We start from the raw sequence: 72,089 nt of genomic DNA on the forward strand, positions 1-72,089 counted from the left end.
CATATATCAACATATATGAGCCTCCTCAGCCACCCTCAGAAAACATAAGGGATCAGGATACGTCTCCCGCACCCCCTTATACCTAGTAATTTAATTAAAACGAAACACAAAATGGCAAATTCCCGTTTCGCTACCAGTTTGCGGCCCAGTTCGTGGCCCGAGAAGCGCTTCTACCGTGAAAAATCAATTTTTTTTTATTTTCCCCACGGGACCCTTTAATAACCCCAACATCATTCCTAGGGGGTCAAGAGGGGTCTACCTTGCCCCCTTTCATTAAATTCCCCCTTCGTTTTTCTCCTCCTCTTGTCTCTCGATCCTACCGAGAGACAAGATGGCGGCCGCACCGGACTGTTTAGAATGTTGACAGACACCGGAGAGCCAATCAGCTTCGCTACGCAAAGCTCCGTTACGCGAAAAGTAAGCGGACCGGAGCGCAGCCCGGAGCGCTGTTACAGATATATATCTTGTTTTGAACGTTAATTTCTCAAAATCCACTGGAGCACATATATTGAGACCTAGCAAAGGCACATCGGGCTAACAGTCCCTACAATTTTGCCAAGTTTCGTGCAAATCCATTCAGCCGTTCGAGCTAAAAGTGAGGCCAACCGCCCTATGGAAATTAACATGGGGAAAACGCGTTTTGGGACCCCCCTTTTTTCTCGGCCCCCCCTTGACGAAACCCCCCCAAATTTTAAAGGGCTGCTCAGAAACAAAATGTGCCATTTTCCTGAAAATTTCAGCCGATTCCGTCCACAAACGCCAAAGTTATTAGACATAGAATTTTCAAAAATCCCATAGGGAAAAAATCCTAACTATATATACCTACTGGCGAGACGCCAGTAGGTAATATATATAAATATATGACAAGACATCCCTCCATATGTAGAAGAACCAGAGGCCAGAGGGGGAGTCCGGGGATTAACCAAGCTTTATTTGGCAGTGTGAGCAAAAGGGCGGATGCATTTCGGCCCATAGCCTTCCTCAGCGCCCTGTATTGCAGAGGGTTCTTCACCAAAATTGCCCCAATACAGCATCACAGTCTTTTAAATCCTGCAAACTCCTCCCCCTTGTTGATGAAACACAATGATGAAATATATAAAGAACTCCGTCACTCACACGCTGCTGGCTCCCTTCTGAGCCACATGCAGGAACGGACACGGACCACGGTAATTGGATGCCAAAATTTTATTTTAGTGCTGCCACCATAACGTTTCAGCCCCGTAGAGCCTTGATCACATGACAGAATATACCTATATAGCTATATGAAATCAGCATTATAATTGTGCTCTACAAATTGACCAGATACCTGTCATTTAAATGACATGCACACCACACATTTTTTGGTCTCGCAGAGAGACCTATTGCCGCCCATCCACAAAGCTGACTTTTACGATCCGGATTTGTAGAAGTGCACGTGCTCGTGACCGCGCTTCTATCCCCCTGCCTTGCTCTTCAAAGGCTCCCCTTACCGTGACTCGCATTTCTGCCGAGCCATCTGTTCCACAGCCTTACTCGGATTTCTCCTCCCCCTCCCCTCGTGGACGAGCATGCCTAAGCCTTCCCACTGCCAGCAGCATTTCTCCACGGCCGCCAGGCCACATCAAAGGTTTCCCCAGCACTGCCCCCACATATCAATCACCCTCCCACGCCAGCAGCTCTTCCCGCTCCGCCCCCCGCTCTCCGCCACCCGCTGCATCAAAGGCTTTTTTTTAAATTTAAATTACCATCAGTTCCAAAGCCTTCTTTGAGAGCAGCTCTTCCCGCTCTGCCCCCCCCCAGCCATCTGTCCTTTATTTTCTCGCATTTCTCCTCCCCCTCCCCAGCTGCCAGCACCTCCCCTCTCTCCCCTCGCACACAGCCTTACTCTTTTTTTTTTTATTTAAACCTTTGCTTCATCGATTTACATTTCCTCTCTGTGATAACGATCTTTACAAGGGGGCAGCGCATTTCACTTTATTGTGCCACTGCAGACTCCCATTCAAACACCTCTACTAACTGTTGGAACAGTTGGAACGGCTTCAGTTTCTCTTCTGCTCTAACTTCATTTATTCCATTTTTTCTACTTAAGCACAGCGACATACTTTGCTTACATTGAGTGCGCCATATGCGCTTTCACTTTAGAGCAGGCGGGATGATACGGACGTTTGTTAGCAACGCCATAGAGTTCCTGCTCATACGATTGTCTCCTTTTCAAAATCAAAATGCACTATTTAACATTATTAATTACATCGAACATGCAAAAATAACACGTTTGAATTGGCATGCCTAAACTAGTTAATGAGTTTTATTTGCTTACAGCTTGAAAAGCGTGTATAGCTCAGAGACAGCTACTGTGTGCATTTCTACTGGGGGGGAAAAGCCTTTTAAAGAGAAGAGCGCAGGAACCTGGGAATATTTTAAGCCGTTTTTTATTTGAAAATTACTGCTATATATTTGCGTGACACACCCTGAACTACGGGAACCAGGTTTTAATTATTTCAAATCATAGCACGTCTTACCCCCTTCTAATAAGTAAGCTGAATTAAAAATCAAACTCATCCCGCCGCAAATCCCTACAAATTGCATGCACGCAATGGTTCTACATGCCTAGAAGCGATCAACTTCACATTTAAAAAAAAAACACTTTAGACACATGACAAAACACAACCCGCGTCCAAAAGTAAATTCTGAGGCTATTTCCTTGTGGGGACTGTCACAAGTATGTTCCCCATTTGCTTGTCAACTCCCGCATTCCAGCTCCTAGAAGAGTATTTATGTTTCTGACAATCCGCACTTACCCGACAGGTTCTTACACCAAGCACCTTCTTCCTTCTTCAGTGTCTTCTGTTGGTAAAATATGTTCGCCAACTAAACAGCTCGAATGTCAAAGTTCTTTTTTGAACATCGATTACATAAAGTTAGCTTAAAACCTGCCTTTCGTGGAACTGCGTGCATTAATTTTAGTTCAAGTTCCCAGTGCACATTGTGGCGGGAAGATCTGCCTGGCAAAGCCTCTTTTCGAATGGAGTGGTTTATTTAATGCTTCAGTATAATGGAAGCAGCTACATTTGTAACAGAGAATGCAGTGTAATATAAAGGAAACAAAAGTTAAAAGTACCAGAGCCCCACTCTGTACATTCAGAGGTAGAATGCACGTATAAATGATGTTAGGAGGACTATAGTTCCCATTGTGCTCACAGTGTAAACAAAAAAATGCAGACATAAGCTGAATGACAGATGGGCACAGAGGCCGCAGTTTATTCTACCATCCCAGCAGAATAGTGAAAGGTGAAGTGCAATGTCTCCGTCGCGTCAAACCACCATGTGAATTCAGAACATTGCTTGCAGAAGGTTTTATTCGATGGTTCAATGTAATCGCATTTAATGTGCTATTTCATGAATGAAATGGCTACAAACGATCTTTTATAACTAGCGCTATCTCACACAGTACACTCAAATGGGCTGATTCATAATAGCATAGAAATGCATGTTTGAAGTAGCAAGAGTAAGTCACAATGCGCATGCGCATAGTTAACTATGTTTAGTCTATTAGTAAGTTCCCTTAGCGTTATGTCAGGATACATGTATGAGGTAAAGCACACAGCAGTATTTAAGTAACAAGTGTGCAGTAGTGACTATCCTCACTCTTCCTATACGAATGGACGGTTGGGCCCAGCATATACACAAACCCCAATAGGAAGGCAGCAACAACAGAAACTTAAAAAATAAATGATAACAATGTGGAGACCCAGTAAAGTGCAGAACCTGGGGATAGATACGGTATATGGACAGTGGTTCTGTCACGAAGAAGCCCCTAACTGCCAGTTTCAAATGCCTCTGGGACCTCGATTGCCAACATCTCCCTTGTTTAACTAGCCCTTCAAACAGACAAGAGTCGCCAATGGGTCTGAAGCCAGACAGAGCCATCCTGCTTCATTAATGGATTTGCATTTGCACGTGAAAGCAGTAAACATGCACCAGGCGCCAGCAAAGCCCAAACTACACGGAGACATCCAGACATCGGCATTATTTCCTCTGTGAGCCGAGTTAGTTTACGCTTAACTCCTAACATACAAAGGTTGTATTTTTATTTAGAAATATATAGTATCTTAAACAGTAATGTGTTGGTGGTAAAATTGGAACGGCACTATGTTGGGCTCATCTAAGTATTTCCCCCTGTTAGCATTATGTTAGGGATTTTAGCCAATGTAAGGTTTTTTCTTTTCAGAAATACTTTATTTGTTAGTCATAAACAACGTAAAGGATATTTTTTTATAGTTTTGCTTACACAATATTTGTACTACATTTAAAGTTTACACAGTACAGTAGATGATTAGCTATTTTTTTTTGTCACATTTACGCAAAAAGTATATAACTTTCCATTATGTATCTTGAATGGAGATTAAAATTGCTCTCACAGCTTTGTTTATTTTACTAGCCAAATTAATGCCATCCGTGCTTTCACCAGGCACACAGACATCAACAGTTGTTAGTGCACGTTTTCAGCAGGCACACTCCTCCAGACGTTAGTGCACACTTTCACCAGGCATACACACCACCAGTTGCCAGTGCATGCTTACACTAGGCACACACACCACTAGCCATTAGTGCACGCTTCCTCTAGACACACATACCACAAGCCATTATCACCAGTCAGTGCATGCTTCCATCATGCACACACACCACTAGCCTTCAGTGCACGCTTTCACCAGGTATAGACACCACCAGACATAATTGCACGCTTCCACTAGGCACATACCAAAAAACGTCAGTGCCCACTTTTACTAGGCATACACACCACCAGCCATCAGTGCACGCTTTCACCAAGCACACACCAACAGCCATCAGTGCATGCTTCTACAAGGCACACACATCATTCACCAGCCGTCAGTGTACACTTTCACCAGTCATACACACCAACAGCCATCAGTGCACGCTTCCACCATACACACACACACCACTAGCCATCAGTGCACACTTTCACCAGGCACACACCACCAACCATCAGTATACACTTACACCATCCATACACACCAACATCCATCAATGCACGTTTCCAACAGACACACACACACACACACACATCACCAGCCATCAGTGCACGCTTCCACCAGGCACAAACACCACTAGCCAATACTGCACGCTTCCTCTAGACACACACCACAAGCTATCATCAACAGTTAGTGCATGTTTCCATAATGCGCACACACCACTAGCCGTTAGTGCACGCTTTCACCGGACACACATACCACCAGCCATCAGTGCATGCTTCCACCAGGCACACACATCACCAGCCGTCAGTGCACACTTTCACCAGGCATACACACCACCATCCGTCAGTGCACACTTTCACCAGGCATACACACCAACAGCCATCAGTGCACGCTTCCACCATACACACACACAACTAGCCATCAGTGCACACTTTCACTAGGCACACACCACCAACCGTCAGTGCATGCTTCAAACAGCCATACACACCATCGGCCATCAGTGCACGTTTCCAACAGGCACACACACAACATGCCATCACCACCAGTTGTCAGTTCACGCTTCCAGCATGCACACACACCACTAGTTTCTTGTGAAACCGCTTTGCTTTATGAGTAGTTTCTCCCATTCATGGACTCAACATGCCATGCCCGCTTTCACTTTCAAAGCAGGGACAATGGTGGCTCTCATCATGACTGCACCAACCCTCGCGCTCTCTCTTACCATGACTCCCCTTCTTTCTGAAAGTGCTTTGCTGCCCTTCCCGCCCCATGCCGTGCCTTTCATTTGCATTTCTTAAGTTCATTGCAGTGATTTTGGGATCAACGGTGCACGCAGGCTATCTGCTTACCTTTCTTACCTTTCCCTCCATAAATTGTTAGTTGGTTTAATTAACTCCTAGCTATTTCCTCACTATACTTGTGTAATCATGTATGCAAACGGCACACATCAGGCAAACACCTAACAAGCTCCATATCTATGTTTTCGCTTGTTAGTTTGCTGGAAACTTTCATGAGGTGTTTTTAAAGTACATCTAGGGATTCGGTATTTAAATGCGTTAAAGCCGCATATGCATCTAGACATTAACAGCGTAACTAAGCAAGAAGCTTCAACCCTTCTCAAAGTGAGACACTGATCTGTATTTAACTTTAATATTTGTTATTGATGTGATTTAAAAAACAAAACAAAAACCTGGGGAGTACCCTTAAAGCCGAGGGGTTGGTGCAGCTCATCATTTGCCCCAAAAGTGTTCATTTAGCCGCATTACAATCTGCCGGTTTTATGAAAACCAACGAGGTATGTTTTATGAGGAGAAACCTGTAAAATAGACTAATTCATTTTTCTCCTTAATTGGGACAGCTGCTCTCTATGCTTTAGCTGCTGTTTGTGCTTTTGGTTTTGTTAATAAATGTTACAATAAGCAGAAGCCATGCTTAGTTAGCATTCACTTAAGCACTTTTATTTTCATTTTTCACATTCGCAAAGCAATTTATTTCTTTTCCGAACCCGCACAGCAGCTTGTTCTTCTCCTATCTCGCAATCACCTACTCCTGCTGTTCACGATGATAGAACTTGTTATATAGAGCTGCAGCACTTCCCAGCTGTTCCCGGCTCTCCCCCCTCACAGGGATCCTGACGCCCCGCCCCCTCAAAGCCACCCCTCTTTTCCCCAACGATGCGAGCTTTCGCCCCCACGGCCTCCTTTTTCCGATGGGTGCGCCCCCACCCCCGGATCATGGCTTTGTCGACTCTGAACGGGGCACACTCAGCAGCAGCAGCAGGAACAGATTCAGCACAGATATGGGATATAGCAGGATATCACTGTGCACACAACAGTGCACCTCTCCGTGCACCATTATACAACAGTGCACAACCCCATGCACAACTTTTAACTTTCACCTCATACTGTCAATTGTTTTACCCACCCCCGCTCCCTCCCTCATGTCCCTTCCCGCCTCCCTCGTGTACTCCAACAGTTCAAACTGAACATAATCTTCACAAAAGTTATTTACAAAAGTTTAAGGTATTGTCATTATAAATTAAAATAACTTTTATTTAAGTATTAATTATTAAAAAAAGTAAAAGCCATTGTTATTTGTAATGTCAATACATCTAAGTCACGTAAATACAACACATATTGCATTACAAAGGCTATAGGTGTCACATTTGCGAAAGTTAAAACTATTGGCATTGTAAATGACAAAGCTATCAATTTTGCTATTTTCAAAACCAACACATAAATACAAAATTTGTCATTTACAATATCAATAGCTCAAATTTCCCTAATGCGAGACCTATTGCATTGCAAATGCTTGTTTTAAAGATGATTGCCTTTGACTCTGTCACTTTGTGTTTATTTTACAGAGAAAAAGTGTCATATTATTTTAAGGACTCGAATGTAGTGATTATCCTTACCAGGTAATTCCTTCTGTCTGGAAGAAAATAGATTCTGGTCACGTCTTTCCGGTGCTGTCTGCGAAACGGTGTGTTTTTTGTCTACGTCGTTTTGAATTCCCATTCTAGTAAGAGGCGGCTGTTATGATTTGCGGCTACCATGAGAGGTGTTTATCTTCAGGAATGTTTTGTTCCTTGTGGCGGAAAGGTCCTCGTGCAGCTTTATGGGTGAGAGCTAAACTATACCGTGCGGTGAAAGCTACTTTAGTTTGCTCTGCATGAAACCACCTTTCAAGTTTGGCTGTATTGCTCTATTATGCTCTATTGTGTTATGCTGGATAAAAGGCCTTCCAGAAGAGTAGCTCACTACTAGGTTCCAGTTGCGAAATATTTACAAGAGAAACCTTATTTGTTCTCGGTGAATTAGTAACCGAAATAGCGAGTATTGTCAACGCCAGGAGATCTGGTTTTAATGTACAACAAATTCAAAGGCATGCACAAAAGCACAATAAATGTGTCATAATCTGTGTCTCTTTTTGTGTCAGGGCTGGGAACCAAAAGCAACCCTGGCAAATGATGTCAGACAAGCTCCCATCCTGTATGTACAGAGTGTTCCCGACAGCTGCACGGGGAGTTGACAGATTAATTTCTCCCTCGGGAAAATGTTTGAAAAACATTGCAAATATTGTGCATTTACAGCACATTTTTTTATTATCGATCCTTGTCCAAACATTGAATGTATGGGTGGAGACTGGATACAGGGATGCATGGCTCAATGAATGAATCGTTGGATGGTGATGTATGCATGGATGAATTCATTCAAGAATGGATGACAATGAATATGGATTTTTAGCTATGTGGAGCACATTGTCTCGATCCACTGAGCAAGAGTTGGTGCTCTGGTTTCCATTTTAGCTTCCCGATTTAAACATCACCCTCCTGAAACTTGACTGTGCCAATCCTTATGGAACATGCATAGCTCGGATGTATTTAACACAGAACACAGATTTATTGCCTCAAAGGCTAAAAATTGCTTTTTCTAGGGCAGTGATACTCAAATACAGCCCGGGGACTGCATGCAGCCCTCCTGCCCTCTAAATGCGGCCCCCTAGTCAACAACAGCCCTGGACTGCTGTTTACTCGACTCAACAATAACAGTTAAAACAAAGCTAAATAAACAGACAATAATTTATTTGAAGGTTAATTGAAGTTAAAGAAATGAAGTAATTAGGGTGTCCTGCACCACTAAACTTTAAAAATACCTTCTGCATTTTAAAGACATCTTGCAGCAAAAGTATGATAAAGTCTTTTCAAATTACAAGAAGCATTTGCAATGCAATAGGTCGCGCATTAGGAAAGTTTGAGCTATTGGTATTGTAAATGACACATTTTTTATTTATGTGTTGGTTTTGAAAATAGCCAAATTAATAGCTTTGTCATTTACAATGCTAATAGTTTTAACTTTCGCAAATGTGACCACTATAGCATTTGTAATGCAATATGTGTTGTATTTACTTGACTTAGCTGTATTGATATTACAAATAACAATGGCTTTTATTTTTTTTTATAATTAATACTTCAAAAGAAGCTATTGTAATTTAGAATCAATAGCTTAAACATTTGTAAATAACTTTTTTTTAAGATTATGTTCAGTATTTTGTATTGTGACGAAAATCCAAGAACAGAAGTGAAATATTAACATCATTTTGTGATATTTGTAATAAAACTTGAAACATTGAGAGAACATATTTGAAACAGTTGTTGTTGAATGGTTACACAGATTGATGCTGTGGTGGCGCTGAGTGATGTTGTGGTGGCGACGAGTGATGCTGTGGTTCTCAGTGATGCTGTGGTAGCGCATAGTGATGTTGTGGTGCCCCTGAGTGATGCTGTGGTGGTGCTGAGTGATGCTGTGTTGATGCGATAGATAGATAGAGTGAGGGCGATAGATAGAGTGATGGCGATAGATAGACATATAGAGTGAGGGCGATAGATAGATAGACAGAGTGAGAGTGAGGGCGATAGATAGATAGATAGATAGATAGATAGAGTGAGGGGCGATAGATAGATAGAGTGAGGGCGATAGATAGAGTGAGGGCGATAGATAGAGTGAGGGCGATAGATAGAGTGAGGGCAATAGATAGAGTGAGGGCAATAGATAGATAGAGTTAGGGCAATAGATAGATAGAGTGAGGGTGATGGATAGATAGAGTGAGAGCAATATATATATATAGAGTGAGGGCGATAGATAGATTGAGGGCGATAGATAGAGTGAGGGCGATAGATACATAGAGTGAGGGCGATAGATAGATAGAGTGAGGGCGATAGATAGATAGAGTGAGGGCGATAGATAGAGTGAGGGCAATAGATAGAGTGAGGGCGATAGATAGAGTGAGGGCGATAGATATATAGAGTGAGGGCGATAGATAGATAGAGTGAGGGCGATAGATAGATAGAGTGAGGGCGATAGATAGAGTGAGGGCAATAGATAGAGTGAGGGCAATAGATAGATAGAGTGAGGGCAATAGATAGATAGAGTGAGGGCAATAGATAGATAGAGTGAGGGCGATAGATAGATAGAGGGAGGGCGATAGATAGATAGTTTGAGGGCGATAGATAGAGTGAGGGCGATAGATAGACAGAGTGAGGGCGATAGATAGAGTGAGGGCGATAGATAGAGTGAGGGTGATAGATAGATAGAGTAAGGCGATAGATATATAGAGCAAGGCACGATAGATAGAGTGAGGGTGATAGATAGATAGAGTGAGGGCAATAGATAGATAGAGTGAGGGGCGATACATAGAGTGAGGGCGATAGATAGATAGAGTGAAGGCGATAGATAGAGTTAAGGGGATAGAGTGAGGGCGATAGATAGATAGATAGAGTGAGGGCGATAGATAGAGGGAGGGCGATTGATAGAGTGAGGGCGATAGACAGATAGAGTGATGGCGATAGATAGAGCGAGGGCGATAGATAGAGTGAGGGCGATAGATAGAGTGATGGCGATAGAGTGAGTGCGATAGAAAGACAGATAGAGTGAGGGCTATAGATAGATAGACAGATAGATAGAGTGAGGGCGATAGATAGAGTGAGGACGATAGATAAATAGATAGATAGATAGATAGATAGATAGATAGATAAATAGATAGATAGATAGATAGATAGATAGATAGATAGATAGATAGATAGACAGATAGACAGATAGATAGATTAAATAGAGTGAGGGGCGATAGATAGATAGATAGAGTGAGGGTGATAGATAGATAGAGTAAGGCGATAGATATATAGAGCAAGGGCGATAGATAGAGTGAGGGCGATAGATAGATAGAGTGAGGGCAATAGATAGATAGAGTGAGGGGCGATACATAGGGTGAGGGCGATAGATAGATAGAGTGAAGGCGATAGATAGAGTGAAGGCGATAGATAGAGTGAGGGCGATAGATAGAGTGAGGGCGATAGATAGAGTGAGGGTGATAGATAGAGCGAGGGCGATAGATAGAGTGAGGGCGATAGATAGAGTGATGGCGATAGAGTGAGTGCGATAGAAAGACAGATAGAGTGAGGGCGATAGATAGATAGACAGATAGATAGAGTGAGGGCGATAGAGAGTGAGGAAGATAGATAGATAGATAGATAGATAGATAGATAGATAGATAGATAGATAGATAGATAGACAGACAGACAGACAGATAGATAGATAGATAGATAGATAGATAGATAGATAGATAGATAGATAGATAGATAGATAGATAGATAGATAGATAGATAGATAGATAGATAGATAGATAGATAGATAGATAGATAGATAGATAGATAGATAGATAGATAGATAGATAGATAGATAGATAGATAGATTAGATAGAGTGAGGGGCGATAGATAGATAGAGTGAGGGTGATAGATAGATAGAGTAAGGCGATAGATATATAGAGCAAGGGCGATAGATAGAGTGAGGGCGAAAGATAGATAGAGTGAGGGCAATAGATAGATAGAGTGAGGGGCGATACATAGAGTGAGGGCAATAGCTAGATAGAGTGAAGGCGATAGATAGAGTGAAGACGATAGATAGAGTGAGGGCGATAGATAGATAGAGTGAGGGTGATAGATAGATAGAGTAAGGCGATAGGTAGATAGAGCAAGGGCGATAGATAGAGTGAGGGCGATAGATAGATAGAGTGAGGGTAATAGATAGATAGAGTGAGGGGTGATACATAGAGTGAGGGCGATAGATAGATAGAGTGAAGGCGATAGATAAAGTGAAGGCGATAGATAGAGTGAGGGCGATAGATAGATAGAGTGAGGGTGATAGATAGATAGAGTAAGGCGATAGATAGATAGAGCAAGGGCGATAGATAGAGTGAGGGCGATAGATAGATAGAGTGAGGGCAATAGATAGATAGAGTGAGGGGCGATACATAGAGTGAGGGCGATAGATAGATAGAGTGAAGGCGATAGATAGAGTGAAGGTGATAGATAGAGTGAGGGCGGTAGATAGATAGAGTGAGGGCGATAGATAGAGGGAGGGCGATAGATAGAGTGAGGGCGATAGATAGATAGAGTGATGGCGATAGATAGAGCGAGGGCGATAGATAGAGTGAGGGCGATAGATAGAGTGATAGCGATAGAGTGAGTGCGATAGATAGACAGATAGAGTGAGGGCGATAGATAGATAGACAGATAGATAGAGTGAGGGCGATAGATAGAGTGAGGACGATAGATAGATAAATAGATAGATAGATAGATAGATAGATAGATAGATAGATAGATAGATAGATAGATAGATAGATAGATAGACAGATAGAGTGAGGGGCGATAGATAGATAGATAGATAGAGTGAGGGCGATAGATAGAGTGAGGGCTATAGATAGATAGATAGAGTGAGGGCGATAGATAGAGTGAGGGCAATAGATAGATAGAGTGAGGGCGACAGATAAATAGAGTGAGGGCGACAGATAGATAGAGTGAAGGAGACAGATAGATAGAGTGAGGGCGATAGATAGATAGAGTGAGGGCGATAGATAAATAGAGTGAGGTGGCCTTGTGGTGGATGTGGTGGTGGTGGACATAGTGGTGGTGGAGGTGGGTGTGGTGGACGTAGTGGTGGTGGATGTGGTGGTGGTGGTGGATGTAGTGGTGGACTTGGTGGTGGAAGTGGAAGTGGTGGTGGTGGAGGTAGACGTGGTGGTCGACAAGGTAGTGGCCTCGTGGTGGACGTGGTGGTGGCCATGGTGGTGGTGGACATGGAAATCGAGGTTGGAAACCAACAGATAACAGGGCACTCAACGAAATCCAGGGTAAAATTAAAAAGTCTAAATGTAAATCAGTGCTTCCAGGGTGGAGGATGCAGTTACCAACATCCACAAGGTAGTACCTAAGTAAAACCACAAGTTAAAGTGATTCCCTCCCGAGCACTCAAATAACAATATAAAGAAAGTAAATTATAATGATGTTCAGTTCATTCATGTCTTAATTGGCACAGTTTCCACAGTCCAGTTTCGAAAATTAAGGTTCCAATATTACGGAATTGATTATGCAACCAAATTTATTTTCTTCAAATTCATATTCATTCCAGTTAGTACATCATTTCTTCAAGATGCAGCCAACACGTGTTTCGTCATGGCAGTTGTAAAACACATTGACTTCCTCAGGGCTGCAATCCAAATAAACATACAATTCTCATAAGTCAATGGGACTCCATCCTCACCCACTCCCATATAACATATACAATAATTCCAGAAGGGAATAGGCAGAGTCAGAGTACCTAGTGGAAAAAGGAGAATGTGAAAAGATAGCAAAGCCAACACCATAATCATGCTCCACCTACTATAGGTGAGAAGCAAGTAGATCCATTACCAGAATAAAGGTAGTATCATCACAAACCCAAAATCATACCGTGCATTTATCTCTATATTATATCACCCGTAATTTCCGTATAGACGTCCCAGTCATAATGGTGGAGATTCCGGCCCGATGGTGGAGATTCAGGCTGGTGGTGGAGATTCCGCCACCAGCCGAAATCTCTGCCACCAGGCAGGAATTTCCACCATCGGGCCGGAATCTCCAGCCCAAGTGAAGACATAAAGTTAGTATGAGTAAGTGCATTCTGTGAATACCAAAATAAGTAAGTGCATCCTGTGAATACCAAAATGAGTAAGTGCATTCTGTGAATACCAAAATGAGTAAATTAATTCCGTGAATACCAAAATGAGTAAGTGCTTTCAGTGAATACCAAAATGGTAGTAAGTTTAGGATTTTGTTGAAAGTTAGTTCTGTGAATCAGACCCTAGATGTATATGGTTCGCTTTCCCTACACCCACCTTGCCAATCCGCCCCCTCCCATTGGCCCCTATTCCCCGACCGCCACCCTGCTGGCATCAATGCGGCCCGGGTCACATCACAGACCAAAGTTTGTGGCACCTGGGAAAATGTTTGTGAGTACCCATGATCTAGAGGAACACCCTAGGCCACAGACAAAAGACAGCTTTCCTCTTATTCACTTAGCGTCGTCGTCAGGGCACCTGTGGTGAGAGCACAAATCTTTCTAAGTTCATGATAACAATCTGTCATTCTAAGCAATTGCCACTCAATGCAATGCGATGATTTGACATACTAAACTGAAATATGTTGCAAAGATGACATTATAAAGAAATCCACTGTTTTGAATTTTGAAGAGTCTTGACCATGCATGAACTGGACTCTCTGAGTCAAGCAACTGCAGACCCTTCACCTCCTCCCCCAGCCCTAAAGGTCAGCACTGCTTGTGGCGACCCTGCACATTAGTGCTTAACTTGTAAAAAAATATAAGTGCAGGTGCCCAAAATGTTTCTGAAAAGCCCAGCAATTTCCACCACTGGCACCACCAAATTAGACCACAAGTGTTGCCCACTGTTTACATCAGCCCCATCCAAAAACATATGCAATGCCTAACTTGAATAGTAGCAAGTGAGCTACGCTAACAAGCCTATCATACTCAAGGGGAGTTCCCTCTGAGAATATTTTGAAAAGTTAGGTCAAACTGTGCTTTTGGCAGAACAATTTCAACCTCCATTGCTGGCACCGCCCGCGGCAATTGGATTCCGTGCTATATTTTTTATTGCATTGTTCTGTTGTTGCATTTATATATTGCTTCATTCCATTTACAAGGTGCTGAAGTGCTTCTCTTGGCGAGTAGTACACTGCTATGGTGGAATGCCTTGGTTTCATCAACACAGTACAACTGAAGAGAAAGGTTTAGAATACAACCTACTTTAATTATGAGCAGACATACGGGAAGAAACAGCTCGCAATAGCACAAAACCCTTTTTGATATCAGTTGCTGAGACATCAACGCTCCTATAAATTGTAGTGAAACAGAGAACTACATTTAAGCACCAGAGTGGCATTATCATTTAACTGTCAATTTCTTTAGAAGCAGAGAACTGTCAAAAGAGGATTTTACGACAAAGCAGCACACACCTCTACAGATGGGCTTGTGCATTATCTGGGGTTACAAGCTTTGATGAGTTTAGTTTACTAATCTGAAGCTATTTGTAATTTCCAGCAAAAGTAGATATTTCATTATTATTGATTTAAGTACTTTCACCAAGGTGGTTCTAACAACTACTCACAGGGCACAAGATGTTTTGCAGTAAACCATGAAATATTTGTTTTGTCCAATATTTGTTTTTCGATCTTAAGTTATGAAGTCCTTCTCCATCAAATGGATGAAAGCCTTACCAAACAGTCATGGAACACAGCCCGCGCCTGAGGTGTGCATAGACCAAGTTGCCTCTTGCAACTAGCAAATCAAATTATAAATCAAAGTCTCATCTAAATGCACAGGGACTCCCTGAGTGCACACAGGCTGCAGCTCTGAGTGCAATTTTGTCACAGAAAGAATTGACGTAAAGTCCCTAAGGTCTGAGTCCATCCTATGTAGGCCTCGACTTCATCTTGACTAATGGAGGTAGCCAACCTCCATGATTTATGCAGAATCATTGTCATGACTGCTATTACATACCAGTATCACCTGACCTTATCTTTCCAAGAGCTGTGAAAGCATCAAACCCTCTGATCAATTACGCAAATACAATCAAAAATGCACCATTTGTCTGGGTCAAATGCCTATTTTCCACCATGTCAAGGATGATCGAAAACACATATCGACATATAGTCAAGATAGTGTAGTCTGAATTGATATTCTTTTGCCTTTGCATCCACGCCCGTCCACGTCCGGACCGCAGCCAGCACCAGCCATGCTGACCAAAGTTACAGCAACTACGCCTTACCTGGTCAAGAGAATCACTTTTGGCTATGAACACCAACAAATGTCATGGCAAGGTCATAGTGGACCTTGCCACAGTGGATAGAGAATACTGTTGCAAGGACTGTAATTTTACTTTGATGAAAGCAGCAGGGCCATCAAGGTAATATAGGGCCTTCACAGTCCTCAGCACCAACAGTCAACTGGCAGTTAGAGCCTGCTTAGTCAATTGCAGATCTCTCCAGAAACATGCAGAGGACATTTGGCTTTCTCTAGACACTAATGAGTGGGACTTAATGTTCCTAATAGAAAATGGTTAAATGAGGCCTAACTTAATGCTAGCCATCACCCCCAGCTTCCGGATTATGTGCCGTCAATAGAGGGGAGAATAGATCAAAAGGAGGCAATGCTGTAATTTTCAGAGACATGTGGGGGTTTACCTCAGAGAGGGTGGTCCCATTGGTAAAATTGAAGCTCTCTTTTTCTGTATTAGGTTTCACCCTCTACATCCTTGGCGGGCTTGCTAGTATACAGACCCCAGGCAGCCCTGCCATCCACCTAGTAAAGCTCTGCTATACAATCACGCAACTTTCTTTCCAAATCTCTAACTTCATAGTTCGGGTGACATTGACATACATGCAGATGACCGTAGTTGTACTCAGGCGGCCCAGTTCTTGGAATCTCTGGATAGCCTTAACCTCAGGCAACTGGTATCTACACCCATTCACAGTGCGGGTTGCATGCTGGATTAGATTTTTTCTAACACACCGAACCTCCGTGTAGGTGCCCCTCTAGGTCTGACGTTGTCTGACTACTCATTTGTTCCATGTACCTTTAGACACGAGACAATGCCCGCAGACCAGTGGCCTAATGCTGAAAGATCAAGGGATTGGCGTAAAGCCACTGCAGGGTCACTGGGGCCGGTACTTTTAAAGTCACTGCCTCAACTAACAGGTGACTCAAACAAGGACTCTCTGGGGTTCAACGCATGGGGAGCAACTGCCTTAGTGACGGTGGTACCCCTAAAGACAGCAGCCAGGAAAAGAGCTACACCCTCCACCCCTAAGTTCTCTAGAGGCCTTTGTCAGGCTGACAAAGGCCTGTATACAGCAGGCCTAAAACAATTTCACAGGTTAGACGCCACAAGATAGGAGAATATTTTGCCAACTGCATAGAGAATGCAGCTAACTCCACTAAAGAAATGTTCAAGATCACTAAATCTTTTACTAACCCCACTGCCAATGGCTCCTTTCCTCCTTCCCCGAAACTCTGTTCTAAGCTGTCTGACTTCTTCGAAACCGAGATTCTCGACATCTATTCTACATTTTCTCTAGAAGAGGGACTCCTCTCACCAGCACCGCCCTCTAGCTCTAATGTCTCAATGTCAGAGTTTGTCCCAAGGCCCCTTGAGGAAACACTTGCTGAACTACAGAGATATAAATCAGGCTCTCCAGGAGACCCATTCCCTGCCCGCTTTTTTAGTGTGCTGGCACACCAGGTAAATTGGATACTCAATCAGATCTGGAACGCCTCCCTGAAGATAGGCATTTTCCCTGAGATTTGGAAACATGCCTTCCTACTCTACTTAAGAAACCAGCGGCGATCCTGAGATTCTTACTAACTTCAGGCCTATCTCATTGTTACCTGACCAGCTGAAATTCTGCTGACGTTTGTGCATAAAAAACTGTCAACATTCATAGAATCCAACGGCCTCTTCCATCTGCCCCAACCAGGCTTTAGAGCAGCCCATAGCACAAGACAGCGTTATTAGAAGTCTCAAAACCTATAAGAGAGTCGTTGGACCAAGGATCCTAAGCTATGTTGCTGCTGCTGGATCTATCAGCAGCATTCGATACAGTCTCACATTCTATCTTGATTAATAGGCTCCTTCAGGCTGGTGTGAGTGACATGGCATTATCCTGGTTACTCTCTTTTTGGGAAAAGCGCTCCCAACAGGTGTCCCTTTCTCCATTTCTCTCATCACAGAAACCTCTGAGGTGTGGTGTTCCACAGGGCTCAGCACTCAGCCCGCTACTCTTTAACATCTACCTCGCCCCACTGGCAACTCTGATTGAATCCTGGGGTGTGAGAGTGGTGTCTTACACAGATGACACACAGTTGTTTTTCTCCATTAAAGAACACTCAGCGAAGGCGTTCTACAACTTCAAGTCCTGGCTAAAAAACATCTCAGGGTGGATGCATAAAAACTGCCTGAAATTAAATGCAGACAAAACGGAAGTCCTGTTTTTTAGCCAAGCATCTCCGCCTCCTCCCAGTTTGTGGTGGCCGTCAGACCTGAATCCACCCCCACCCTCCTCAGATTCAACCAGGAATCTGGGAATTAGGCTAGACAAAGAGCTCTCCTTCTCTGCCCAGATACAACATATCTCGTCAACCTGTTTCTGGAAGATGAGGGCTTAGAAAATTCCTTCACTTCCTGCTGGAGGAACACCGGAAGACTGTAGTCTATGCACTGGTCACGTCTCAATTGGACTTTGCAAACCTCCTATACCTGGGGTTACCTACACATCTTTCGAGCAGGCTCCAAGTTATACAAAACTCCACAGCAAGACTAATTAGGACGGTACCCAGGCCACACCACATCTCTCCGGATTTGAGGTATCTCCCCTGGCTTCCGATAATCAGGAGAATTGAATTTAAAGCATTGACCCTTGTATTTAAGACCACCAGAGGCTTGGTATTAAGATACCTTAAAAAAAGGCTGCAGATATACCAGCCAACTCGAGTCCTGAGATCCAACAACTTGCAACTCATGAAAATCTCTTGATACCGGAAAGCACAACTGGGTGGCAGATCCTTCCTGGTGCAGTCCTCTAAACTCTGAAATTCCGTCCCGTCACATTTGCACCTGTTGGAATCAGAAACTGAATTCCAGAGAGCCTTAAAGATCTGGCACTTCTGGCAGTGACTGCCGGCCCTCCCAATCCCCTTCTTGTGAGCGTACCGCCAGCACCGGGACACCTCCACCGAGGTAGCTGTGCCCTTTAGAAACCCTTCCTTCATTCATTCATTCATTCTACAATAACCTGTCTTTCACATTCATCGATGGTGAATTCAACTGAGCTCACCCATGGATAGGAAAGCACAATTTGAAGAGTTATGTCAAAGTTGTAACTTACACAACAGAAAACAAATGAACAGTGCGGGAAGGACTGAAGCCAGCTCTACTGTTTCCACCTTTATCACAGAAAGAGATAATGCCACCAACTTTACGTGTAGTTTATTAGACAACGCAAGGGGAAATAATACAATGCAGCTATACCACAAAATTAGCAGATATAATCAGTAAATAGTGCTGATTTATAAGAAAGTACTAAGGTTAGACAAACTAAATGCAGCTTTAATAAAATGACAACAGATTAACTGTTCAGAGTGCTACTTTATTCCAAAGCGCTCAAAAACCAGCAGGACGTGTTGCAGCTTTATTAGACATTGCAAAGGATGGTGGTAAGGAGAGCTGTTTTATCACAGAGTAGATGGTGCAACTTTATCACAGAGTGTGAAGGTCAGCAGTACAGAATGCAGATGCAGCTCTGCCCTTCGTGACCAGCAAGTGAATCTGAAGAGCAAACACAATAACCTCTTGCAGCATTACCACGTTCATAAATCAGCCGTTTGCCAGTGTCAGTCTAGCTCCTCCATTTTACTTGTACAGCAATTGTTTGTACCCTGCTCCCAAAGGCACGCTTTACCCTGAGGCCTGCTCCTGGAAGCCATTTCAACTATAGGAACATATTGCAGCCATGGTGCTGCAAGGTAATACATCCCCGAGTAACCTATCTCTTCCCAGATAGAGCAGGATCGCAGATGCTCTTGTATCGATTATCGAATATTCAGTGGTGGATGCACAGGATCCGAAGCAGTGGGGGTGGGGGTACAGACAAACTGTAAAATAAAATAGAGAACTTACCTGCCACATTTCTCCTCTCCTGCTCTGGTCCTGGGCTGAACACACTGCACAGGCTCACATATGGCAAGTCCTGACAAGCTCTGATGCTGGGAATGCTATTCCCAGTATGAGTTAGAAAACAAAAGGCGTTATGTCCTTTATGTGGTGAGGGCTAGACCCAATACCAGTGGTAAACAACACGAAATGCCCAAACCACAGTGACTCAATACATATTTGTTACAGGGAAAGAAACCAATTTATTGTCGCTTCCCTAGACACTACCATTTTGCGTCAATCATTTTATGTTTTTATATTTGCAAAAAATTTCATAGCAGAAAAAAACATTTAAATTCAAATATTTACAAGACTAAACAAACTTCAAACATACATTAAGGGCTAAAGTTATTTACACGTTTAGAAACATAATCACATACATTAGAAATGTTCTCACATCTAACATTTAACGAAACAATTGTTACAAAAATAATAAAACCATTTTTATCACAAACAATGAATATCACAAACACTAAATGAGAGAAAATAAGGGTTGGGAGAAATATAAGTAAATAGATGACTTATATATATTTCAAATGCTGGACCAGCCGGTCCTAGTATTTATGAAACAATGATAGTTTGTAACTCCCAAACAACACTGCCGACGTGTTTCTAGACCAGGCATGAAGTCACTGGTCTGTCATCAGGGCTGTATGTATCTTGTATCTATGGGATACAAAACCATTATTTTACTTAATCTGGTGTGTGGGCTCCTTATTACCGTAAAGTAGCTGTAAAATGCTGTGTGCTACATACCAAGGTTGTTCAAAAAGGATTTTCGGGGCGTGTCTTATGAAGGTCCGTTTTAGTAAATAACGTGGCCCACCAGGGATCCCTAAAAAGATTTTATAGTTGTTTTAGATTTACGTTGTTAGTTAAGATCATGCCGTCATTGGCCAAGTCAGAGTGAAAAAATGAAAGCGTACCTTATTGTTAAGGTGATGCCGGATTATGGCAGAATCAATTAATAGCGGCGTGACGATCAAATTCAGCTCTATGCTAAAAAAGAGAGAGATCAACATTCAAGGGCTTAGCGACGTGTAAATGATGTACCACACTCGCTCAGAAAATTCCAAAAAAGCCAGTTGCCTACCTTATTATGATCTCTTGTTCATACGTAAAACGGCTCATAAATGTCACCGTTCTAAAGAAAAAGCAAAGAGGCAGCCTTAGTGGGATAATTTTACTAATCCAACTATGGGCGAGCACGTGTGGATGCAGAAGGGGCACATACCTGCTGTTGTAGCCGCTGCTCTAACTTGCTCGATTCGAGTTTCTCTCAAGAAAGATGGCCGCCGCTATTTCCTGTTTGTTAAGTATGCAAAAGCTATGCTGATGCATTATGGGGCATGTAGTCCCATGAATACAAATAGTAGTTTTTTGTTTGTAATTAATCAATAAGACATAAATTGCTGTTATGCCCTAGGCATATTATCGTAAACAACCTTATAAAGTATTCGGGAAAGGTTGGTGCCTCACACCCAAGTGTTTCAAATGTGATGTACATATTGGGACAGCGAGTGACTCTGCTGTGATGTATTAACATTTGAAGGGCATCTGAGGGCCAGGGACCAATTTCGTTATTGTGCTCATTAGATGGAGGACCAAGACCAGCGAACAAACCAGGGATGTCTAACCGGTACAAAGGACAGGATATAATTAGATGTGTGCTATCTCAGACAGATTGTTCAGACCAGTCTGTGCACTATAAAATTTTAGAATAAGATACGCTTCTTTTTGTAACAGAACGCGCTAGATGTCATGGCATTTGGACCTGGAATTCACAATGTACAAAACAGACCATTTGAATTCTTGTTCATTGTGAGACTTTTCACAAAAATGCTCCACCATTGGAGCGGACATGACTTTTCTCTTGATTCATGATCGGTGCTGGCTTATTCTTTGGTTGACTTGCTGACTGGTTTTTCCAATATAAATTAATTGGCATGGACATAGAATCATATACACAACGTTCTTCGTTCTACAGTTAGAAAATTCTTTGTACTTCCACTTGACCGCATGGTGGACGAACTCATCACCTTCTATTGTGCTGGAGCAGGCAACGCAATTACCACATTTGTGGTGGCCCTCGATTGGCTTAAGATTCCATTGCGCCAATAAATCGCTTTTGGGCTTAGGAATAACTACATCAGCTCTAATCAGTTCTAGGCCAATTTATTTACTAAAACGGACCTTCATAAGACTCACCCCGAAAATCCATTTTGAACAACCTTGGTATGTAGCACACAGCGTTTTACAGCTACTTTATGGTAATATGGAGCCCACACACCAGATTAAATAAAATAATGTTTTTGTATCCCATAGATACAAGATACATACAGCCCTGATGACAGACCAGTGACTTCATGCGTGGTCTAGAAACGCGTCGGCAGTGTTCTTTGGGAGTTACAAACTATCACTGTTTCATAAATACTAGGCCCGGCTGGTCCAGCATTTGAAATATATATAAGTCATCTATTTACTTATATTTCTCCCACCCCTTATTTTCTCTCATTTAGTGTTTGTGATATTCATTGTTTGTGATAAAAATGGTTTTATTATTTTTGTAACAATTGTTTTGTTAAATGTTAGATGTGAGACCATTTCTAATGTGTGTGATTATGTTTCTAAACGTGTAAATAACTTTAGCCCTTAATGTATGTTTGAAGTTTGTTTAGTCTTGTAAATATTTGAATTTAAATGTTTTTTTCTGCTATGAAATTTTTTGCAAATATAAAAACATAAAATGATTGACACAAAATGGTAGTGTCTAGGGAAGCGACAATAAATTGGTTTCTTACCCTGTAACAAATATGTATTGAGTCACTGTGGTTTGGGCATTTCGTGTTGTTTACTATTCCCAGTATGAGAGCAGGGCTGGGATTGGTCTGAGCACCGTGGTTTGAGGCTCAGACTGTGTCAGCAAGGCTGTCTTTTCTCCACCCGGTTTACAACACAGGTGGGTGGAGAAATCCTAAGTGTGCGTGACGGTTTGGCCAGCCTAAGCCGGCTGGCCAACCAGTCATGCGCACTTAATAGTGCTCATCACCCTGATTCCCCAATGCTCTGGTATGATACATGGCCCCACCCGATGACGTGCCACTGACAGCCACTGGTAAGAAGAAAAATACAATTGGTTTATTATCATTTTATTTTCCAAGTATTTACCTCTGCTGCCACTTAGTGGGGTAACACTCCTCTGCCATAACGAAGGAGCCGCCCCAGCGGAATATCCTTTTTAAGAAGAATATCAATAAGATAAATAATTAACCCTTGAAACTTGAAAGGTACATTTGTTGATTTTATTACAAGACGCGATGCTCATATTATGCAGTCTCTTCTCATGCTGTTTATTTGATTACCAATTAAACACAGTTCCGTAACCCACAATCCTGTTCACCAGAGAGAAGCGTAAACAAAAAAGAAATACAGAAACATACTGCAACTAGGGCCGTCCCTTGTGTAGCTTCCTTTTTTCTGCCAACTGAGATCTAAGTTTTCTGTGAAACGCTGTGTGCCGTCACTGATATTTAGATTACTTGTAACGAATTGTCGTGGGACTTTGTGAGTATGAATGCAGCTTGTTGGCAGTTGAGCTTAGGCTGATTCAATACTTTGGGGCAGATTTACAGTAACTGGCACATCCCTGCATATCTACAGGGATGCGCCAGTTATTGAGCGTCACGGCTCCGCCACCATGGATGCGCCACATTTACAATGCGGTGCACCATGGGGCACAAATGGACAGATGCTTGATGCATCTGCTGCCGTAAAGGCGGCGCATTGCTGGAGTTGTGTTGCAAGCGCTACGCAGCTCCAGCAAGGCTCGGGGGTGCCCTATCCTTAAAATGCTGAGTCAATCCTTACGCCTGCTTCAAGCAGGCGCAGGGTTTTGACGCATCATGACCTTAAAAGTGACTAAGTGAAATCTTGCAGAGTTCACTCAGCCACTTTTAGGATGCGTTCCTACGCCGGAACGCCCCTCCCTGCGCCAGAACGCCTACATGTGACGCAGGGCTTTACAACGTGACGCATCTCCCAGATGCGGCACGTTGTAAGTACCCCACACCATGGCGCTGGCTTTGCGCCGCCGCTGCGTCACAAAAGTGATGCAATGGCGGCGTAAAAGAGGCGCAAGGGGCTTGTAAATCTGCCCCTTTGTACATCAATCTCGTTCAGTATGCGAATTTACAGCTGTCAATGACCTTTTAAATCCCAAAGGGTTATTTTGTGTCGAGGAGCGGCTCGCATTTTCTCTGTTTCATTCTATTGCCAAGTGAATTTGATGAAGCGGGAGCTACCGCGGTCAACTGCAAAGTGCCGTGTCCGAAGGAGAGAATATTTGCTTGATTTTGTGCACTTCTCAAGATTTCTTTAGAGAGCTTGTTCTATCGAAATGCTCGCGGCCTAGTAGCAGCACACTGTGTTGTAGTTTTGATTATTTTATAAATACCTTTTGTGGGGGTTTAATTCCTTATTAGTACATTGAATATGAGCAATGAGGATGAGGTACAAAACACTGCTAGTGTTGCAGGCACTGAGGAAGACATTTTTAAGATACATGTATGTGAATTTCTCGATACATAAATTTCTATATTAAAAAAGCAGTGTCATCCTCGTCAAGTGAAGTGGAAACTGATATAGGGCATTCTGTTACCACTACAATTTCCCACTCCATGGCACCCACAGGGGTTAAGAAACTGATGAGAAGTAAGCATGTGGTTTGCAAAATATACACCTCAAGCATGATAAGAATGTTGTTTACCATTCCTTTGGCAGTTAAACACCTCATGATGGCATGGATGTATATACAGATTAGTGTAATTTGGAACCAAAGAGGACCTATAATCAAAAAAAGGCAGTTCAGTGACACTGCAGATGTATGCTTGGATGATTTATATTATAAGGACAATATTTGTGATCGAAGTGATAATTACAATACGGCACAGAAATTAAGAGTGGAGAATCTGCAGTCCGTGACTTTGGATGCAACCCCATGATCAATCCTTCTACAGCACCCAAATTCGGCAGATTCGTTTACACACCAATTTTTGGATAAGTATATTAAAACAAGAATAAAAAGTCCTTTGGACACAGCAACCAGGGCTAGAATGAGAGCTGAGTGCCCCAGGTCTCCTATTTCTGATGAGGCAGCTACTATTCCTGATATTAACATAAAGATTAAAACTTTTTTGGGCTGGGGTGGCAAGGACCAAAGGAGAGACGTGAATAGGACCTGTTGTCTTGACAAAACAAGCTGTTAGATATGTTGGAGCCTGTCACACAGATTGTAAGCTTGGTCAAGCAGGCTGAGAGTTCTGGTGAACCACTGGATGCAGATATAGTTTCTAGGTGGGCCCAGAGAGTTATTTGCAGTCTAGGCAATGCCAATTCAGGTTTATCATATCAAAGACAGAATTGTTAAAGAATTGATCACAAAGTAGTGGGATTGGCTAGTTCCGAAGTTGGTTGGAATGCCAAGGGGTATTGTTTGGTGATGGATTCACAGAAGAGATACACAGGTATGCGCAGGCTTTTGCATCCCACGATCGGGCTCATTCTTCCCTAAGCCGAGTGTTCGGACGAGTCTATCTCAGGGCCAACGAGTATAGGGGTGCTACATTGGCCTTGTAGGCAACTTCAGGCCCTATTACTTCTTCAGCTGTCAGTAGAAGTTCACATGACCAACGTTGTTCCCTCAAAGCGGTTTGGATTTGATGGCAATCAAGCACAGGTAGGGAGACCCCAAGGTATGGGTATTCTCTCTTCCCTCTGTGAACAATGGGGGTAGACTGGCTTTGTTTGCTTGGGTTACAGAAGCTGCGTCCAAGGATCAGTGAGTTCTTCAGACAGTGAAGGGATTCAGAATGAATTTCTATGCTGTTCCAATGCAGCTAAGACTCACATTCTCGATGAGTTTTTCTCAGGAGACTAGTGTATTATTTCAGTGGGGGTTCAGGTTCTGCTGATGAAAGGGAAAATAGAGTTGTACCAAAGACATCCAGATACGTCTGTCAGCAATATTTTTTTGGTTCAGAAAAATAAGAAGAAATTCAGGCTTGTAATAAATTGCCACAGGGTTCACTAGGGGCATTGTTGTCAGTGCTGGGCAGTGGTGGCATAAAAATGTCTACCTTCGTCTTAAGAATGTTTCCCTTCTACCAAATGACACTAAGGTGAGCGATATCAACAAATGTACTACAATGAAACACTCCCATGTTACAAAGGAAGTTTTTGAAAAATTAAATGTCTTCACTCTCTGTTTACAAGATGTTTGTTGCATGATTTACTTGCAAAATATTTTGCTGATTCAGTTCGTGCCTGGGCTCTTGGAGCCCAGATTGACCCCTGGCTCTGCTTTGGCTCAGGTCTCTCGGTTAACTAGCTGGTTCGCCCAACTCTATATGATATATATTTATGAAGTGAGCAAATACTCAAGGGGGTCTTGGCTCTCAGAAGGGTATCAACAGTTCCCGGGAGTTATGGAATGATTTTAAAAATAAAATAAAGAGGTATTTGGAGCAAATGCCACCCAGTGCAAGGCAGGCCCATTGGAGGACTGCTCCGGGATCATGCTGCACATAAAAACATGTTTAAATGAATATCCCCATGCTACAAGAGGGGAAAATTGAAGTGGGAACCCTTTGAGAATCCAAAGCAACTAAGGATGGCTACTGCAGCATAAACGATGCTCTTGCAACACTGAAACTGGATGTCATGGATACAGTGGTGGGTGGCAGCCAACTTTTCTTTGCTAAAAGAATCATTAAAGCCTGCTTATCCATGGCCTCACAGGCAGCAAGTGCCACCCAAACACACCAAGACGCAAGAGAGCATGGTGAGAAATGCATATGTGAGACCCTGCCCTGGAAGAAATGGTGAAAAGTGCAACACATCCCACCATGAACTTTAAGCACCCGGTGTTAGCCCACTAATGTGTGCTAAATGGGAATATGTATCGATGATGAAACCCAACAATGCAGAGCGCTCCAAGAAGCATGTCAGTAAACATGACTTATTTCATATTACATCTTTAAATGTGTCTGTTGTGGAGCTGCCTTCCACATAAAGGGATCTGTACGTTGACACTCATCTTGGACCTTACTACTGAGGGCATCTGATGTTCCCATTGCCTTCTGTGTGAGTTGCAGTAACCCACACATGAGCCCCTGTGTTCCTTATTCTTTAACTTCTATAAATGTGGGTGACAGTACAGCCCCCAACCAATCTCCTTGTGGGCAGTGGCAGATGACTGGACCTCTCATGATACTAACCACAGGACCAGCCCAATGATGGATATCAGAGTACTGAGCCTCAGAAAGACATCCCATGAAACTTACAGAGCTTTTATAAAGCATGGCATGATCTGACATCCAATTGACCGTCTCAACTCCTAATTACTCTACAAACACTAAAAAACCCAGGCTCCAGCTTGTCAACACTAGCTGCGTCAGGAATCAAGGGATAGCAGACACACAGCCTACTGGACATTTAGGCCCAGCTTGCCATAACCTTCACAGAACAGCTTCAGGCAATGAAGACTACCAAGGCTACAATGGTGGACATTACAATAAAGATAAAGGTTTGGGAGAAAGAATCAAAAGAAATGAAGGAAATATCTCCCAACCGCAAAATAAAACAAAAGAAGAAACTACTCTGATTTGGTCAATGGTGGAAGAAGTCAAAAGCTTATATCTTGAGGGTCGTCTCTAGAAGGACAATTTAAGACTTTGCAACCCAAGAGAGAATACTGTAGCACCCTGGATAGTCTAATTCTGCAACTCCTTATTTGTACATATCCTGGTGGAGAGCTCTCGACATACCATATCTATTGTGAGAGCTTAATGAGTGAGACCCTACATTATGGAAACAGGACTGAGACCAAGAGACACAATAGCAAAATAGCATCTTCTTAAATTAAAGGTAAGACACTGCGGTCAGCTCAACAGACTAATTTAGATGAATGTGGAATTCAGCTGTATCAGGGTTTCTCTGAAGCAACTCTGTCTTGTCAAAGGACATTGATAGAGGTGAATGATGGAGGTGACATCTGAATTGAGAAATAAACAGATCCACTATAGATGCGCTTATCCTTTCAACCCGGAAAGACGATGACTCCTCGGGTTACCTGAAAGGAGAGAGAATCATGAGACACCTGGGGCTAAACCTGTGAAACTAAACAGAGGAGAGGCCTCCGAAAAAAAAGAATCAAAGAGAGGCGTGAAAAGGGCGTACCCCCATGGAAAAAGGATCATGAAAGGTGCTTCAGAACAACATTGAAGCTCGAGGGACATACTAGACAGACAAATGTACAGCAACTACAAGGTATATTATAAGGAGTTACAAATGGAAGGGTGGTGGTAATGATGTCTGGGAGCATTGATCTTTCGTTACCCCAGTGCAAAGATTGGTCATAATGGCCAAAGAGTTTCTGTTATGATGGACTTTGTTTAAGTTGAGGGGGAGAAGGGAGGGGGAAGAGAGAATTCACTCTGTGCGAGGAAAGCACCAACAAATTAAGGCTGAAATTAGATATAAGATCGTGGAGGGAAAGGTAAACTGCCATCAAGAGGGATACACTTACACCTAATGACAAATGGTTAAGATATCGGCTTGGAATATCAGCGGCCTTGCTAAATAGAATGAAAAATGCATGCCATTCCTAACGGACCAATATCAGCCTGCATTTATTAGAAACCACTAGACCTTTGGCAACATAACTAAAAGTACTGCATTTAATAGAGAAGGCAGACACTTCCCTATGGTGGTTCGTGCTATTGATGCTGAGACGGAATTTGATCACATCGTATGGCCTTTCTTTGCAATAAATAATGTCTGAAATTGGCATTGGATTGTACATGTACAACAACTATTGGACAGTAAATAAGAACCAGACTGTACATATCTTGGTCAATGGCATCAAATCAAAGAAATTCGCACTTTCTATGGATATGAGACGGAGTGCCCTTTATCCCCAATTCTTTTTGCTGTTACAAAAATCAGCGCTAATGGGATTGATGCTATACAAATGAGTGAAGACAGAAATAGACAATATTTTCCCATTTGAATGGGCTATTAAAATGGTCAGGTACCTAGGAATACAGATTACTCCTTCTCTACAAGACTTATACAGGCCAAACTGTGCCCCCCTAATATATGATTTAAATAGAGATCTGGCATGCCAGAGTCACGTTTATATCCTGGATAGGAAGGATGAATGCTCTTTTGATAAAACATTTCCCCAGCTTGTTAAATTACTTCCAAGCCCCTCTGAATATTATTTCCACACAAGATATGTCTCAACTCCGGCTAGCGTGCAATGGGTTTATCTGGCATAAAGTAAACGCAGACTAGAAAGGAAGGTATTACATGGCTCTAGAGAGGGCAGCAGCCTAGGTCTCCCAGACAAACTATGCGGTAGTAAACTTATGAATAGCATTTAAACAGTCACGAAGGGAGATGGAAAAACACTGGCCATATTGGAAATCCACATAATTGGTAGGCACCTGTAGAATATACTGTGCTCCGAAAATAGAGCCAATCAAGAGTGGCCTATGCATCTGATGTACCAAGAACACTGATCGAAACTTGGTATCTCCTGATGATAACCTTAGTGGTTACAACTTTTACTTCTTGCATTTACACCAGTGGTGTACGGTGGCTCTGTACCATACACAACATGGAGGCAGGGTGACAGCACCATGCTATGGAATCGCATTGTAGGCCAATCAATTTAAACATTCAACCAGTAAAAACTGGACTTTAGAGTAACAGAGGTAGAGTGACTTTACTACTTCTTAATGAGACAGAGGACCTTGCACCCAACAAAGAAAATGTTGGGGGAGCAGAGAGCGTACACCTTTTGAGAAATAATTCCCTAATTATGATTCTAAAAAGGGGCGGATTTCAGTCATATATCAGGCATTACAAATATCTGTATAGACACAAATGGTCCTACATGAAAAAATATGAAAGAATGCTAGTCAAAGACATAACCTAAAGAGAATGGTGCAGATTCTGGAACAATATACCCAAGCTAGTGCAGAGTAAGCAAGGCAAGGAGACATATTTCAAAATAATGTACGATTGGTTGCTTCTACCACATTAATTGAAACAGATCTTTCCCAGCTTGGATGGTCATTGCTTAAGGGGGTGTGTGGATCACTGCATTAGTGTTGGGTTTACCTGAGACATAATTTGTTTTGTAAAGAAATTCTAAATCATATAAAGAAGGTAAAAGCCATGCAGATACCTAAGTAACTATTAACAATAATTTTGGAATTACACCCCACCAATTGGGAACAGATGGAAGTGGAGACTAGACATTTATCTTCCATATGTTTCTAGCAGCAAAACAAGAGTTGGTAGCATACAAGAAAAAAAAGATACATTATCTGATAATATGCATAATCCCGAGGACTGTGGACACTGATGGTTATGGAGATGCTAACGTCTGACCAGAGAGACAAGGGGGAAAAGTTTGAGCTGATTTGTAAACCTTTAATGGACTACTTCCAGGAGGACTCCCAGGCCCAATGATGCCCGCATACACTAAGAGCATTCAGGCCGAACTGGTATCCTGGCATACGTGGTCTCTGCTATGTTGTTGTGCAGACTTCAGCTTTTGATCGCAAGGCAGTCTTTTCCATGGCAACCCCTCCTGACTAACGGGGTTGCCTCAACTGTACCGCACAGGCTTCTGCTCTTACCTCGCTTCATTTTTTTACCTGGCTATCATCATGACAGCCCTGTCCTAACATACATGGGTCGCTGATTCAGTCCTGCACACAGGCAACAACCTGATCTGTGCAGCTGTCATCTCCTCACACCTCTTACCAGGAGTCCACTCTACAAGGCTCCACAATGGACATCACTCCCTCTAATGCTCTCCTTTTCCTCATAAGGCACACTGGTATTTTTCAAGCAGGCAGGCGCTGGTGCTCCTGGCTCCAGAGCAGGTGGTCTTGGCTTCCTTGGGTGCTATCCCCTCACCCATCAGGGATACTAGCAGACCCTGGCACCGAGTCCGAGTCACAGGCAGAAGTCTTGAACAGCTTCCCCTCATCACACAGCCCGTCTGCCTGCTTGGCAGATGACCCAGTGTTGGGGATGCAGTCCCCTGTGAGACTTATGGCAACTTTGGAGGGGCAGCATGTGAGGGTGTGCTGCATTTCCTACACCTCGATAAACACTGTGGTTGGAGGTGTCCCTTATCTATCTGGGGCATCACTAGGGAAAATGCACATTTTTAGGTGTTTCCCCAGGGCTAATGTGGTGATCCCTGCCCGCAACCTGCATATTATATGAGTGTCTTTTCTGCTTGTAGAAACATTCAGTAAATTTCCTACCAATGTGAGCATGCACCATATTTTGCTTTTTAAGAGAGGCCAGGTGTGCCTGCCCCTCTCGTAGGACAACCGGTGCATGGGCAAATATTGGGGCAATATGGCGAGCCCACTCCTGCAGTGCTGGAACTCATCCCTTTCTGCCAACACAACCTATGCCATAGTGCAAGCCAGCATGTTTCTCCTGCCAACTCTGTGTGAGTGAGGTGCTGAAGGGCAGTGTCCACCTCTATTCCTCCAAGACATAAACACAGGGACCAGGAGCAGCACTCTACCATTTGGGAGCCCATTGGCTCTCATCTTTGGGTCCCAGGGGAATGGGGTCCCTTGGGACAATCTCCTTGTGTCAGGCACCAGGAAATGCATTCTCAGGTGTCAGGGTTCTCTCCAAGTAGGGGAACCCATGTATGTCCCCTCAGAGGTTCTAATGACTCATTTATTTTCTGAGCTTTGTTAAATCCTTCACTCCCCAATTTCTTAATAATTATTTCTGTTCCCCAGTTGTGTTGTGTTCGCCACCTTGTCGGTGCGCCGGGACGCTCCTTCGCTGGAGCAGCCGTGCGCAATACAAATAGCACTAACATAACATAACATAACACGCCCCAGATGGATTTTGCAATATCATGTGTTTGGCTCCAGAGGTCTAGTTTCCTTCTTTAATTCTGTGAGCTTGAGCATGCCCAGGCCAGGTGCGGTGTGAAGGGCTAAAAAACACACGCAGATTTCCTCCCCACCTCTTCCTCTCCCAGGAACTGGGCCAAGCAGTGCCACTGGCTCTTTTGTGCTGGGAGACCTTTGATCCTCCTGCTGGCCAGTAGAGGTAATAACGGCTCAGTAGAGGAGACAAAGGCCTGGAATCTGATAATGGCGGAGCTGAACAAACACGACAATGCTTAAAGTGCTTTAGGGAGTACACTTATCACAAAAGGGACAGTGGATTAGTACTTCATGTACATGTTTACTCTAAAATTTACACCTGACTAATATCTTTAGGCATAAGTATGGCGAAACTGCAGTGTCGCGGATTTAGCCCATAAGCAATGATGTATTGACCACACAGCCTTTACAGTAAGCACTATAGACCTACACTATGAATGCCCACCCACATTATAAGGGTTAGCCACAACAGGAGGAGCCCTACCGTCCCAGAACCAGGGGCAGTCAAAACACACAATAATAGACGTTCGGGGAGATAACGTGAATATGCACATAAACATTGCAATATAAATAAAAATTTAAAAAATGAAACAGTGCGCACACAAAATTTCAAAATTAATTGAAATTATTCTTAGATCATACATTTCACAAGAATCACAATACAATATACAACCTAACATATTACGTTCAACATATTACGCAAAACTAACCCATTCAGACATTACACAGTGTTAACAGAAAAAAGAAAAGGGCAAAAGGATCTCAAATTTCAGTTGATGCATCCATACATGATGGAACCTATCACAAATATTGTTCCTTTCAAATTTGCCAGTAATGAGTCGACAGCCTTTTCACCCAGACAACTTACAGGGTCATCATTACAACGAAATTATTTCTGAGCGGAAAGAACAGAAATCTGAAAGAAATAGTGATAATAATAATGAGGGGAACCATAAAAAAATGAAAAGGTATAATGAATAGGAAAATAAGCAAAAGAATAAATAACCATGGCCAAGTACTGACGTTATCCCGCACTGAACAAAACAAAAAAGCCAACAGCTTGGCATCTCAGGGTAATCCTCCCTGCAAACCCAGAACAAATCAGACAATCAGCATATACAACGTGATAAAATTGGCATATCTCCAATATAGACCAAATACCCGTGAAAAAGGTCCACACTATACCCAACGTGCTACCATCACCGGAACGTCATTCCCATAGAGAGTGCCGGAGAGAAAACAAGAATTTGTGAAACCACTGCCAAACCACGAAAACGTCCAGTTAGTGCCATCACAAAGTTGGAAAGAAACACCATACCAAAGGAGAACCAATCCTCGTGTGGTTAAAAGAGTTTTAAGAAAAGCTATAAAGAGAGACTTGACTTATCTATTAGGGTGTGGAACTCCTGATGACTAAGGAGCCACTGGGTCCAGTGACCTTTATCTTGATCAAAGAGGATACTGCAAAGTAACGTGGTCTAGAAGGGAACAGAAAAACAATTAACTGTATCCCTTTAAATATCTTAGACAATTTATCGCAGTAAAAAAACAAGCATGGAAGAACTCACCAAGCAAAAAAATCTCACTCGTCCATTGCATTCTCAGGAGAGGACTTAACAAGACTTCTCACTCAGAACAGAATCTGTGTCCCAATATGATTAACCCCTTCCATGCTCATGACAAGCTCAGCTCGTCATGAGGCACAGTTGAGCTGTGCTGATGACGAGCTGAGCTCGTCATGACACCAGCAAAATGGCAATTTCCAGCACAGGGCAAAAATTCTGCACCAATAGTATATGTTGAATTCACTGATTGTGATTGGTGAGTTTCTCACCAGTTTGCTAAACACCTTTTGGGCGTGGTTCTTTATTAACATAGCTTCTGTAGGCAGCTCCATAAGGTGAAGCAGAGGGCCTCATTCCGCCTGACTTGTAGCATGCCTCGGGACCCATTGAAGCACTGATTGTCTACTCTACTACTGCTTCTCACATATTTTATGTGTAACCCCCCAGGCAACCCAAGGGGACAGTAATGAAAATATAGGAGCTGAAAGCCATCTCTACATTATCATCTTGAAACCAGATGAGAGCTACCCAAGAAACCATCAACTGAAAATACATGTGGGTTGAGTCTTAGTTTGGACCTCCTTATCCAGAGCCTACAAGATAGCAAGATTGTTTTTGTATGTAATTTAATGAGTTTTCATAGTAATGTAATGTAATGTAATTTAATTCTTATAGAGCGCAGCTTTCACTCCAAGGAGCATCTTGGCGCTGAAAACCAGTCACCTAGAGTGGAATAGGCCGGAAGACTAGTCAAGCATCAGTCTGCTATTGCTATAACATTATACTTATATCAGAGCTCTACATGCTTTGTCTGAAAGATTGAAAACCCAGGTCTTCAGGGACTTTCTGAAATGGTTCTCCAGAGGGATTTGGCGCAATTGGAGCGGAAGCTTATTCCAGGCCCAGGAGCCCAGTACTCCAAGAGATTTTCCTCCCTTGGTGGATAGCCTGAATTTAGGAATCAACAGCACGTTCAGGCTTGATGACCTAAGGTTCTGAGACGGCACATATCTCTGAAACCGATTTAGAAAGTATTTGGGTCCTAACCTAATCCCTAGGTTACGGGCTGTAACAATGGTGTTCGGGGGAGCCTCTGCATCTAGAACCACCATAGTCTTGGGGAGAAGAAGTTTTGCTGTCCGAACGGTAGAATTTCAGTTTTGCCCGAATTGCACTTAAGATGATTGTTTCTCATCCAGTCAAAGGTGGCGGCGAGGCAGTCTCTAAGATTTTCCTCAGCCTTCATCGTTTTGCCATCTAGTACCAGGATGAGCTGAGTATCATCAGCATAAGATATTGTGCTGATGTGGAAGGATGTAATAAGCTCAATCAGGGGGGTCATGTACAGATTGAACAGTACAGGGCTTAAACTTGAGCCTTGCGGCACCCCTGTTGTCAGCGCTTTCTCTTCCGAATGGTACTCCCTGAGCACCATAACTTGCCTCCTGTGGTTGAGGAAATTCTTTAGCCATTCGAGCACAGCCCCTGTTATCCCTTATGGTACTAGGCGGCCAATCAATACAGTACAGTACATGAATTCAAGAATAGAACTTTTCACATTTATATAAATTTTGGACATGACAATGTGGCATGTTTGGGATATATTTTAACACTGGGATATCTCTTGTGTCTTATGGGTGATATAACCAGTTATGTGTACGTATAATCACGCAGACTTGAGGAATATCACAGGAATGACTATGGGCCCGATTCACAGAATGAACTTAAGACTCAATCCTAAACTTACTACTATGTTGGTATTCACAGAATGCACTTACTACTTTTGGCATTCACAGAATGCACTTACTACTTTTGGCATTCACAGAATGAACTTACTACTTTTGGTATTCACAGAAGTTAGGATTTTGTCTTAAGTCTGTCTTAAGTCTGTCTTAAGTTTGTCTTAAGTCTGTCTTAAGTCTGTCTTAAGACAAACTTAAGACAAAATCCTAACTTCTGTGAATACCAAAAGTAGTAAGTTCATTCTGTGAATGCCAAAAGTAGTAAGTGCATTCTGTGAATGCCAAAAGTAGTAAGTGCATTCTGTGAATACCAAAATAGTAGTGAATTTAGGATTGAGTCTTAAGTTCATTCTGTGAATCGGGCCCTATATACTCAATGAATAAAGCATGTTGATGTTATGACATTTCAGTACTAAATGTATTAAGTCAAACAGTACATATTGATGATAGATATGTTTTGATTAAAAGCGCATATCAATGTTTTTTTTCACAGACGAGTCCCCTGAAGAAGGGCACATAGTTGCCCGAAATGCCTCGGGAATATTTTGTGTTGAATAAGTTTTGATTATGAATTTTGAGATCAGACGTGAGAAAAAACAAGAAAAATTAAAAACATTAAATAAAGGCTTTAATTTTCAAGACAATCCTTTCTTGGGTTGATGCAATTGTTTATTTTCAACTATATATGCCCTCATGGGCTCAATGGCTGTGCACTGAAGGACATCCCCTAGTTAGGAGATGCATCTTGGATTCTTACTGCGGGATGCCCATTGGTTACTGTTTGGAAAATAACAGTCAGCGAGTGTACACGGATTTGATTTATTTGTTTAATATGTTTTTATTGAATGTTTTCAGCATTATCGACAGTCTAGTTCATATTTATCACCATACATTGGGAAACATCTGTTACATCACATATGCTTTAGGGTAACAAGGTCACTACAGTTTACATTGTGGACGTTATGCAGGTTTAATATGCATTCTATATACAAGTCATATCCTCATATCTCTGCGAGCCTAGGTAGCGAGTGTACACTCACCTGATGACAGGACACCCCTCAAATTTCACGGTAATGAATTTTCTTTGATCTCCTCACTGATTTTCATTCCCACTGGTAATTGGATGATTTCGTCTAAGACTTACCTTCAAAAATTTTAATAACGCATAACCCTAAACCAAAAATGCCTTTACAATGACATTTTGGTGGTCAAGATATGCTTGGTAAAGGCCTATGCGTTGTCAAAATATTAACTGTAAAAGCATGCGTGGTAATGATGCATGCGTAGCATAGACAGTGTAATAAAGGCATGCATGGTTATTCGGATACTGTCTGTCCTCCTTGATTCGTCAATATCATTTCTGTTTTACAATCGCAAGCCTTCTCTTCTCCTGCACGAAAGGTGAAAGCTGCATAACACTCCTGCTTACCTCACCGGACTGGCTAAGCCAGGCACCCAAGATGGACATTCTGAGGAGAATGCAGATGCACCGCCCAATTTGACAGTATCATTTATTTTTTAATAATCAAAACTGTGTGGGTACTCCTCCATTATTTGTATTTTTCAAACGTAGATGGCAGAACATTTAGTATATAATAACTTGGGCCTGTGGGGCTAAAACACTGTTTGCAATGCATGTAATTGAACTGTGTAATTCCTACATTTACTACCTTATCAAATTGATGATGATGTGCTGCTTAGCGCCCTGATGAATGCTGTTGTTTCTTAGTGTTTTTCTTTGTCACAACTTGACCCAAATCCACTTTCCCATCCATTCATCAAACCCCTAACCCTCTTCTCCTGTTTGATTTATTAATATGTGACTTAATTTACACTGTAATGGATCAGACACTTGATGGGGTGGATGTGGTGAAAGTGACACCAACTCACTGCGGAATCTTCTGTTTCGTAAGCAATAGCCTGCACCAGCCCTACTTACCCACCCATGCATTAAAGGGACCCCTATTTTAGATATAGAACATCAATTGTCAACATCATCATTCAGGCCTCTTGTTGTTTAAACACTTAACCTTGTCCACTCCGGGGGCGTGGCTAACTGCCTAAGATGGCGGACACGATCCAGTGAAGCTCCAGACCCCGGGGGAATATATCCTGTGCTTTACCGGCTTGGGGGCAACCAACATTGCTTGTGAAGCAGGGCGGCAGCCTCCGGTGGTGATCTATGACTCCCTCGGCGCTCAGGGGATGTTGTGCGGCTGCCATATCGGGCAGGGATTGTGAGACACGCAGCCTTATCTGAGGGTGCGCTGGAGGTGGAAGGCCGAGCCCTGCACCCTGGGCAATTTGCGGAGAGCTGTGGCCTCAGAGGGCTTTGACACCGGTAAACTGGAGCCGGCGCTGTGGAGGGGCTGAACCGGAGAGTGTGTTGGCGAGACCGGTTCACCAAGCAGTGCTGCCTGCAGGAAAAGATGACTGCCAGGATCGGTGAGGAGGCGATTTGCGGCTGGCCTCGTGGTGTGGGGGGAGCTGCTGGGTCGGGGCACCAGTGGGGAGCAGACTTGCTGAGTGGGGGCCATAATATCGTAAGACTGCACCCTCCAGGGCACAGTGGCAGGTGGAATGCAGTTGGGGGTGCCCACTCCTGCTGGGCAGACTTGTGCAACGCCCTGTGACATTTTTTCCCCCTCCCTCCGCCACCACTCTGCTCCCACTGGTCTATGAGGACGAAATAGGCCAGGGGTCTCCACCACGGAGTAAAACCAAACCCCCCTGATCCCCCCTCCAATCTTACTGGATACAGTGCCCGCCTGCTGGGTAAAGGCTTCCTGACCAAGACTTGGTGGAACCATTACTCGACGTCCGACATCGCCATTGCCATCCCGGATGGCTACAAGGTCACCCGCAGGGACCGCGGCAATGGAATCAGAGGAGTAGCCATCGTTCACAAGTCCACCCTCAAGGTATCCACCAACGCGGACGACACACTCAGCAACTCCGAGCACCTGCACTTAGGATTAATCACTGACTCCAACACTACCCTCAGAGGAACCCTCATTTACAGACCTCCCGGACCCCAAGCACAGTTCAGCGACTCCATCGCCGACCTCGCCAGCACCCACGCACTCACCTCCACGGATTACATCCTCCTCGGGGACCTCAACTTCCACCCCGAGAACAACAACGACACCAACTCCGCAACCCTGATCGACAACCTCGCCAACTTCGGCCTCAGACAACTCGTCACCTCACCCACCCATGCCACCGGCCACACGCTTGACCCTGTCTTCTCCACCAGCACCCACGTCACCTTCAACAACACCACCAAACTCCACTAGACCGACCACCAATGCATCCACCTCACCTTCAAGAAACCAACCACGCACCACCGCACCCAACCGCTGCCCCGCCGCTGCCCATAGCAAAGTCACCGGAGGCCAGCTGACCACCACCCTTGCCCAGAAACCACCCACCGACCTCTCTGACCCAGACGCCGCCTCAGACAATGGATCAATGACTGTCCCAACACCCTCGCCCCACTCAAGGAAATCCACAACAGCAACACCAGCAAGAAAGCCACCTGGTTCACTGAAGAGCTCCAGAACTTCAAACGTGCTTGCCGAAAACTGGAGAAGTAATGGCTCCACAAACGTACCCTGGACAGGCGCGCAGCCCACAAATACGTCACCCACAGGCATCACCACCTCATTAGGCTAGCCAAGAGATCCTCCTTCAAAGAGCACCTGGACTACTACGCACACAATAGCAAAGAGCTCTTCAGGATTGTGAAGGAACTCTCCAACCCCAGCGCCACCGGCAACGTAATCGCACCATCACAAGACTTGTGCGACTCACCGGCAATCTTCTTCCACCGCAAGATCGCCGACATCCACGACAGCTTCAACACCACGACCGTCCCTACCACATCAGACTCCACCACTGCGAACACCACCCGCACCATTCGCCTGACCTCCTGGTCCAACGTCAACGACGATGAGACACGCAAGCCAGGTCATGAACTACATCCACTCAGGATCACCATCAGACCCCTGCCCACACCACATGTTCAACAAAGCAGACACAGCCATCGCACCCCAGCTACGGAAGGTCATCAACATCTCCTTCGAGACGGCGACATTGCCCAAAAGCTGGAAACATGCCGAAATCAACGCCCTCCTAAAGAAGCCCAAGGCGGACCCCAAGGCCTTCAAGAACTTCCGGCCAATCTCCCTGCTCCCGTTCCTGGCGAAGGTCATCGAGAAAATTGTCAACATGCAACTGGCCCGCCACCTCGAGGACAACAACATCTTAGACCAGTCCAAGTCTGGATTCAGACGAAACCACAGCACCAAGACAGCCCTCATCGCCGCCACTGACGACATCACACGCCAACTGGATAACAGTGAAACATCAGCCCTAATCCTCCTGGACCTGTCAGCCGCCTTCGACACGGTTTGCTACGCACACTAAAGACACACCTCCAAGAAACCGGAATGCAAGAGAAGGCCCTCAACTAAACCACGTCCTTCCTCTCCGGCAGAACCTAAAGCGTCCGCCTCCCACCCTTCCGTTCTGAAGCCACCGACATCATCTGTGGCGTCCCCCAGGACTCATCCATCAACCTGATGCTGTTCAATGTCCGCATGGCCCCCTCTCACAAGTGGCCCGCCATCACAGCATCAACATCATCTCCTACGCCGACGACACCCAGCTGATCCTCTCCCTCACCAGGACCCGCACACTGCCAAAACCAACCTCCATGAGGGAATGAAGGCCGTCGCCGACTGGATGAGGAGCAACCGTCTGAAACTAAACTCGGACAAGACGGAGGTCCTCATCCTCAGTCTGGGACAACTCTTGGTGGCCAACCATGCTGAGAACAGCACCGACACCCACCGACCACGCAGGCAACCTAGGATTCATCCTCGACTCCTCCCTCACCATGTCGAAGCAGGTCAGCGCCATCTCCTCCTCCTGCTACAACACCCTCCGCATGCTCCGCAGGATCTACAAGTGGATCCCGACCGAAACAAGAAGAACAGTGGCACAGGCCCTCGTCAGCAGCAGACTGGACTACGGTAAGCACACTCTACGCAGAAATCCCAACCAAACACCTACGTCGACTGCAACGCATCCAAAACGCCTCTGCCCGACTGATCCTCAACCTCCCCTGTACAGCCACATCACCCCCCAACTGAGAGGCCTACACTGGCACCTCATCGACAAGAGGATCACCTTTAAGCTCCTCACCCACGCACACAAGGCACTCCACAACGTCGGGCCTGCCTACCTGAACAGCAGACTCAGCTTCTACACCCCCACCCACCAGCTCCGCTCTGCCAGCTTGCCCTCGCCACTGTTCCCCGCATCCAACGAAAGACCTCCTGTGGCAGATCCTTCTCCTACCTCGCCGCCAAGACCTGGAACGCCCTCCCCACTCACCTACGGCAGACCCAAGACCTCCTCACCTTCAGAAGACTCCTCAAGACATGGCCGAGAGACCGTCACAGGTATGTTAGTGCGCTTTACAAGTACTTGATTGATTGATTGATTGACCATGTCGCCTGGGGGCCATAACTTGCGTGACACACCGGCCTATACATGCTATAGCTGGGCTCAGCGAAGGTGCAGCCACGGATTAGAGGTTGGAGTGAACGGTACAGGGGTGGCCAAACCCTGTGGAGCAAGGGGTTGCTGCCCGGCATCCCATCGGCCCTCAATGCTGCCTCCTCCTGAGGACACTAGCGTGGATAGGTGGCCTGGTGCAGTACTGCGGACAGTTTCTAGGTGGGTCTGCACATAGGTGGTTGCCTGCCTGACTGGACCCCCCTTGACCTCTGGGCCTGCCATTATCATCCTCCGAGGTCGCCAGCCTTAGCGACACGAGATGTGTGACGAACAGCAAACCTCCAATTCTACTCTCAGAGATCACATTGGCAGGTTTGTGTCATTGGATTGGGGCTGCATGGCCTGTGTCCTCTTTGCTGTTGTCGCCCCTCACATGCTGACGGCACCGATTGCCTCTTGACAACCAGTATGGGACCACTTAAAGGGAAGGTGCAAGATACTCACATGAATACAGGGGGATCCCTTGAAACGAACGGGGCCACGGCTCGACCCCCATAGCTTTACGCCTCATCCTCTGAGTTGGGCCCACCAGCCCCAGACAAGCTAGACCAGATCCTGCCGGAAGTCAGAGACTCGCATAGGGCGATAGAGCAGCCAATTGGGTCACTCACCACAGGCCTCACTCTACTCCGAGCGGACCATGGAAAACTCGTTGATACCGTCTAAGATCAGAAAAGAACACTTTCTGCCCTTGAGCCTAAACTTGCAGAACATGATACACAAATCACACAGTTGATGCAGCAAGTGACCAGAGTGCAGGAACGAGTGGAGGGCGCAGAGGGAAGAAATTGATACAATAACATACGCGTGATTGGCTTACCGGAACGCAGCAATGGTACGAAACCGGCAGATTATATGGAGACTTGGTTCCGAGACTATGTGGCCCAGGACGGTCTCTCTCTGTACTTCTGTTTTGAGAGGGCACACAGGATTCCCACTGTAGCCCCAAGGGTGGCCGCCCCCGGACCGCTAATTGTAAAAATACTTAATTATAGGTATTGTGATGTACTCCTGCAAAAAGCGAGGGAAAAACAACAAATTCAATTTGAGAACCAGAAAATCTCTCTCTATCCTAACTTTACTATGTTAGTGCAACGTCAGCAGGCCTCCTATCAAGCGGTTAAGAAGAAACTGCGAGAGGTCCAACTCAAATACGCACTCCTCTTCCCGGCAAGATTGAAAATTATCCACGACCGGAAGACATATTTCTTCGACAGCCCATCGGATGCGGAGTATTGGCTGGAGGTGACGGACTTGGAATCCAGCCAGGACAGACAATCTGCCTCCTCATGGCGTGGACTCACGCAATCACAGAGAAGTGGTACACAGCGTCGTGCAACAGGCAAATCCGGCTCCGGGATGGTGGGCCCAACATGTGATCAGAGACTGACGGGAAGAGCGGAGGCGCTGGCATTAGCTGGATCCTTCAGGGAAGATTCCGCCAAGATCCTATCAGACTCAGAAGACAGTAATACCATACATTCGTACTCTGAACATAGTATCACCTTATTCCCCTCTGTTACACCCCAAACCGGGGATGGCCTGATAGATAACTAACGATGCCCAACACATCGACTCGTCGGAACAAGATGGAATGAATCATACATAGACTGTGGCAGGACTATACAACGTATTTGTATCCTTTTTGGTCTTAAGTCCTTGTATGCGATGTGTCGAAAATTAGAACCACACATGAGATTATGGCTTGTCATGAGGTATTTCTCCTCCCCAATGTTATATAGCTGGACTCATCTCTGGCCTGGTCCTGATACGGATAATTGACCCTTACATGAGATGGAGCCCGCCGCTTACAGGTATGCCCCTAAGGAGGGGCCTTTCTCCCCCCCATTAGGCGACAATGGATATTCAGTTATTAATCATTTTATTCCCCCCCCGGGTTCTGTCGAGCTGCAGGAGTTCGAGAGTTGACCGCTACTGTTATGGCTGGTGATGCCGACCGCCCCACAATGCGAATGCACAATAGAATTGGTTAGAAATGTTGTTGTTAATTTTTTGGCCCAGCACTGTTCCATGGCTGTGCTAAGTATTGTTGGTTTGATGGGGAAAAGGGTATTCCTGGTCTGCAAGCACTACTAGCCTCCGAGTTGAGGGGAGTCCCGTCCACCTTGCTCAATTATGCCCAATAATATTACTACGTTGGGTTCCTATAAACTGTTGACTTGGAATGTACGCGGCCTAGGGGCAGTTTATAAAAGGCATCCCGTCCATGCTTATTTACTGAAAAGGAAGGCCCATATTGTTTTCATTCAAGAATCGCACCTCACTGCCTCTGAAGCCTTAAAGACTCACAAAAAATGGCGGGGGCAAGTCTTCTCCACCAACTACTCAGCTTTTGCATGCGGGGTGGCAATATGGACTCAGCATGGGGTCCCCGTTACGGAATTAGATGGCCTCGTAGATGATCAAGGCAGGTAAATACTACTGAAGGGTACGTTAGACGGCCTACCGATAGTGTTAGGGAGCATCTATGCCCCAAACTTTGATCAAGAATTTTTTTTCCTACGATTGAGCATGGCTCTTTTGGGGTGGGATACACTTCCCTGGCTCCTAGGTGGGGGATTGCAACACGGTCCTTGATGTGGACTTGGACAGATCACATCCACCATTGCACGGTGCTGGCACATGCAAACAAGCAGATCTCCTTAACACCTGGCTAAGCAGTTGGGGGTTGACAGATATCTGGCGATTCTTACACCCTACACATATAGAATACTCCTTCTATTCACCGGTCCACCAACTCCACAACAGGATTGACAGGTTTTTGGGGTCCCGTACACTACTCACACAACTTCACCACTCCAAAGACCTTCTACGACCACAACCCTTTTGAAATCACACTCACATGGGGTAAGGTACCCACCCCAGACCCCACTTGGAAAATGTGGCCTCAACTTCTGTAATATAGCCTGTTCCTTGCAACTCTGTCCATGACCATCACAAATTATTTAGCTGAACACTAAAACACAGCCTCTTTTATTCTCGTAGATTGGGACGTGCTTAAGGTGGTAGTACGGGGTTCGGTGATTGGGGCTACTGTGGGGGCTAGACAGGAAACATATAAACGTCGCATAAAGATTGAAGCCCAGATGACGGATCTGGAGCCGGGGGCTGTATTGGACCCAGTCAAACGGGAATCCTTACAGGAAGCCCATATTTGGCATGCAGCGGTACTGGAGGATCTCAGAGTAATAGATTATCAAGCCTTCACACAACTGAAGCATGTAGAGGCCGACAAGTCTGGCACATTATTGGCTCGGATCCTGAGGGATACCCCTGACCTTCCTATGATCACCAGTATTATGGCCTCTAACGGGAACATGATACATATGTAGAATGAGATTAACAAGACCTTTTGTAGCTACCTTAGCGGACTCTATGCAGCCCCCACTCACAATGAAGACGTGCTTTTGGGGGACTTCTTAAAAGACCTGCCATTTCTGACTATCGCAGACACCTCTAAGAAGGAACTCGCAGGGCCCCATTACACAAATGGAAATAGGAGTGGCAATCAAAGTCCTCAATCAGAACAAATCCCCCGGGCTTGATGGCCTTCCCATAGAATTTTATGAAACCTACTCTGAAATTCTGGTTCCTAAACTGGAGGAATTATACAGGACGGCCTTAGAAATTAGACACCTCCCACACTCTACCATACAAGCTCTGGTTGTTTCCTTCCTCAAACCGGATCGAGATGACACTGATTATCTAGCTCCAGGCCTCTATCGCTGCTAGCGACCGAATACAAGATTCTTAGGAAGGCCTTGGCCAACCGCATTCTACCCACCCTAAATGCCCTACTACACAGTGACCAATGTGGATTCCTCCCTGTCCGTAGTACTTCCCTGAACACCAGACGACTACATCATGTCATGGCGGCTACACCGCCATACTACGCTGGTGCCGGCTGCATAGCGTTAGATCTCAGGCAGGCCTTAGTCTCTATACCTTGCGAATATATGTTTACAGCCTTGAGTCGATTCAGGCTTCCTGCGGGGTACCTCAATTGGATACGTTTGTTCTACACTGATCCCATCGCCAGAGCTCGTACCGGGAAACATATCTTCTGCGAATATAGCATATATAAGGATACACGTCAAGGATGCCCGCTCTCCCCCATTGTATTCGTCTTGGCGCTTGAACCCCTAGCAATTGCGTTGCGGAAATCAGCTGACAAACTGGAGATCCTTCTGGATGGTACTGCATACTTAATCTCGATTTATGCAGATGACATCCTTATTTATTTACGTAATCTGTCAGATAGCGCGGAACCCCTTCCCAGCATATTCTCTGCCTTTGAGAGGGTCTCGGGGCTGGCCATAAACGAAGGTAAGTCATAGCGGGACCGCATCCTGATGTGTTCTGCTTTGGCATTTATAGCTTACCTGTTGCTCACAACACTTTTAAATACCTAGGGATCCGGGTGTATAGGACACAGACTGATCAACTAGATGGCAACTTAATGAGAGCAATCCCTGCCATACGGTCAAGTATATCTTTTTGGAACTCTCTCCCATTATCAGCAATAGGTCGGATTGCCATTATGAAAATGTTGATGCTTCCCAGTCTATTATACTTTTTTGTTAATCTACCCCTAATAGTGCTGCAGGCGGTATTTTGAATGCAGGATGTGCTTCTACTAGAGTTAATGTGGGGGAAGGGTAGGCGTAGGATTTGCCTCCAGAAATTACAGTTGGAACGCCGCAAAGGAGGATTGGGAATCCCAGACTCCAGAGCCTACTATTATGCGTGCCAACTGCAATGGTTATCCTTTTGGGGGAAAGGTAGGAACCTGCGGGAAGTTGGATATGGCCCCCGGGAATTGGAAAGCGGGACACTACACAGATTCCTACTCCCTAAAGTCAAACCCCACCTCGGGGGTCCCACTTTGCTAAAGACCGCCCTTCAATGTTGGAAGAAGGCTATCCAATGCACATCGGGAGCAGTCCCATATGCGAGCAACATCCCACTATTAGGTATACCGTTAACAGATGAGAGACTGACTCAGGCGAGACTCTACAAATGGGAGGAGGTGGGAGTGGAAGAGGTGGGATCGCTCTTTGGGGACGGCACCCTTATGACCCATGATCTGTTTGTGCAGACCACAGGCGCAACAGATCGTCATTACATATTATATGCTGCTGTAGCACATTACACTGGGGAGACATGGGCACCACAGCGCACTGAACTGCCTCAACACAAGCTAGTTCACCTACTTTATTACATGGGCAGGGGAGGACACTTAGTGAAATTGCTGTATGCTGGCATTAGGGCACAGGTCTCTATAACACTCACTACTCTCAGGGCTAAATGGGCGGATGACACAGGCATGTCCATAACTGATAAGGCATGGACAAGTATTTTGGACCATCCCAAACTGGTGTCCCGGAATGCCCGCCTTAAATTCATACAAACTATGGTGTTACATAGATCATATTTAACCCCAAAGAGGATCCAGCCTATGTTCCCTGAGGCCCAGAATAGTTGCCCTTGATGTGGGGCTGAGGAAGCAGGATTCCTTCACATGTTGTGGGTCTGCCCCCATCTCTGCGCTTACTGGGGCAAAATTCAAAGGGCACTGGAGGAGGTTACACAGTTGACGATTCATGACAATGCTGTAGAATGTTTACTAGGGCTGCGCAAATGAACTAGCGCCCTTAATGTGCAGTTGCGCTTTCTTGATTTAGCTCTCATCTCAGATATAAGAGGGACTACCATGAGATGGAAATCTCCTCGCTGCCCTCCATTAACATTATGGCAGGATGATATGGTGCGATGGTGTGTAGCGGAGAGTGCGGCTATTAGATGTGAGGAGGTGAGAGGGTGCAGAAAACACCCAATCACATTAGACTGGGACCATATGCTCGAAGAGCTTTGACATTTAGATCTTACACCTGGGCCCGTCACGCCTACACCATAGTGCACCCATATGGCCTCAACAGACACACCGCAAACTAATTAATTAACAGATTGGGGTTCTCTTGACCCCCAGACACTGCGGCTCCAACAACAGGAACCTGGAGATCCTAGATAGAGATACAATACTGGGTTACAGGATACAATATTGAGTTTCGGACCAGGAGGGGCGTGGGGGGTCGTTGCAGGGTTGTTCTTGGAAAAGTACTAGTTTTAATTGCATATCACTTCTAACTGTCATTGGCAATACTTACATGATATTCAGGCAATGATATTGACCGGACATATGATCCACCTATATCCTGTGGATTCATGAATCGCCCTCTATTGTATAACAGTCTATGAGAGAATATATGTAATGGAAATGTTTCAACAAAAAACAAAATCTACATGCCATGATATATGTTATATTGCCGGTGTACCCTTCAAGGGTGTGTAATAAAGTTTAATAAACATTTTTTAAAAAACATGTCCACTCCTGTCTCTGAGTCCACTTCTCCCGACTTGAGAATTTCGTAACTTTAGTTTACATTTTTTTAATTAGATACTATTCCCCTTTGATCAGGAAAAGTTACTATTGCCAGTTTTCTCTTAAAATATCAGGTATACTGTTAGAAATGGGATCTCTGGTTGGCTAAGGATTGCGCCAAAGCCAGGCAGAGACCACCACTCTAGTCAGGGCAAGGTAGTTACACGTCAAAGATAACCCCTGCTCAACCCCTTGGTAGCTTGGCACGAGCAGTCAGGCTTATTCCGGAGGCCATGTGTAAAGCATTTGCTCATGCACACAGAAACAACATCCCAGGCACACCACAAAAGATACTCCACACAAGGTTACATAAAAAATAGCCTTTGTATTCTCATAACACATTAGAATAGTACTCACATAATATACATGGTGCAACCTGGCACTAGGTCATATCTTTTTCTTTTCTTTCTATTGTTGTATTTTATTGTAATTTAAGATACACAACAAAGGGGAAAAAGCAAAAATCAATACATATTTGAAAGAAATGAGAAAGCAAAAATCACCAAAAGACAAATGCAGATCACTAGAATCACAATCAAGTGACCAAATGAACAATAATGATACAGAGGACAGTGGCGGGCATTGAAAGGGTGGGTGAGGAGAAGCATCCCAAGGGATGTAGCAACCAAGGGAGTGGGTAGGTGTTACGCTGCATGTTGATGTACGGGTGCTTGTCCATCATGTGAAACACTGACAGTAAGGGAATAGTCTAAATGGGACTAAGGGCATCATCAACAACATCTCAGGGCATTAATGAGCAGAAAGCAACCAGTGATGTTATTTAGTCATCAGAGGCGTCAGTGTTAGACAGGTTAATAGCACAGTTTTGGGCAAAAAGGCCCAGGAACTCTTCGGGCGGCTACTCAGTGGCCTCATCTCATTGTAAATCTCCGTTGGAGTATGACAATATATCATATCCCGTTCCCATTCCGCTAGAGTAGGTAACGGCCCCCTCATCAATCTCATCGCCAGCCTATGCGTAGCCAACAGGAGGCCAAAAGCAACCAATTTGCGCATAACCTTCTTAAGAGGTTTAGTGTAGACTAAATCAAAGGATCTGGGGTCAGAGGGGATCCCAATATGTCACTGAGTTTATGCAAAATCGCAGCCCAATATTGTGCAACTGGGGGACAGAGCCACGCCAAGTGGAAAAAATCCAGCTTGGGGAGCTTGACAGCGCTCACAGTCGTCAGTGTCCCATAATCCAAACCAGAACAGGCGCGAAGGGGAATGGTACACTCTGTTCAAATATTTAAAATAGGCAAGCCTATGTCGGTCATTGCTAAAGATCTGTTGGGTCACTGGGCAACAGTAGAGCCAGACATCATCCTTGACAGGGGTGTCAATGTCAAACTGCCAAGCTTGACCAGCCTTGTTTAGGGAGGGAACCGTAGTGGCAAGAGCCGAGGTACATAATTTGGAGATCAATTTGCATGGGCTCTGGGCGCACAAAAGGAGGGTCAAAGGGGGAATATCTAAAGGTTCCTGCCGCTTCTCTCCCAAAACTGCCTGCAAGGCATGCCGGGTTCTGAAGAAATGGAATTTAGTCAGTGCCGTGTGATCGTCAGCAGTGCCCGCACCACCTCCCAAGAGCACACCCACCCCCCCCGAAAGAGATCCCCATAGTCTGTATATCTAGTTTGTGAAGAGAGTCAAGGGTCCCCTATCCGAACTGGGCACAAACCAGTGGCACCACTGAACACGCAATCGGGGGGAATAGAGCTGTGTGCCATCATACATATCGAGGAACGCATTCCACGCATGTTTAACAGAGTTGATTGAGTCGAGAATGCAAAATTTATATCTACAAGGGATTCTTTACACCTGACAGGGCCCACTGGACCACTGTCTGGACCATCACAGAGTAAACTTAGTAAAAGTAAAACATATCATAAACGTACAACCAGTAATCACTGGTCAACACTGTACTCAGAATCAACCCGTAACATAAACTATATTATGCACAGTATCACTTTAGGCGCAGATTACATTCAGCGCCAACCCCACCAGCTTAAACACATTATGCAATCATCTCATAAGTGTAACCGCATTAGACCCTAAACTCCTAAGCATACTCACATTAGGAAATAATCTCAGTGAAACATAATCTCACTAGCAAAAACCATAGTATGCAAAACAACCTCATAATCATAAAAAACACATTTAGAGGTATAAAACAGGGTGCGTCAATTATACTATTTAAATCACATTTCCTAGCACCACATAAATCTCATTATGGCCTGGCGCCCTACAATCATAACAGTCCTCTTGGCCAACTGGCCTTCTCTTAGGGGCTCAAATGCATTATGTCCCAAAGTCAGGGCTGCTGCATATGCAGCAGAATCCAGGTGCGCAATTGCGCAGACCTAAACGTTGCAGCTGGCACTAAGTGCTGCGCAGCTGGGAAAGTATGGGGCACAGGAGTGCATCTCACTCCTAACTCAAAACATGCCCCAAAGTAAGAATAGCCTAAACGGTGCAGTTACCCACTACTTGCTGGGCAGCTGTGAATTAAAATAAAGGCCGGGTATTCACAGTGCCTTCTGAACAAATGTGTGCAAGTGTTGCAGCTGCCCGCGCTGGTGCGGCGCAGCTGAGGACAAAACAAAGTAAAGGGCCTTGGCACATCTGTACCTCTTCAGCACCTCTGGGCCCTTCTAAATTAACTGTCCCCATCGTTGCAGTTGCCCACTGTCTAGTGGGGCAACTGTGACTATAGCTGCCCCCATGTTGGAGCCACACAGGCTCTCAAAAGAAACCTGGCCCACGTTGGGAGAGAAATGGCGCAGGCAATACATGTGCCGTGGGAGTCCCACTCCGGGACTCTTTTTTTAAATAATTTTTTTATTCAGATTTTATTACATAAAAACACAAAAACATACAATTATACACCATTGTGTATCTGCATTCCATGAAATGCGCGCATCTTATCTAGTGATTTACACAGCTTTCATGCCAACAACCGGACCTGGGCAGACAGCGTCTTATAGCCGTTACATATCCAGTAGTGGAAAGTTATCGTGCTCACTACGTCTTGCTGCAAGTGCTCCCAGCTGTGGCCCTACTAACAATAGTCAGATATCATTCTGCTAACACCGATGCCAGTTATTCTAAATGCGGACTCAACCCACTTAGCCCCGCATCCCTACCTCTCTCCCTGCCCCAGTCCCCCAGTCCCCCTCTACACTTCCACCCCCTCACATTACGCTCACTGCTTGTAGATGCTCCCATGGCGTTACCCTGTATGAGTATCACTAATCAGCATCCTGCTATTCACCACTTGGTTCGCTGAGATGCATGTCTGCATCCCCTTGGCTCGTCATCGCCGGCAATTCTGTCTCCACCGTCCCACCTCTCCTTTGTGCCATGTATAGTCCCCAGAAATTCTTTGGTCGGCTACAGGGGGGGGGGCGCGGGTCTGGGCGAGTAATTCACTGTAATTCTCCAACTGTGTGCAGCATTACAACATGTCATGGGACCACCGCTTAACTGTTGGTACAGGTCCTCTCATCCAGCATAGTGCTACCACCTGTTTAGCAATAAGCATGACCATATCCACCAACCTGCGTATTGCCTTGGGTAGTTTTTTTGATTGACCTAGGAGCTCCGTTTCTACTATCCTTCCCAGTTCCCTGAATATGTCCTCCCAATATGCATATATCCCCGGGCCTTGCCACGCCAAATGTAAGAAATCTTCTGTTGTGGCATGGTACCTCCTCACTGAGCCCATACCTGCACAATCGCTCTGGGGTGTAGTAGGCTTTGTTGATATATTTAAAGTGAATGAGTCTGTGCCTGCCATGCAATGAAATACGTCTAGTGTTCGTACAGCAGTATTGCCACATCCCATCATCTATCGTTATCTGTAGGTCTTTTTGCCATGCCAACCTAGCTGCAGTGTATCGGTTTGCCCTGTGTGATATAGCTATTTTATAAACATTTGTTACTATCTTACGAGGAGATGTAGTCTTTAGAACATAGGATAGCTCCGGCACATCTTGTGGTTCAGATAAATCCTCCCCAACAGTTCCAGCATAGCTCTGCGTCCTCTATAGTATTGAAAAAGTTGTAATAAGCTGCCTGTGCCTGCCGCTCCTACCACCTTTTCAGAGGTCTTTACATTCCCATCCTGAAATAATTCCCCTGACACCTTGATATTCAATTCATTCAGTGCTTTTGTCACACCCTTGTCCCTGCAAGGAGTTAACCAGAGGGTCAACTCCACCGGCATATCTGGAGAATATAGCAAAGCTTCACCCTGTTGTTGTAGCAAGCAATGCCATGCATGGCAAGTTGCGTTCAAAGAGTCTAGTATCCCAGTTCTGCGGTCCACAGGTTCCAATATTGCTGCCGGTAGGGGGAGCGGGTTGGCAAATAGTTTTTCCATGCGAATGAAGGGAATGTCCGACTCTCTATGTATCCATGTATGCATGTGAGCATCCTGCGCTGCTCTGTAATATATTTTAAAATCTGGTGCCCCCAGATCCCCCATACTATATGGCAGCGTGAGCACCTGCCATTGTACTCTCGCCTGTTTGCCTGCCCATGCCAATTGTATCATAGATTGTTTGAGTCTTTGGAAAAAAGTATGCAGCAATACTATTGGGATGTTTGTGAACAGGAGCAGTAACCTAGGTATTACCACCATCTTCATGACTGAGATACGTCCCATAAGTGAGAGCGGAAGTCGGCACCAGTATTCCACATCATCCTCTAATTTGCTGATTGCCATGCCGTAGTTTCCCCTAAACCCTATCTCTGAGTCTTTGTGTAACTGGATACCCAGACATCTGACTAAGTCTATGGACCATTGTAACAGGAACTCCAACTCAAATTCTGCTGTGGCTGGGGTAAGAGGAAACGCAATAGACTTAGCCCAATTTACTCTCAAACCACATAATGCACCAAAGTGGACAACTTCTCTGAGGACATACAGCAGCGTATCATCCGCATAGGTTGACACCACTATCCTATAGTCCGGGAACCCAATACCCTCATGCCAGTGGTATTCCCTGAGCGTGCACGTCAATGGTTCCGCCACAAGGGCGTATAAAAGTGGAGAAAGTGGGCAAACCTGCCTGGTCCCTCTTGTAATGGCGAACAAATCTGTAACCAAGTTGCCCAGATGAATCCTCGCCGTAGGTCTGCTATACAAGGTACCAATCATCTGCAGAAATACCGGCCCCAGTCCCATCCTTGTCAGTACTTGTCTCATGAAGACCAATTCTACAGAGTCAAAGGCCTTCTCCATATCGAGGAAGACCGCTATTGCCCTAGTGTCCTGCTTTACATGTTGCATGGTTCCAAATACAGTACGGATGGTATATGTGAGGTTCCTACTCGGGATAAATCCTGCTTGTTCTGGGGCCACCATGAGTGGTGCCAGAAGTGCCAGGCAGTTAGCTAAAATGTTTGCAAATATCTTGGTGTACACATTTAACAGGGAAAGGGGACGGTAGGAGTTGCTCTCCTCCAGCGGTTTTCTGGGCTTGGGAATAGCTACCAAAATTGCTTCTCTCATCGACTGTGGCATACTTCCCGTAACGCATAGATCGTGAATAACGCTGCCAGGTGTGGAAGCAATAAGTCTATAAAGGCTTTATAAAAGTTGACCTTGAGGCCATCAGCACCCGGGGGCTCTTAGACTTTATGCCCGCCAGTGCCTCCAATATCTCATCCTTTTCAATGGGGAGCATCAGGAATTCCCTATGTGTGCCCAAGAGTAACGGTAGCTTGATATGCTCTAAGTATTCTAGTACTTCCTCCTCCATGTCTTCCGAACGTGTTGTATATAAGTCTGGGTAAAATTGTCTGAATCGCTTCGCTATGTCTGCCTCTTCAGTTAATATATCTCCCTCCTCTGACCTCACCTCCGTGATTAGTGTTTTACCCCACACATCATTGAGATCCATACAGGTCATGACACTGTCCAACAGTTTCGCTGCTGCAACAGGGCTTCTGCGTGGGGCCTTCCGATCTGTCCAGGTCAGGGTCCCTAACCAGGTTAAAATCTCTGCCCCATAAAAGCTGTGCTGCATGATATCTCCTAGTAGTATTTGCTTACGTCGTGAAAAACTCGGGCAGTCATAGTTGGGCCCATACACATTCACAGTTATCAAGTCGATTCCCTGCCCCTGACATCTTAAGATTACGTCATGGGGAGTTTTCCCAGAATCCCCAGTGTGAGATTATTTGTAGTCCTTATCCTGTGGACTCTTTGAGTAAGGCTGTCCTGCTCCGTTGTAAATTACTATTAATTTTTATTGGGTGATTCTAGCAGTGAGGCTTTTCCCGCCGCGTCCAACATGGACCCATTCAAAACCTTTGGGTTTAGTGAAGAACAAAATAACAAAATCCTCAGGATGAATACAAAAAATGGTAGTCAAGTCACAGTCTTGACTAGCAATATTGATAAATGGGGCAAAATCCTTAATCTCAAAAAGAAATTAACACGCACTGAAATGCATGCAGAATTCCTCATACAGTATGTGAAGGCAGGGGTTATTCCAGTGGGTCTCCAAATTAGAAATTAACCTGGCCTATTCGTGGAGCATAGAAAGATTTTAGAGACCTGGACCGACATAGCGAATAGGTGCAGCAGGGATTGGCTCCTACTAATCATTAAAACTGCACATGAATTGATTATTCTAGAAAAACAAGAAATAGAAAAGTTAATTAGAGAGATTCAGGATAACACTATAGTTGAGGAAGCCAAGAAAAAATTGGAAGAGTTTGAAACGGATATAAATGGATATAGAGACTATTTGATAAATGAAAAGACGAAAAAACTAAGGAGGAATATAGAAAAATACAGTATAGAGAGCAACTTAAGAGCATGTAATTATGGAGAAGGAGTGAGACCAGGGGGAGCAACGTCATTTACGGGATCCTTATTCGATCACGCTCCTTTTTTAGATCAGCGCCCAAGGAGGGGCCAACGTACAGACAGAGGTTTTGGGAGAGGACAGAATGCGAGGCATCAACCTCAGCAGGAATACCCCCAGACCAGGACCCGTCAATACTGGAGATAGCATCAAGTAAATTTCCTATAATTAATCTATCTAAAAGGGAATTTACCCAGAACGAACTAGAACTGCTGGAAAAAGGATTTACCTTTGCCCCCACCAGTCAGGTTAACAAATTCTTTTTAGAAAAGGACCTTAAATCCTTTTTTAGAAAAATTAGATTGACCAGATTTTTTGAAGGAAAGAAAATCAGGGATGAGGTAAGGGCTTCAGGTTTGAAGCCGAAATCAACCTTTACCCCCCATAGTAGTCAGGTAGACAGGAAAGTTGACATATTTGAACAAATTGTGGAATCAAAAATTTGCAACCTGTATGAACATCAACCCTGTATTTCTCAAAATTTGAACAGAAACCAAAAAGAGGCGATCAATCATTTGAAGAACAATCTCAGTATAACAATTAAGCCCGCCGACAAGGGCGGCGGGGTTGTTATATTCGACACAGGATTTCTATATACATTCCGAAAACCTCAAAATAAAATTGAGGGATAGGGGCTACCCTAGAAAATTAATCTCCACCTCTTTTAAGAGGGATAGATTTTACAACAGGGACAGTATGCTCATTGGTAGAGATTCTGAACAGACCAAAACAAATGAAGAGATAAGAAGGATTGTGTTTGTCAGTCAATATTCCAATTTGAGTAAAAAAATTAAGAATCTGATTAACTCCTCATGGAATATTTTAAATGACAATGATCTTATGAATTTGGAAAAGCCACTATTTGCCTTTAAGAAGAACAACAATCTTAGACGTGATCTAGTCCACACGTACAGAGAGGGACCTAAACAAATACAGACTACGCTAGGAGGTGAGAAGGTGACTGGGAATTATGCCTGTAACCACTGTGCTATGTTTGATCAATGTATTCAAAGTTATACCATGAGACCAAGAACATTGAATAACTGCAGAACTAAAAATTTAGTATATTTAATAGTATGCCCATGTAATCTTGGGTATGTAGGGGAGACTGGACGAGAGGTATGTGTTTGTTTGCTAGAACACAAATCTGCGATCAGAAACCAGAAACCTAATTGTCCCCTAGTAGATCACTTTAAAATAAAGGGTCACCTGTTCTCCGAATTTAAATGGTTTATCATTGAACGGATTGAGATGAACAGGAGAGGGGTGACATTACAATAAAAAAGAAAAAAACGCGAGCAGTGGTATATTTTAATTCTCAACACTGTTAGAAAAGGATTAAATACGAAGGACGACTGGATGAGCATCATAAACTAATCGCTGAGTTATTTTTGATGGATCCAATCTTCATGTTTTATTACCCCACTCATAGAACCATATATAAAAAATCGTGGGTTACACGAGAGTGGAGAATAAGGTATCAATACATATGCCCATGAGAATACTGGGGGCTGGATACGGGGTCCTGTGCCACATGTGGGATAATGTGTGTACCGGCCACACATCGACCCATTGGGGCGCTGGTGTCTTTTTTTCCTTCCCCCATATTGTAAGGTAATAACATTGGACACAGTTTTTATACTGGCAACAATCGCCTATAACTAAGTACATGAGAGTACATAATATTGGGCCCTGGGTATAATGAATAGACGAGGCATTGCCCTTTTAAATGAGAGAGGGGATATCAGCATTTTGCGCAAGCTTGCACAAATATAGGGACATGCCCATAGTGAGGAATACATTTTATGCACATTAGGAGGTAGGGTCTCCTTAAATACTATCTACAAAAAGCAGAACACTATATATGATCAATCTTCATTTACTGAAAGTGACGTTGGGAACATGGGGCATTATAATATCAAATCCCGATGTTCCTCCATTACCTTGAAGTATATGATGTGACACCCGGAAGATTAATACTGGAGTATATCGCCCAGGGGTATTCACATACAAACACGGCAGACAGTTTCACTCTAGTATTTCCGCTTTAACTGCTGAGGTTACTATTCTGTCGACGGATCGTGGGAGGCGTGTCCACCACTCCGACTGATTTGGCGCGCTCCTTTCAGGTGCGACATTTCAAGACAGTTAAATAGAGCAGGCGAACCCCATACTCCGATTAGGACAACGGTCGTGAGGAGGCTGACATTCTGCCGAAAAGGTGAGGAGAGGGATCAGACCTATTGAGCAGTTTATAATTAATGGAGGGGAGGTAAAGTGTACGGAGGACGCCCTGGGAATCAAAGTGGAGTGGGCAGGTCCGACCTGAACCTAAGGAGTAGGAATTTGGCCCTGAGATAAGGCACATTGCACTGGGTACCTTAACACAATTGGATGCCCCCTCGGAGTAGGGAGAGCAGATTTTGGGCTTCCAAAGCCCCTATTGTCACAACGGGGAGACGAGAGAGGAATCAGGGTTATTAATATATCTAAAGACAAACTGAACATGTTCTATGTGGAACGAGGCATACTACAGGATTCATGATCTCAACAGGTGAAATATTTCGTGTTTTTTTTACACTCCCTCTAGGCTCACCCCCTTTACAATATACAATAGCGGCCGCACAGCAAAGACAGATATTGGAAAACTGTACTCCATATGCCGCAAAACCATCAAGTTTGGTGAGTATATTTCACTGGTTGTAATGTTAGGGGGAATAGGAATAGGGGTAGAGGCACTCTAAATCGCAGTGTATTAGGAACTGAACTGCTATATATGTCCCCCTTATTTATAGATTTAATCAAAGCACCCGATATTTTTGTGAACGATAAGAAGTGATCTTCTTTTAGAATCTTTGTGACCAACATATATGGAGGGGTAACAAGAGAACCCTGCAGCGATCAGTAGGTTTGGATAAAGTACCTCTCTGGTGGAATAACAATGGAGTGGCGTCTTTTACTATAAACAATAAAAGAATCAAGAATGACGGGGAGTCCTAAGTAGTCCTATTTAAATCAATAAATGTTAAAATAAACACATATAAAAACCATTATGTAAATATACCCAGTGGAAACGAACGGACATGTCTGGAGTGGGGGGATGGAAGGCATGGGCTGTCCCCACCCTAGGTAAAGAAGGGTTGCATTGCAGAAGTAACTGGAACATTATCCCTCTTTCCAACAGCAAAAGAATTAGAAGCAACTGGAGCGTTAAGAAGCCCAGGAATGATCTTATCATTCTGAACCACCCCAGAGACATTTAGAGGTGGGTAAGTGACTGTATTCTTCCTGTCTTTACCCGACAGAGAGGGAATAATATTAAACAGAAGGAGTGAAAGTGGGAATGTGCACATAGAGAGATATAGTTATAGGTGGCATATTTGGATGGGGGTTAGTTCAGGAGGACCCCATGGACAGTCATGCTCTGCAACACTAGCCTTAGTGATATTGTGTTTTCAATGTTGATAATCTCTTAATATATGTTGTATGATGTATTGTGTTCAAGACCCCTATGGCTCCACTTTTAAAATTGATGTGCAAAATGAAAAGAGTATACGAATTGATAGAAATGTATTTATAAAATATGGTTCATGTGTTTAATGGATGCATTTGTGAAATATATGAGTTTATGTATATCTTACCTTGACCGATGATGGTGTGAACAGGATATATAAAATTATGGGGGAGATGGGGAGCAATGTACCTATGGAATTGCACTTTGGACAGATATATGTGAAGTATTCATATATTGTTTGTATGTTTTGTGATTAGGAAATTATCGGGGGTTGTTTTTGAGAGAGAAAGGTCAATTCATTTTGTCCTGAAGAAGGTGGCCAACAATAATACAAGTGCCACCGAAACGCGTCAACGCATTCATTGATGTTACATCCAAGGAATTGCCCGGGGGTTTAATAGACAAACTGATTTATAGACACCCGTATAAGATGGTTAGAAATTTGACATGGAGTAACGCATTTTTGATGTTTTTATGATTACACCGTGTCTTTTGTGGTTCTCTCATTTTTAAATATTTTTTAGATGATTCTCAGATGTGTTTTTGCCTAATGAATATGTCATGAATTCACTCACATGAGCTTTTTAACTTTGTTTTAGATCCTATGCAATTTCATAAAAAATGTGTTTACTTTTGCACATTAGTTTTTTATCTGTGTTGCTCTATATAATTGACTGTGGGGATTTCTACGGGCCGTGACTGGTGACATTACAGCTGGTGTGGATGTTTTGGTTGGATTGAATGGTGCATTAGATAGGGTTCAGATTTATAGACATCACTGATTTCAGTTTGTTGTAACTTTCCCCAGGAGAAATCTGATTTCTTAAAATCTTGAGATTACGTACCGCTCTTCCGTGTCTGCAGCAAGCAACTCTATCGTAAAAGCTAACTTGGGATTCACCCAGGTCAACACTCCCCTGGCATGTGTTGTGAATCCGGCTGAAGCGACATTACCTAGCAAGCCCTTACTAAGGAGCATTGCTCTCATCTGTGGGAGATGCGTTTCCTGAAGCATGGCAACATCTATATGTTGCTTGTTCAAATAGCTCAGTACTTTCCGGAGCTTACGGTAGTTGTTAACCCCTCTGTCACCTACCTACTCCCCTCTGCATCCCCCCCCAATGTGTACTTCTGTGGTTTTCAGCACTCGAGGGCAGAGGTCGCTCAATATACAGTAGTCGTAGCATTGTGTTATTTTGCCTAATGCCCAGTCTCACTATCGTCGTACCGAACAGTTTACAGCATTCTTCTTGAGCTACATCTGTGTGCCGTACGTATGACTTCGAGACCACTTTGCTTTCGCACACCCGCCCTATTTGTAGCTCAGCGCTATATCAACTCTTAACCAAAGCTATACTGCACTGTAGGCTATTATTAACTCTTAACCCACAACATTTATCGTCTCTTGTGCCTGTAGCTGCACTTCAGCTTCCGTCGCTGCACACCTGTTCCATCTGTCATTCTGCTTATCATTCTGTGTGTGGGTGTGCACTCCCAATAGTCCCTGAATCTCCGCTCGCCTCCCCTTCCCCCCTCCCAACTTACTCATTATGCAGCAAATGCACTCCTATATCAGTCCTGTTCTTCAAGCAATCCCCCAGATGCGTCTTCCATTAATCGTCTTTCCAGGCTCTTGCCCTGTTCCTTCGAGCACCCCTTTAGCGCCTGCTGCAAGGCCTTCTGGTCTATGAATATATGCGATCGGCCTTTCCAGTTTAAACTGAGTTTTGGTGGGTACAGCATTGTATAGTCTATGTTCATATCACGAAGTTGCTTCTTCAGTGGATCAAAGTGTCTGCGAGCTTCCTGCACTCTCATCGTGAAGTCTGGGTATAATGATATATCTGAGCCTTCATACCGCAGTACCTCTTTCTCTCGGGCTACTCGAAGCGCCGCATCCTTGTCTCTATAGTTGAGCAGTCTCGCAATGATAAGACACGGTGGGGCACCTGGTGATGGTCGGGGGCCCAATGCGCAATGCGCTCGCTCCACTACAAGCATCGCAGAGTAGACCCAGTCTCCCAGAAGGGCAACCAGCAGCTTCTCGACAAACAGTTCCATATTCCCAGTGGGAGTCGTCTCTGGCAGGCCGGTAATTCTCAGATTGAAGTGTCGCGAACAAGCCTCCAGGTCTTCTGTCTTGTCCTGTAGTATTTGTAAGACTTTCCTCAGCTTTTTCTGGTCCGTATCCAGAGTAGTATGTGACTCTTCTACTTCCGTAAGTCTCCATTCTGACATATCAAGTCTCTCTGCGTGTTTGTCTATTCGTTCCGCCATCCTGTCCATTCTATAGGACAGTGCACCCATCTTTGCGCCCAGCCCTGTAATTCCACTCTGCAGGCTTTTTTCCATAGAGAGGAGCATGCTTTGTATGTCCAAACCAGGGTCTTCGCTCTCTGTTCTCTGTTCAAATGACAATTTAGTTTGAGACTTTTCGCCTCTTCCCATTGTGGCAATGCACCACTGCCTCCCGTGTGCGGGTCTCCAGTTGCCGCGATTGTGCTTAACTGGCTGATCGGGTCCGAGGGCGGCAACGCACCAACAACCACGGCTGGGTTACTTCTCCCCTAGAAGCTTTTCATCTTGATACAAGTCTGGTGGTACCGAAGTGGAGCCACTGGCCGCTACTGGAGTCAGCTGTCACGGGGCTCGGCTCTCTTACTCTCACATGCAGCCTCAGTCACCTATCCATCACTGACTATCGGCGTATCCTTGATGTTGTGCCCAGGTGTTCTGTGACCTACTGTGTTCTTCCGAGTTCGTGTCAGGCTTTGTGGCTCTCTGCGCAGCTGTCCTGCACCTTGCATGCATCACTTGTTCTCCCTGTCACAGTACTGGGCTAACACGTGGCAGGGCTAGTCTTGTGCATTCACCTCTGCGCTGACAGGTTCACTCTGTCCCTCCTGCACTGCTTCTAGCACCACATGGCTCTCCGCGGTCCCTGCACCCGGATTTATGCCTGCTCAGGCATAAATCCGGGCCTGGCGTGATTTAAAAAAAAAAAGGGGGGTGCGTAGAGGGCGGATACCTCTCCGGGGATGGGGGATGATAGCAGGGACTCTCTCAGCCTACAGTACTCCACCAGTCCTGTAATATCCAGTCTGTGCGTGGTCCCCACTTAGCCAATATGTTGCTTCCTATTGTTCCCCCCAGAGTGGGTAGTATTCCACAATGGTCCCAGCTCTTACTTCGTTATGGGTGCAGTTCTAGTTCTCTACTCCTCTGGGCACCTTCAGTTCCCCCTATTTCTTTAGCCTTATGCTGCGTGCTGTCGGCCGTCACGCCGGGAGGGGTCTATGGCTCTTCGTGCCTCCACCGCCGCTGCCGCTGCTTTGTCCTGGGTCCCGCGCGTTCCGCGACCGCAGCTGACCGCCGCCTCTCCTGCCAGATCGCAGCCCTTGGCTCACCGCAATTTTGGAACGTCCGCAGGATGTCCTCTTTCTGTTCTGCTCCAGGTCTGTTTCCACTGCTCGCGGCTCTGTCGTTTTAATTGCGGAATGTCTCTGATGCCGTCAGACCCGAGGGAGTTACGTCCAGCACCGCAGCTCTGCCCCTCCTTGCACTCCAGACTGGGGACTGTTGGCCTGTGGGCTACGTCTGTCTCCCACTGCAATTTCTCTAGACTTTCTCGGCCAACTGCATTCGGAGTTCGATCCGGCGGCTGCTCTCTCCTTCAGATTGCTGAATCTTGCATGTGTGGGTCAAGACCAGTTGAATGCTGTTGGATAAATTACGGATATTAGTACGAGTTGGAGCACTGGGCTCAAGCGGCCATCCTGGTCGCGAGCAAGCTCCGCCCCCCCCCCCCGGACTTTTAGGACAAAAAAATGGCCCCAATGTTGGAGCAGCTCCCTATCAGGCGGGGGCCGCTCAGCACATAGGCAATGACTCTGTCTCGACCAGCACACACAATGGAGAAACCTCTACTCACCGGGCTCTCCAGGCGGCGTGCACGGGAGAGTCCCCCTCTCCTCGGGGGCTCTCTCTACTTTGCGGTGGGGGGCTAGCCCGACAATGTGCGTCAGGCCCCCCTCCGCCATGGTCACACAATTGTGGCAGCAAGCAGGGCTTCCCTTACTCATGGGAGCCCCGCGCTGCCCTTGGCAGCCTCCGCCGCCTTTTCTTCTTCACCCGGGCCCACTCCTGGGATTTGGGACTTCCTCACGGCCATTTCCAGCGCAGGGCTTCCCTTCCTCACGGGAGCCCCGCTCTGCTCTCGGATCTCTGGTGGGCGGGACTTCCTTTCCTGAGGCGGAAGTCCCGCCCCACTCCAGGCATCGCACTGCATGACTTCCTTTCCGGCCTCCGGCTGCAGCGGTGAGACGCGGGGTGAGCTCCCGCTTTAAGATAAAAGCATAAGTGGACAATGAGGGGTAGGCTCCCTCCTAATTTCAAGTAATAAAGCGGCGTGGGCTCCCGCTAGCCTCAAAGTAAAATAATCGGCAGAGACGCGGGTTGGGCTCCCACTAAAGACACAAGGCGGGGGAATCCCTACGCTGGGGATTCCCTCTAACAGGGCTGCCGCTATGTATGCACTGCGAAGCCCACACTCTCCATCAGCTGGGCAGTTTAAAAGTTAGCGCTCTCAGGCGCTAGATGAAGTAAAAAATCCTGGGGTAAAGAGCATAAGTCCTTGGGAATTAATGTAGAGAGCCCCAAGGGACCAGATCAGGGCGGAACAAATCAATAGACACAGGAGAATGGGAGCGTCCCACGGTATCGACACTCACGGGAGAGGAAGGGGGTCGCAATGGAAGGTACCGGCACAGCACCATTACTCGCGCTTCGCTGGCCAGAGAGCCTACTAACTGAGCTGAACAGTATTCAAGGGGAGACAGCAGTGCGAGGGGCGGGGGAAGTTTTGGTTTATGGCCTTATTGTTGGGGGAAGGGGAGGGGGGTATATCATACACATATGAGGTAGTGCTAGGAGATAGCAACGTGATCAGCATAGTTAACGTACATGAATGGGGCCACGCGAGGGTAACGACGAAAACAGTGAATCAGATATGTTTACTTTCTCTCCTGTTTATTATACATTGACCCCTTAAAGGGGAATGCTACATGATGTGTAAAAGGCAATAAAAATTTGTTTTTTAAAAAAAGTCCCTAGGAATGAAGGGGCCGTGCAGGGCCCAGTAAGGGCAGCACAGAGGGCCCTCCAGCAGGGAGGCCGCCCCCATGGCGGTTCCTCCCGGGCCCCAGCAGCAGCAAGCCCCCTCCATCAGGAACATCACACCAGAACAGGCTGAACATTTTTATGGGGTCACAGCCCGTATATTTATATCAACCTTTCCCTTTGAGTCACAGCACAGGGCTTGGGGAAACCAGTCAGAACTGGTTTAGGGGAGCTTTGGAGTACTTTGTTTTGCCTAGCTCCTCTTCCCTTTGTCAGGTGGGGGCTCAGTGATCAGAAACACCACATGGGGCGAAGCCAGCATTGTACATCCTGGGCACAGTCCTATTCAGAGTCAAGGGATTTCTCCTCCCACCAATCTCAGCCAAGGTATCCCATTCAGCCTAGCTGGCTCACCCTGCCCCTCCTGGAACCACCCACACCTCTCAGCTCCTGTCACTCACAAACCAGACATGCAGTTCCTATCAGGCAAGCAGACACATAGTACACACAAATGCCAACTTCTAAAAGTGGCATTTCTCCATCAGTCACCATAAATCTACGCACACCATTGCGCAGCATTTATCCTCACGAGTTCATACATACTAAACCCTACACTCCCCTCGTACCAGGGAATACCATGGAAACACATCCTCCATGCATTCTTATGGGAGGGCAGGCCAATCTCACCACATGCACTCAGAGAGCGCACACACTTTACACTGGGCCACACTGCTAAAGTGCCCAGAAGCCTAAAACCACTACCACCATGTCAGAGCTTAAGGCAAATAGTTCAGGGGTGAACCTGCCAAAAAGAGCCAAGTCCAACATATACTTCATTGTGTCATGGTGGTAGTAGTCTGGTCTCAGTGTTTGTAAAGCTATGATATAAGTATAACACACTTACAGTTGTAGTTCACCTAGGTGGGAGTGGGACCTCTACCTGTGATTAAGGGTGGGTGGTAAACTCTGCTCCGCTACCAGAGTTCACCTAGTTTTGCCACTTAGCACTTAACTTGGAGCATGGAGTTTGGCAAAACTCAGCTAACCGCCGTCTGGCAGAGCTTAACGCCATCGCCCCCCCCACACCCACCTCAACGGTTTATGCCATACCTAATACTATAAACACATGATATGGCCTGGCACATGCAGCTGCAGAGGATGCAAAAACAATCATGCTTTGGGACTTAACAGCTGCTGTAATTTTGGAGTGAAGGCTTTGCACTATGGTAGGCTTGACAGAGGCAAGAAGGAGAAGAAATACATAATGAGATGGCAGCTCTGTGCCAAAAAGAGGCTACTCTTGTTTAAACATCTGAGAGAGTCTTTCTGTTCACAACGTTTCCATGCACCATGGCTTCCTGGTGTGAGGAAGGGCAAATTGGCGCCATTGAAGCATACAAAGATGGTCCATATCAATAGGACTTTAAGGGTTCAGTGAAAGTTCCTGAGTAAACTGCTGCTCAAGCCAGGAAGTGAAACAAAAGGGTTCCCGGTCCAGGGAAGACATGGCTTGGCAGTTCGGGCTGGACTGTTCCCATGAGGCACAGGGTCAGATTGATTTGCATATAGCCATGTCTGAACTGGGGTGGCAGAGTGGGCTAAAGAACGGTGATGGATTAAACCCAGATCTTTTGACTGGGTGTGAGTGTTTGATTGATTCAGATGCTCCGTCCATCACCACCCCCTTTTGTACCAAGCCAGGTAGTGTCGCTTTATGATGAGTACACCACTCACTGTGTGAAATCTTCCTGGCATTCAATAGATATGAGGAAAGCCCCATTGAAGCGAGGCTGCTTCAACTGGATTCTGGCTGATCTTAATTGAAAGCTGTACTGTCTTCCTTAATCCTGTCAGTCAACACCCCTGTTAAAGGGCATTAGTTGCCAACAAACCACAAACTGCATTTACTTCACATATTAAAATATTTTACTCACAGGATTGGTGGTGCTGCGCATGTGGATGTGCATTTCAAAGCTAATCTCACCATAATGCTCCTGGGCTGGGGAAGGCGCTACACTGGTCTTGATGATTTTGGCAGGCCAAGCAGTGCAATGTCCTTAACAAAGCTCATCAAGGACGGGTGGGCAGGGATTAGGAGGAAGAGACAAAACTCATACAACCAAACTCTGTTACTTTGTGCACAGAGAAAGGATCTGAAATAGAACTAAAACTAATAAGCAAGTGTGACACAAACTAGGTAAAGTCACCCCCGCATCATGACACTAGGACGTGACACTCTTTATCACATGACGTTGCATGGCAGACGTTGCTAGGGGATATTCTTCGAATAGGAATTAGTCACTAACCGTCAGGCTTAGGGCTGAGACACAGCAGTGCACTGGCACTTAGCAGGAGCCACAGGCAATTTGTGGTTGCAGGTCTGACGGTCGGAGCGCACTGGTAGCCGCAGGAGGCTAGCCAGGTGAGGGAGCAGTGGCACCAGCAGGGTGAGGGACAGTGTGCGCTGTGGCCATAGCCAAAGGGGATAAGGAGAACCGCCAGCGTAATAGGAGATTTATTGCAGCTGTAGGTATAGTCTTATCTAGGGTGAGCAGAACTCAGTGGAAGTTCGAAGAGTTTTTATCTAACTCGGCAGAATTCTGTGGAGTAAAACTCTCAATTCCCACCCTCTCCAGCTACAACAAAAGTCCCTCACACCAAAACAAAAAATAAATAAGGGCCCAGAAGAGGGCATTATCGATGCAGATCTGGAGTTGTTCCTGTTGTTCTTTGAGGCTTGCCACTTGATGGCAAAGCTGCACCAGCTCATGCAGCACGCAACATTGAAACCGGCAGTCTGGTGTGGAGGGAGGCAGCAGTGGTGGTTTGGGCAGCTGCTAGATGCCGGCAGCACTAATGATTTTGTTGCTGGGAGAATGGGGGTGCTGGCGGCTTGCTGGAGTGCGGCCCGGTGCAGTGGCAGATTCCACCGCCTTAGCCTCCACCTCCTCCAGAGCCACGAGCCAATGGTATTCAGCCTGGATGATGTCCAACCTCTGCGACTATAGTCGGACTGCTGTCTCGTGCCATGCAGATGGTAGTGGTGGATCAGCATGAGTAGCTATATCAAGACAGGAAGAAAAGAAAAATTGTAAACAACGATATGTGCAAACACTTGTTTCAAATTACATAGTGGCACAGTAGAAGTACATTGCTGGTCCCCTGGGCCACTTGATTTTGATGTGATTAGGAGAGTCACAAGGCCATTGTTTACCCACACATGCCTCACATGAAAGCACGGACTGTCTGAAAGGAATTAAGGCAGGATAACGACAGATTGAATAAAAAACGGTGTGATTTATTTTCTTCTAAAGGATTTCCTAGTAAATACTAAACAGACACTTTGGGGCCTATTAGAATTACGGGCAGAAAAAGTCCGCCCGTCATTCTAGCGGGGATTGGGACCGCCCGCCATAAGGGCGAGGGTCCCGCGGGGGGTATTAGGATGTGCCCTCCACAGTGGCGGGCACATCCTGCATTTTTAGCATTGTGGCAGGCGGTGCTCTCAGCACCGCCAGCCACAATGCTAAAAATGCATTTCAGCATTTGCATAAACAAAGCGGCAGGCACCGCGCGGTGCCTGCCACTTTGTTTATGTAAATGAAGAGGGGTATCACAGGTACCCCCCCGTGTGCAACCCCCACCCCTCCTTCACTCTGGGGGCCCGCAGGGGGCCCCCAGAGTGAAGACCGCATGCCTTTCCGTGGCGGCATTGCCGCCATGGAAAGGCATGTCTGAAAGCCCATGCTAATATGGCTGGCGGTGTCTAAACCGCCACAATATTAAACATTTTCCGCCCCGGCCGCAAGGCGACCAGGGCGGAAAAGCGGTGGATGGTCTTTCCGTCCGCCGCAGTCCCCCCGCCATTCTAGTATGGCGGGGGGAATTCTGGAGAGGATGTCGGGTGGATTGCCCCTGCCAGGCCTGGCGGGGCAATCCGTCCGACATCATAATAGGCCCCTTTGTGTGAAAAATACAAATAAATTGCCTCTCATTAATGAGTAATGCAACATGCACTATGGAGTACATGTATTCTTGTTGTGCTAAATTGATAGAGGCATGCTAGCTAGCCCGTCTGGTACTTTGCTGCTCTCTGCAGTCTGGAGCTGGGGCATATGTAATGGACAATTACCTTACTTTAATTACAGTGGCCCTACTCTTCTCCAAATGCCTTTCAATTCTACCCTGACTCCAAAGAGGCAGATGAATAATAATGATACTATGTCACACCCAAAACTTGCAATAAGGCACTTAGTCCCACTTTAATACACAGCCTCGCCCTCCACCACAAATTATTTTCAACAAATACATTCACTTGGCCGTAACGAAAGGAAACTTAACTCATTCTCCTGCAGGGTAAGCTGCAGAGATTAGGCTGGGTAGGTAGAGGTTTTGCAATTGAAAAGTGGCACCATGGTAACGGTCATGCATGGTTATGACTTCATTGTAATGGCTGTACCCATGTGTGTGTTGCCTGTGCTGCATATACCGATGGTGTGTATGACACATTTCTTGGATTGAGATATTTAGCTCTGCACATATAATTTAATTAGTCCTCGTCAATAAGTAATATTAATATCATAATACAACAGTCTATAGATGGACCAGACAGAAAAACAATGTTTATTCTTTCAAGGGTGAATTCCCGGTTATGAGCATGTATTCAAATTTAAAGAATGTCAACAAAATAGAAAATTCTAAATAGGCTGATAGTGAGCAGCACAGTGACCAGTGAAACGTGAGTAGTGAAATTGAAACATAGGGTCATACACACGAAAAATTTGCAACACAACAATCAGTCGCAAAATGATTACTGGTCACAAACACAGATTTCATATGTAAAGTTATTTGCGGGCATTTTCATAGCAGTGGGAATTGTAGTGTTTTGTAATTAAAGAATGCTGTAACTCTTTTGGTTACCACTGTACACCATAGGCCTGTGATGTAAGCATTGGAGAGACAAATTGATGGCAGACTTAAAATGTTGAGTTCTGACTTACACGCAGCAGAATAAAGATGTGTAAAGTTGCCCTCCATTTGTGGCGTAGCTATTGTCGAGTACCTGGGCTGGTAGGACGCTACACGAATGATTAGCAAATTGGTTTGTTTGATACACAAATTACCGATTTACAATTAAGGAATCATTAATTATGAATGGTTATGCTTATGTTCATCAGTCTTAAATAGCGAATAGTCACTGAAACCCCATTTTGCACATGCAAGTTTCCACCAACTCAAACCAGGTGGTACCTGTATGCAAACTATACAAGCTGCCAAAGCTATTATAGAATGCAAACACAGCTCTTAAAATGGCTGCCCTGTATGTGATGCCAAGAAGATTGCATATTCAGGCTGAGTTGTAGAGAAGGAGAAGACAGAAGAAGCTTTTCAGAATGATTATTTGAGCAAACAGAGGACAAGATATATGCAAAGTATAGGCTAAGCAGCACTGTTATCCTGGAGCTCATAGTTAAGTCTAAGCCTCAGAGGACCAACTTCTTGAGTAATTCCATCTCCACCCATGTGCAGGTGTTATGTAGTTTGTCTCTCACCCTCTGGCAGCTATCAAGGGGTTATTTCTATAGCAGGAGGTGTGACTCAGAGTCCTCCTTTTCGCTTTTTTTGCACATTTCTAAATGTAATGTTATGCTCATTTAGACCTATATATTTTTAACCAGAAATGCACAGGAATCGCCCAACACCAAAAAATAATTTTATAGGATTACCAATTTTCCTCATGTCATTGGATGCATAGATGGTGCAAATGTGCCTATATGCCCACCATCTGACAGAGTCTTTATTCAGGAATCATAAAACAACTAATTCCCTGAACATCTAAGTGGTGTCTGATGAAAATAATGTTATCAGTGATATTGTCCAATATCCAGGGAGCACCCTCAACTCTTTTGTTTTCCACCATTGTGGACAAAGTTGCATTGTATTTTGTACAACTGGATATACCTTTATTTTCAGGTGAGATAATGTATATCTAAACATTATACATCTCTTTTGTAATGGTTGTTTATAAAAAAAAACACTATACATTTGTTTTGCAATGAAAGTAAATTAGATTCAACATTATGTGAAGGCTTGCCTTTGCCATGAGCAGATGTTTTTGGTCCAACATTGTCCCTGGCACCACTGCGTCTCCAGCTTCGACTCAAATTTAGACCGTCTGTTGTTGAGATACTGCTCACACTGGGTTGGACCTCACTTTCTCCAACTCCAACATGTGTACTACTAGCAATTTGAGTTGTTTGAATAGTTTCAACTGCATTAGTGACTAGGTTGACTTCTCCTGCTACATCTGTGCTGTAGTACCCCATATCCACCCTGTAAGCTCACAGTGCAGCATAATAAGTGTTTGTGGCTTTTGCTTGTCAATTGATTGTGCAAGCGAAGTCTCACACTGGATGAGGTATGGTGCTCACCACAGCTGTGATGTATGTTTTCCTATAGTAATTCCATTCATAAATTGAGCATTTATGGGCATCTGATTGCCAGCTAGGTCACAGAACACAGTTTGTAATCCTGATGTAATGTTTCTATCCAGTGTTATACATTTTTGGTTGATTATTCTGATTTGCTTCTGTTGAAGATGCTGAACCATTAGCACTGATGTTTCTGACCCTCCAAAATAGGTGTGGATGCTCTGCACTGAACACATTTGTAGCAGGTGACTGGAAATGAGTATGTGAAGGATGATGATTGCCAACTCGATATCTTCCCCGTAGTTCTTGTGGCCTCACTACAGGTTTCTATGTAACAGTTGGTGTGATTTGCGCACTTCCTTCTTCAGCTGTTTCTACACACTGTGTAGCTACAGGACTTACATTTGCAGCATGTTCTGTACAGTGTACTGGCCTGGCTGCCACTGTAATTAGGGTAATCTACATGCATATGTAAATTTTCTGGACAATCCCCTTCTGAATGGATATTGTCATTTTATGCTTGTGCTGCTTTGCTGCTTTGCTTTAACAAAAAGGGGTAACCTGTGTCCCTCAGAACCTGGGTATGTGTGGTTAAACAAGAAATGGTTCTGTCGGGTGGTCGAACAAATTACTTTAAGTTAAGGCAATATTAGCTCTTCAATTATGCAGAAGAATGATGGTCAATTAAACTCAATAACTGTTAAAAACATGTGAATAGTGACTGTTGGTGACTGTTGTTACAGATCCCCTTGTCCGTCCCCCTTCCCTGTCTTGATAAAGACCCGCCGTGACCACCAACTGGGGCACTTTAGGGTCGAAACGTCGACGCTTTTCATTGGTCAAACCTCCGGGAACAGGCGCAATAATCATCTGTGTCCTTGGAGTATTTACTCAGAACTCTGACCTCCTAAACTACAGCTTTGCCCCCCCCAACTACCTATGTACAACACTGTATAAATTTGTAAATAATTGTCACTGAATTGGTTTCACTATTCACTTTGTTCACCAACAGTCACTATTCACATGTTTTTAACAGTTATTGAGTTTAATAAGGAATGAAGAAATTCCAGTGTATTACAATGGTGACTTTTCTTACATAAAAATCTTGAACTAAATCTGTTCTCAGAGAGGTGTATTTGAATGTAATTAACCATCATTCTTCTGCATAATTGATGAGCTAATATTGCCTTAACTTAAAGTAATTTGTTCGACCACCCGACAGAACCATTTCTTGTTTAACCACGCTTTGCTGCTTTGCAGCATTGTGATTGGTCAGGGGAACCTGGCTGTGCTTCCTGTTCTAAGACGAGGAGACCACCAGCAGAAACGCGGGACCTCGCGGCGAAGGTAATTGGACCCGGTTAACAAAGGTGAACTTAGACGTTTGGTCTAAACTTAGACCAAACATCTACATTTACAACTTTCATAATCTACAAAGGGCATTTGCGAGTACTATCTAAGAATCTCCACCCTGAATACGGACATAAAGATAGTTCTCGTGAATGCCCGTTGTGAATTCCCAAAGTCATAAACCTAGACGTTTGGTCTAAGTTTAGACCAAACATCTAAGTTTACCTTTGTGAATCAGGCCCATTGTATTGTGTCTATGGTGAGAAATGCTTTTGGATAAAAAACGCAGCTTGGCCTTTTAACATCATTTTGTAGTAAAAAGACAAGTGTGCCTATAGCAAGTGTTTACCATAGGTACAATAGTTTTTCTCTTATGTTTGTGATTGGGCAGTCTAAAACAGATCAGAGCTGTAGACAGAATATCAGTTTACATATATATTTAGTAATTCACCTACATAAATGAAGCTTAAAGTGGTGTTATCATTGGGTATTGTGATAGTATATTACTTTACATTAAAAAAAACTCAGAAATTAAGTGAAAAAATAAAGGTTAACATGGGGTTTTGGTAAACTGAAAATGTCAGTTAAAACATAACATGTTAGATCAAAACACCACAGAAATTACAGTTCACTAAGCTAACTAGAACGTGTGCCTCCACCATGCCAGAGTTGTCATTAATGATGTCATTTGAGTCGTTATCCATGATGTGATCATTGAACTTATTATGAGTGATGCAATCTGTGAAGTCAAAAGAAGTGCATGGTAAGGGCACATGTGAATTCACTATTTGATAGAGATATAACTTTACATTATAGAAATGTACTGGGTGAAATATTGTTACAGGCAAGCAAATCAATCTATTCAATTCTGGTCTCTATGATTGGCTTTTGTGATGCAAAACCTTGTGTATTCAGGTAACCAGGCTTGTAGTAAAATCAGAGAAATCCTGTGATGGTAACCTCTGGGTAATTACCAGTGGTTAACAGTATTTTATATCCATCCCTATCTTACTAGGTAGTCACCAGTGTTATGAACATGATCATATGGGTGTCAGTTAGACTGCTGTAGTACAGGATTAAAGCTGCACTTCAGTGATAAAGCCAACAAGACTGAAAATCTATAGGGTTGTTTGGTTTCCCTTTCGGAGATAATGCCCCCTAAGAAATAGATTGACCTGTCCATTTTGGGGCAGAGCCAAGCTTGGTTTACATTTGGTTGTATCTTGTCTGTAAAGGACCAGGGAGCAAGACAAATGCTACTTTGGAATACTTCTCAGAGTATTTATAAGTGGTTGTCATTAATGATATACTCTGCCTGGCATGGGTAGTGTTATGGTAGGAGGTGATTCCCATACCTTGTTTTGGATAACTCAATTTGTAACTCACAGAGCCAAAATAAGGGTAAACACGGCCAAGGCGCCTTGTGGTCACAGTCATGTGACCCATATATTACTGTTGTATAGCACACAACCAGCACTTTAATAATGTGAATGAAATAATGAAAGAAAGATCACAGATTTCATACAGCACACTATTACTCAAGTAGGACATCTTAGCATAGATCATAAGTCGGGGTTTCAAGGGCAGATTTAGATGAAAAACAGCCAAGTCTTCAGTAGCTCCCAGAAAGTAGACAGGTTACTCTGAAGTTTGAGGTGATGGGGCAGTTCATTCCAGAATCTGAGAAGGAACAGCGTCCACCTTGGGTCATTGGAGTTTATGAACTTTAAAACATTGATCAAAGAAGAGGGAACAACGCACTGAAGCACATACTGAGAAAGGTGAGGAGGAAGAATGGTCGGGTTCGAGCAATGAACGGCACACTGACAATGGCAGGTGGATTTCAATAGAACAACCTTCTTAAC

This window comes from Lissotriton vulgaris, chromosome 3_1 (genome assembly GCF_964263255.1).
Source record: "Lissotriton vulgaris chromosome 3_1, aLisVul1.2, whole genome shotgun sequence".
NCBI classification, from domain to species: domain Eukaryota; kingdom Metazoa; phylum Chordata; class Amphibia; order Caudata; family Salamandridae; genus Lissotriton; species Lissotriton vulgaris.